The following is a 72,089-nucleotide window of genomic DNA, read 5'->3' as shown; positions in this document are numbered from 1 at the left end:
TTCACCTTTTTCCATCCTGGTTGTAGTATGATACATACAATGATAATGGAGTTTTTGACTAATTATAGCAACAACTCTCTGTAAATTAGTCTACAATAGACCCTGACATGAGGTGAGGAAAACTCCAGTGATGGAGAGACTTGGGAACCATGGATCCAAGGTCACTTGTTCCTGTCAAGCTATGCTACACTTCCCACATGCCATGTCTCAAATTACTCATATACTGTATCCCAAGTTGTTCTCTTCTGCAAGAAATCTATCAAATTTGCATTTGGATGAATCAAAACTAACTATTCCCACCATCTTCCTTAGGAGCCTGTTTCATAGATTAATCACTTGCTCACTGAAATATTGGCCAGGATTTTAACGGCCCCAGGGAGCTGGCTGGGATGTGGGAGGGGGAGGGGGAGGGGGAGGGGGGATGGAATGGCTCCCTGATATGGTTCCGCTGCCGGGGCATTTTCCCGGTGGCGGGACTGGTTGTGGAGAGGCTGCCCACTACAAGGAGACGGGCAGCTGAATATCATAATCAAAAGCTATTAGGGGCTATTTTACAATGCTGTTGGCACTGTCAGCTAAATGGAGACAGCCTCCCAATGGCAGCCTGGGGTCCGGGCTCAACGGCCCAAAGAGAGGGCTGTGAACAGGGATGGCAGCCCCTGCAGTTCCGAGGATCTCCCCGGAGAGGTTTCCCCTCTCCGACACTTGGCCCCGTGACTTTTAAATATTCTTTATAAAACTTACCTGGCCTGGCTCCCAAAATCTCCTGCCTGCCTCAGCAGCAACCATATCGCTGAGGCTTCAGAGCTGTCGGCCATCTGGTTGGGCCGGCAGCATGGAAAGCCTGTCCACCATCCTTAATTGGGCGGTGGGCCTGCAGGTGGCCAATTAAGAGGTGCCTGTGGTAAAATTGCGGAGGCAGTCCCTGCAAGTGCAGGTGCGGAACCAATGGTGGGGTCCTAGTACCCCTTGCAAAATTCAGGCCATTGTTTCCACAGATTAGCTTTGAATTTACACCCCCACCCCAACCTTCAAGAATAGGTCTTGTCCTCTGATTCTACTGTTCTGGACAAGGTGAAATAGCTACAAATGGTCCACAGAAAGCAGGACAAATCCAATACAGCCAATTACTGCCCCTTCAGCCTATATTCAATCACCAACAAAGTAATGGAAGGTGTTGTTGACAGTGCTATCAAATGGCATTTACTCACCAATAACCCGCTCACCGATGCTCAGTATGGGTTCTACCAACAACACTCCGCTCAGCCCTCATTACAGCTTTGGTCCAAACATGAATTCAAGAGGTGAGATAGGACTGGCTGCCCTTAACATCAAGGCAGCATTTGACTGAGTATGGCATCAAGGAGCTCAAGTAAATTGAAGTCAATGGGAATAGGGGGAAACTCTCCAATGGCTGGAGTCACAAAGGAAGATGGTTGTGGTTGTTGAAGGCCAATCATCTCAGCCCAAGGGCATCACTGCAGGAGTTCCTCAGGTTGCTTTAAAACTTCCTCCATCACAAGGTCAGAAGTGGGAATGTTGGCTGGACGGCACACTATAGGAAGGATGTGATTGCACTGGAGAGGGTGCAAAGGAGATTCACCAGGATGTTGCCTGGGCTGGAGCATTTCAGCTATGAAGAGAGACTGAAAAGGCTAGGGTTGTCTTCCTTAGAGCAGAGAAGGCTGAGAGGGGACCTGATTGAGGTATACAAAATTATGAGGGGCATTGATAGGTTAAATAGGAAGAAACATTTTCCCTAAGCAGAAGTGTCAATAACCAGGGGGCATAGATTTAAGGAGTTCCGAAGAAGGGTCACTGACCCGAAACGTTAACTCTGCTTCTCTTTCCACAGATGCTGCCAGACCTGCTGAGTGAATCCGGCATTTCTTGTTTTTGTGGCATAGATTTAAGGTAAGGGGCAGGAGGTTTAGAGGGATTTGAGGAAAAAATAATTCACCTAGAGGGTGGTTGGAATCTGGAACGCACTGCCTGAGGGGATGGTAGAGGTCGGAACCCTCACAACATTTAAGAAGTATTTAGATGAGCACTTGAAACGCCATCGCATACAAGGCTACGGGCCAAGTGCTGGAAAATGGGATTTGAATAGATAGGTGCTTGATGGCCAGCATGGACACGATGGGCAGAAGGACCTGTTTCTGTGCTGTATAACTCAATGACTCTATGAGCAATAGATATGACTCCTTAAATATTCACTCCCTCCACTACCGGCGCACAGTGGCAGAGTGTGTACCATCTACATTATGCACTGCAGTAACTTTCCAAGGCTTCCTTGACAGCACCTTCCAAACCCTTGATATCTACCACCTAGAAGGACAAGGACAAGCAAATGGGAACACCACCACCTGCAAGTTTCCCTCCAAGTCACACACCATCCTGATTTGGAAATATATCGCTGTTACTTCATCGTTGCTGGGTCTAAATATTGAAACTCCCCACCTAACAGTGCTGTCAGAGAATACCTTCAGTACAGACATGATGGGCTGAATGTCCTCCCCCCATGCTGTAGATTTCTATGATTCTATGACCTTTACCGCATGGACTGCAATGGTTCAAGAAGGCAGCTCACCACCACCTTCTCAAACCAATTAGGGACGGACAATAAATGCTGGCCAGCGAAGCTTACACTTATGAACCAATATAAAAAAATTATCTAGTCCCTTTAGAATCCAAAAAATAGCAACAGAACCTAGAAACTATAACTCTACAAGTTCATCTCTGTGATAAGGCAACTGAATTTAGCACTGAAAATGGTGAGGGCTGCCTAATAGATGCTGACCTCTCAGGTTTCGAACTTAAGCAACAGCAATATCTACTCTTTCCCAGGGCCTCCAAACTATGGAACTATTTTCACCCTCAGTCTGCCCATCCTATTACAAATTACAGGCTCTACAAACCCAACTTGGTACCATCTAACCACCGCTATTTAATTTATCTCAGCTTTCCTTCAATGTTAGTCAAATCTGGATCACTCAGTGATGTAATATACATAAAGGAGGTATTTTATACATTTCAGCCAGACAGTATGACATAATTATCTAGTGGTGAAAACTCCTAATGATCTCTTCAAAGCAATGAATGGCTGCTGTCAGTGAATGGAAAGCATTTACTCGAAAACTAGTATTTATGGTGTGGATAAAGTTACCACTCATATATTCCTTTGTAACACTCCATTCAGCCAGCTTGGGAAAATGATTTTCAGGAGTCTCTAGACAAGGATGAGCAACATTCAGCTTGGAGAACTGTGAATGGCATATAATCTACCTGAACGCAGACAATTTAATATCTTTCACTGGGCTTATCACATACCCTAAACATTGCACAAATTTAACTCAATTATCCCTAAGGGATATTGGCACTTAAGTGGCGAATGTGACATAACCCCTTGAATTTTCTGTACTTCCCCTGTAATGCAACCCTACCAGTGACTGATTTTACAGAAACTAAATGAGCTTTGTCATTTATATCACTCAGCTGGCTTCTTTGTTCACTGACTCTCGATCAAAACATTTTATTTGGATTGATTGATTAACCAAAATAGTTCAAACTCCAGGCAGGTATAATTATTTCATTATGACATTATTCTCAGTGCTGTTACTATTAATTATTATATTATAACATTGGAACTAATACACAATTAATTATCCATGTTATTCACTTATTGGAATGGAAGGGAAGGGGAGATGTTCCTTGAACCTTTCAAGTAAACAGTCTCTGGTTGCGTCCTCACACCTCTCATCATACGAAGATGGCAGACCTTCAGACTATTTTGTGTAGCACAAGATGCCTCCAAGTCTGTGGATATGAATATGTTCCCTATCCAATGCTGCATGGGAAAAATATCTCTGGGAGATTTGGTGAAAAAAATAATGCACGGGCTTTGCATGATGTAAAATTTGTAAATTCATTTTGGTAAGGTGTGTTTGCTTCTGGGAAGAGATACAAAACCCAGCTGTAAAATTATCCATGTGTGCCATACAGTCATCTCCCAGTTGAACTTGCTGTGCCATCTTCCTTTCTCTTTCCCTCATTTATATGATGGCTGCCATATTCAATGTGCCTCTGATTATATTGTGATTTGTTCACAAAACATAACTTAAACCAGCCCACACAAGTTTCTGCTGGACAGGCTGGGTTAAAATCAGGGCTCTGGTCTCTGTTCCAGACCAATGTTATGTATCAATGGTATTGCATGAATCTTACTTCATTCTGCCCTCCCTTGTTTATCAACATGCTGCTTTGCAGCTCACTCATCAGTTAATAAACTCAGCAAAAACAAGACCCGTAAAAGGTGTAAAACTTATCCCATCATGATGTTCAGAAGGCCCTGCCTTGAGCAGAGGTTTTAAGGCTAATATTTATCTGTGCAATCTTCAGACACTATTTAAACAAAGCAGTCAATCAGGGTTTGCTTCACATATTGGAAGAAAAGAAATGCTAGTTTCCTGCTGTGGGAAAACAAAAACATGCCAACTTCCTATAGCTTGGAGCAAGGAAAAAATTATTATTCGTCTCCTTAATACCTAACAAACTATTAAACATTTCCATAAATGAACATTATTATTTACCAGACCAGTCCTTGGAACCAAGCCCTGAAGGCTGCTTCCCCTTGATGAGTTTGGATGGACCAGCAAAGCAAAATGAACCATCTCCCTTAGAAATTGGTGCAGGAACTGCTGAACTAGCAAAGTATCTCATGTTTATTCTTGGCTCAGTTGTTTGGCAATGCTATGTAAAGCCTCATTTACTTGGAAGTACAGTACATTTGTCTCAGATTGTTAACAACAACATGCATTTATATAAGCACCTCTAACATGGTAAAGCTTCCCAAGGTTCTCCACAGGCACTTTATCAGACACAATGGACACCAAGCCACTTAATGAAATATTAGAACGTTAGCAAAAGCTCAATCATATGTTTTAAGGAGCGACTTAAAGGAGGTAGAGTGGTGTAGAGGTTTAGGGAGGGAAATCTGAATTTATTTTGGATAAACTCTATTAATACACACAACCGTTTGAAAATTATATTCTCTGTAGTAATGATTAAAGGTGTGATATCGGATAAACTCTGTTAATTTGGCATTCTCATCTTTTTGATGCTACAAAGGGGCTTTGCTCACGATTAGCATTGGATATTGTGAGCAGGTATAGCATCAACAATCCTGGACAACATTATCCGCTGTGTGAGTATTAAGACAACCTGAATAACAAAAGGGATGTAAGGCTGCAGTTATTGTCTCTGTAATAACATGTCATTTTAATTGACTGTTGTTTATAGGCAAAGACACTCAATAGAATGTCAGCTGTAATATTGCAAGTGAGCAACAGGAAATGAACGACCTGACCTTTGGTAATTAGTCAGATGTTATTTCTACTGGCAGATACTGAAAAAGTCAAAATAGTGTGGACAGCAATTTCATAAAGGTGTGAATCATGTTTTATTGAATCATTGGAATAACAGTATGAAAGGAGCAATCTGCTCTCCAAAAGGGTTGTCTACCTAATCCCATTCCCATGCCTTTTCCCCATAACTTCTTCAGTAGCTCTTATTCAAATATTTAACAATTTCCTTTTTGAAAGCTATTGTTAATTCTGCTTCCACCCATTATATTTGGTAGGTTTAGATTATTAGTTTGCTATGAAGGTGCTTCTATATTTTTTGTTAAGTATTTTTTGAGGACTCATATTTAAATTGTGGAGATGGATTCATTGGAGAACTGAAGTAATTCCATAGATGTCAGACTTTGTTTTTTAAAAGAGGTCGCCGGAAGGACACTTGAGGTCTTGTTTGAAAACAATGTTTACTGGAAATCACCTGCTTTAGGCTCAATAAACAACAGAAACCTTGGTGACCTAGGTTTGGTTACAGAGACGTGACATGTCAAGATTTATGAGAGTCAGGAGGTTCTGAGTTGCTGTTTGGTTTCACTTCTGAGATATTGTTTGGGTTCAGTTGATGTGTGGATGGTATTTGAAAAGCAGTTGAAGATCAACCTGCCAAGCTTATCTTTCCTGCACCTCTCTAAGAGATCCTGAGAGGTCCAGTGTGTCAGCTCCTCTTTCCTCCTGTCTTTGAAAAACCCTGAGAAACCAGAGTGTGATAGCAGATGCCACAGATGCCGCATTTCTCCTGGAAAGCCTACCAGACAATTTCTCTACATCTCCAGAATGAACTGCTTCTGAAAAGATCCCAGTGACCCGTCTCCATATACCCAGATGCCAGAGCAAAAGGGACAATTGGCATCCTTCCATATCTTCTCTTTTTTTCTTCAAGAATTAGCAAGTATTTGGCCAAAGTATTCTTTTTTGTCTTTTTTTGTAACAGACCTCTGCAGAGAGAATTTCTTTATTTTTTTCAGTTCGTGAGTGGGGGATTTTAAAAGTGAACTTTCATATTTCAATCTGTATTTTATTGCTTTGCTTCATTACTGGATAAGTCTTGTTTTATAATAAACTGATAATTTTGTTGTTTATTAAAGAAACCTGGTTGGTGTATTTTATTCTGGGATAAAGAGTAGAGTACATGATTGACTGAATCGGTAACTGGGTAAACATTTTTAAAATATATGTTGTGACTTGTGGAGAAGTGGGTCTAGAAAAGTGCACTCCTCCCACCTCAGTCGTAACAAGTTAAAGAATTCTGAAAATGAAAGAACCAATTATAAGTTAAAAATTAAATGTGCAAACATTTGATATCGGAATGGCTGGGAAAAATTCAATAACATTTTCCACATCAACACATTTATGTGACCTGGGGCCCTCCATGCATATGCCCATGCCACCTGTGTCTTGCACTTAAAAATTGAGAGGCAATTATAATGGAGTTGCATGATTCAGAAACAGTTTTATTTTATGTATAAATAAACCTGGCTACTAATTTTAGCCTGATCATAATGGTCTGATTGTGTGGTGTTTGCTAACTTTTTAAGTAGCTTGGAGAACCCGCTGAATATCACACCAAGCCTCCAATGCAATATTATGTAGTTAAAGGGTAATTGCTAATCCTGTTAAATTCTATGGAATATATGCCATAGGTAATTAATAGAAAGGCAACAATTTCATTAAAACTTTTTGGTAACCTTAAATTTTGGGATGAAAAGAATTCTATATTATCTCCATCACAATTTTGTCACAAGTAACTAGCATGATGTATTGTAATGAAATATATGCAATTAATTTGCTGCTTGCCAACAGCAAGATAACATACTGTGTCATATTAGCATAGGACTGCTTGGCACAATGGCCCATAATTTCCTGTCGCAGAGCAATAAACAGATTCCACCATTAGTTAAACTTGCCCCTGCCCATTTAATTGCAGCAATACTTTATGGCATACGTTGCTGAAAGTGATAAAAGAGTCAGAAAGGAAAAGCAAAAAAAAAATTTTGCATTTTTAAAATATCCAATAACAGTTAATACCTGAAGGAATGAGACTCCACACTTTAATAGTTAATTTTCAGTGTCAGAGAGGTTCATTGACAGTTAATGACACATTGTTAAAAGAATCTGACAGCTAATCCAGGTGTAATTAAATATGTATGGATCAAACATTTTATAATGATGAGGCACCATTTTAACCGTTATTTCAAATGCACATTAATTGCACACATTTATCATCGAAGAGGTAATACAGAGTTATTCCTGTGTTTACTTCCCTGGCCCTTAGTGCTTTCATTGGTGACGTTCTACTTGCATGGTACTGCTTAATGCTGTGATAAATTTACAGCATTAAATGCAATTTAGCAGTAATACTGGGTAAAGTACACTGACCTGTTCAAATTGCAATTTTCTATTACACACCACTCGCAAAAACCCCACAGTAGACAGTGCAATTCATAACTTCCCATAGCGCTGGTTTACATTTCGAACTGCATGGTTTTTTGGACTGTGAAAGTTACATGAATATTAATACATTTTATTAGTGGTAATAAATGTTCTTATTTCAGTCAGTAATAGGAACTTGCTGCTCAATTCAGATCCTTCCAAAACTGCCAATTTTATAATCCATTTTTCGTGATATCAGTGGAGATAGAAATATAGACCGATCGCAATGATTAAATTATATCACTTTCACAGTATTAACTGAGGCTATTCTGGGGATTGACAGAATTTGGGAATAGTCCCACCATCATAATTATACTTATAATTTGGCAATAATTTGCATTTATATAGGGGGTTTAATGTAAAAACTATCCAAAGATATTTCGTGGAAGTGTGAGGAAGGCAGTTGTCAAGCCAAAGGAAATGTTAAGAAGCATTACTAGAAGCTTGATCAGTGGGTTGGTTTAAGGAGTGTCCTAAAAGAGGAGAGGGAACTGGGGATGAATGGATTTAAAATGGGAATTTGAGAGAGTGGGAGCTAGGTTGCTGATGACAATGGTGAAGTAAAAAGAGAATGGGATACAAAAAAGGGCAGAGTCAGAGAAATGCAGAGTTTGGAAGAGGACAGTGATATTGCTGGAGGAGATTACAGAGATATAGAGGGGCAAGGCCATAGAGGGATTTAAATCCAAGGCTGAGAATTTTCAATTTGAGATGTTGGGGGAGTCAGGAGCTAATGTAAGACATTGAGGATGGGAGGAATGTGCTTTTTGGATCATTTGAACACCCCAAAATTGCTTCAGTGCCAATGAATTACTTTTTCCAAGTATAATTAGGCAGGAAATCTTGGCAATCAATTTGCACACAATGAGGTCCAGCAAAAAGCAATAAATGAAATGAATGACCAGCTAATCTGTTTTTAGTGGTGTTGGTTAAAGGAAGAACATCGGTTAGGATGCCAGGGGAATAATTCATTTTCTTCTTCATATAGTGCATTGGAAACACACAGATGACTCCTCAGTTTAATATTTTATTCAAAGGACCGAACCTCCAACAATGCAGCACTCTGTGAGTGGTGCACTGAAATGCCACTTTAGAATATGGGCTCAGAGACTGGAGCGGAATTGAAGCCATAACCTCATAATTCAGCGATAAGAATGCTACTAACTGAACCAAACTACCAATGTCCCTGTTACAGAACAACCCCCTTGTCATTAATGGGTGGGTTCTGTTGATAAGACAGAATCCAACCATTGCTACTTTGTCATTGGATGGAAGATGAATGACTTGTAGTTTAACTGCATTTAGATGAGGCACAAAGGGCTCTGTGTTCCTCTCCTATATGGGAAAGCCAAGCGACCCCAGAATTAATGCTTAGTTCCTGTTGCCTTTTACCCATACGTTATGGCCATTGATTCTGGCCTCAGCCTATGTCTATTGAGTTTTTCTTGCATCTTCTTTTTAAGTAATTGATTTTGCTCCTTGAACCAGCTTGTTTCCTGTCAAAATTATAATTCATAATTTATAGACAGTAGCAACCTGCTCTGATAGGTAGCCAGGCTGTATGGATGAAACCTGCGGGAGCCAATTTGATGAATGAGCACTACCAGCGGACAGCCTCACCTAAGAGCTGCACACATTGAGAAATCATGGAATCATGCAGTACAGAAGGAGGTCATTCAGCCCATCGCACCTATACTGGCTCCACTCCCCTACTCCTTTCCCTTAGCCCAGCAATCTTTTCCTCTTCAAGTATTTATCCAATTCCCCCTTGAAAGTTACCATTGAATCTACTTCCAGCACTCTTTCAGGTAGCACATTCCAATGCGTAACAACACACTGCATAAAACAATTTTCCTTATCGCCCACACTCCCATCCTGAGACCAGGATATTTAGCTGAGAAGATGTCATGGCTAAGTGCCCATGCATACAGACTTTCCAGTGGGGCCGTTCAGTAATGATCTTGAGCTGGAGCCCTGGCTGATTTCCCCTTTCCTAGTCAAGGGGCAGTGAGGCCAGTTGCAGTGTCTCAACTACATTTGGTCAATTTAGGATTCCTGCCTTCTTGAACCACTGCAGTGTGTGCATGGTGAGGGTGCTTCCACAGTGTTGTTAGATAGGGAGTCAGGATTTTGACCCAGAAACAGTGAAGTTAAGGTAAAATCTGTTCAAGTTGGGATGGTGAGTGACTTGTAGGTGATAGTGTTCCCATTCACCTTGCCTTACTTGATGGTGGAAGTTGTGGGTTTGGGAGATACTGCCGAAGAAGCCTTGGTGAGCTGCTGCAGTGCATCCTGTAGATAGAGCACAGGGCAGCCACGGTATGCTGATGGGGTGGAGTGGATGTTTAAACCACTGGATGGGATCCTCATTGTGTTTTAGTGTATTGGCAAGCAACTGTTTTTCAGAGTTGACAGACTTTTTTGAGAGGGTGGGGTTGTTGAGGAGGAAGTGGACCTTCTTCTATGTTTTACTTTAGGGCTTCAGAAAAGATTTTACATTCTTACTAATGTCCTTTCTTTCAATAAATATTTATCACATTATCAATATTTGGCTTCTACCTTCTTGCATTCTGACATACTGCCATTCTGTTGATACCTATGTACATTTAGATCTACATAACATCATTTGTATCAGGAGCATTTAACATCTGTACAGTTTAGATCGGCAGCTACTTTCTAATGCTGGTGCAAACAAATGTAGACGATCCTGACAATACGGATGTTGCCTACCGAACTAAAATTTCATACAGCAAACTTTGTTAATGGTTATTCTGAGCCAAACGAGTGAGCTTCTGAAAAGTAAGCTCCAGGCATCTCCTCTTAAATATTAGCAAAGCATAAGCCAACATAATTTTATTTAAGATTATCTGGATTAGAAATGATTGCAGCCTGATTTGATGTTACAAAGACCTTATTCATTAACAAGCTGTAGTATGAGGCATGACAAGAAAGAAAAAGAATTTAGTTTCATTACCCAGGATCATTGTGCACTAGAAATGCTGAGCGTAAGCAAATTCTGACCTTATAAAATTTATCTTAAACTATTTTTGATATTTTTGTTTGGCCCCAGTTCAAGACAGGGTGGATATACAGTGTCGAGCTTGCCTTACATTGCCTCATTAAAATTGTTTAACCTTCTAAGTCTAATAAGGGTAATTCTAACTGCACTACCAATCTAATACAAGAATCCTAACTGCATTTTCTGACATTTCCATTTCCCACATCAATCATCTTTGTGATTATCTGAGTGAGGTTGTATGCTAGTGCCAGATAATGATGAATTAAGGGTGGTTTTATTCTGTGAGCCTGCACCCACTAAGGGAGTGAGTATTCCATTACTCTACCCTGGCCACTCAGTGGGAGTGCAATCATAAACTGTTCAACCCCAGCCTATGATTTCTCATCTGTGAAAATTAGTGGACAGAAAACCAAGGGCTGGTGCTCTACTAGTTTGTGATACACGCTTCTGGTGACCATTGGGATTCCAGACTGCAACCTCTAGGCTGCCCAAACACATTGAATGCAAGATCCATTCAGTAGCTAAAGAAAAAACATGTTCATCCCATAAGTCTGAGCTGAATTTCAACCCAGATCCCAGAGGTGAAAGGACAGGATCCTCATCAATAGTTCTTCCTTGGCAGGCATCTAGATCGGCGCAGGCTTGGAGGGCCGAATGGCCTGTTCGTGTGCTGTACTGTTCTTTGTTTTTGTTAAACATTTTAAATTGGAATGGAAGGAATTTCTTTCATCCCAAGTTACATTTGATCTAATCTGGATTCCGCTTTGGTCGGGCAATTTGCATATTTGCTTTTGAGAAGTATTTAGTTTATGAAATATATCTAGTTCGAAATGGGATTGAAGGGTATAAGTACAAGCATGGCCGGGATGGGAGGCAGTCAGGAGCTGAAAATGGCCCCGCCAGCTGGTGTGCTTACTCCCCGGCTCCATCCCACCTTCAGGCCATATTTTGTGGAGACGGGATTTTGGGGGGCGGACAGCAGGGCGACCCGCATGCACATGGCTGGTAGCCGACATGGCTCAAAGAGCTACTTAAGGCCTAGAGGCCCTCCTTGCCTGCCTCGATGCAGGAGTATCCATGGACCACCCTGAAAAGGGGATTCCCGCCCCCCCCCCCCATCACTACAGGGGTGGCCTGGCTGCAAAATCCATTTTTCAGTTTAGATTTAAAAAAGTTGGAGATGAGGGAGCCTACATCTTGAAGCACCCTCTTCCTTATTCACTCTCCATTACAGCCTGCTGCTCCTTTCAAGCTGGAAGGCCTCTGATTGGCCCTCCAGCTTCGAGAGCCTGCCTGCCATCCTTATTCGGATGGTGAACCTGTCTGCAGGCCAATTAAGTCCCCATGAAAATCACAACAAGTGACTGTTTATCCCCCACCCCCTTCCCGGGGGAGGGTCTGGGACCCGTAAACAGTCCTGACCTCTGCTTCCCACCCCCGGAGAGAAAATCCTGCCTCATAATTCCAGCTCTATCTGGGATTTTCGGAATATCATAAATGGAATTTAATTAGTCACAATTGAATAATTTTATGCTCATATCCTGCAGCATTTGGTGTTAGCCTTTGGGCTCAGAGTGATTTTTCAAAGAAAATTTTATCTGGCTTTTATATCTTAAGAGGTTAAATAAATTGGAATAAAAACAGAAAATGCTGGTAATATTTAGGCAGCATCCGTGGAGACAGAAACAGAGTTAATGTCGATGGCCTTTCATCAGAACTGGAAAAAGGTAGAGATGTAAGAGGTTTTAAGCAAGTGAAGAGGCAGAGAAAGGGCGGAAGGTGAGAAAGAACAAAAGGGAAGGTCTGTCATAGGCTAGAAGGCAGGAGAGATTAAATGGCAAAAAGGATACTGGTCCAAGACAAAAGGAATTGGTAATGGAACAAGCAATGAAAAAAAAAGTTTTTTTCATTTTCTTTGAGCCCAATTGCTAGTTTTAAAAACATTGGAGATGGGAAAAGAGGTGGTTTGACTGGGGGGTGGGTGGGGGGGTGCGGGGGAGGGGGGGGGATGGTTGCAGGTGGGATGTCATGGGATGAAACCACCAAGAATACATCCAACTGCAACATTGGACAGATTCAATGCCAGTGTAGGTAGCCTATTAGATTGGATCAGAGTCTGTTGGCTCACTGTTTTTTTTCGAGTCCATACTTTTGAAAGAACAATGTCACAGAATGCCATCCTGTTCTATTGGAAAATTGAAAATCTTGGATATGAATGCTGAATAATGGTAGCACCCTGTTGCAAATCTTATACGGCTCAAAGATGAAAACCAGAATTTGACATGACCTGCAATTGAGACGCATGTGACTGGCATTTGGATATGTAGCCCTGCTGAAGGCACAAAACTTATTTGTTAAACTTTGAAACGATATTTGATGGGCTGCTGATTTTTTTTCCTATTGATGCTGACCCTCAGTTGTGATCTGTAGGCAACTATTGTGAGCAAGTTATTAGCTCACAGTAACCTGCCACAAAAATTAAAATGTGACCTGGCTAATAAAATTTGCTTCTTAATCTCTGTAAGATCCTTTGCTTCTAATGTCACTACACTAGATATTTATAAAACTAATGCATTTACTGTATTTTACCCCATAGTTACATGTAATAAAAAATACAGAAATACATTATTAATCTCACACAAAGCTCTCACCTTTACGTTATCTGAATACTAAGAGGGGAGCATCTTCAATTAGAATGACATTTGGAGCTTCTGAAAGCCTCTCTGATAGGGTAAACAGGTCAGCTCTTTATGTTGACCTTTCATCTGTCAAACGTCAGCAGTGTCGAGCTAACAGGTAGCTTCAACACACCAAATCTGGGGAGAAAATAACGCTAACAAACATCTCCTAGGCAACCAGCTCTCCGTCTCTCGTTCTCTTTCACACTCTCACTCTCACAGTCTGTTTCTCTCATTGACTCTCTCCTTACAGACCTCAGCAAGTCACCAGCTCCTTCCCATCAAAGCACACACTCCGCTACTGGTAAGTACCCAGACCAATTATATCTAAAATGAACTGCAACTATTTGCTATTGCACCAAATGTTACTCTGACAGTTTTCATATACATTATTTATATTTTGCAATTCCGAAGGCAAGGGGAAAAGGCAACGCGTGATAATTCAGTGGGTTTCTAAGTGTTATTTGGCGGATCTTTAGAAAAGCATTGTCAGATTGGGAGGATTGTGCTGAAGCTTTGCTCGTTTTTAATAACAGAATTTATACATTCATGTGAGTGCACCAAACGAAGTGGATTATTTTGGCGTTTACCAGTGTTAATTAAATCACAAGTGTCCGTTTCTGCTTTAAATTGTAGCAACATTGAATACAAAACGGTCCCATGTTTAAAGCTATGCAGATCATTCAGGCAAACCAGAAAGAGAAAATATCAGTAGAGATGAGACCCTAACTGCTTTCTCGGTAGCCTCCGCCCATGCGGCTGTTGGGAGACAAAAGAGGCTGGTATCAAGGGTAAATATCCCCTTATCAACAGGCACAGCTTCTCTGTGTAAACCGTGGGGTTGCAGAATACGCTAGTGTGTGGGGAGGAGGCTGATCTCATCTATTTTTTAAGGAAAACTATTTTTTTTTTCATCGGTTTCTTGACTCCACTCACTCTGCCCTAGTTACATTCGCTCTGCACCCGGGATGTGTAGCATTCAGAGGGCCTGCTGGAATAAGGTGAATTAAGATCTCCATGTCAAAACTAGTATTTGTAAAACAAAATAATAATTTCGAAGTACGCTATGGAAAAGCCCCCGCCCCATTCTGTGCTACACTCCAATGAAAGGATTGTTCCCTCTTGTTTCCACATTTAACTGTCACAATGCAGACAGAGGTGGCTCGACAGACTGTAATGGTTTTCTCGAAATAAGAAAAAATCTTTTAATGGTAATTCCTTAAACCAGGAAGAGACAAGAGTGTGGGGAAACAGAACGCTATAAATATGACATAAATCTCTACCAACAACGGGGAGAAATTATGCAGAAAGCAGGTTGTTTTTAACTCAATGGTGATGAAACACTTCAGCCTTGCATTGGTTATTAAACAGCGTATTTCTTGGAAGGAATTATTTATAATTTTAACAAGAACTTTAAACATTTAAACTAAAACTTTAACCATTGCTGTTGTGTAGCAGATACTGATCTCTGTAGAGGGAGCTGCATCATGGTAGACCACATTTTATACCGCAAGCTGCACTTTACACGTAACTTTCCCGAGCGTGTTTATGGATTATCCGAGTGATTAATGTTTAGGGAGTATTCGCTTTCTACCGACATCGAGATTAAAGGCTGCCAGCAGGGTGCCTAAATTTTGCAAAGTGGCTTTCCACCAAGTCTGAGTGATCGAACTATATGACCACTTTCACAGCCGTGTGTTCATACAGCGTTTCATTCATTGCTACTGCATGTACGGGCAAGCTCCTGCACGATTATCCAGCATAGTGCTTCAGGACGAGAGTAAATTGGTGTCTGTTAGCGCTGATTGGGCCCTTTTTCTAGGGGAACATGGTCTCGATATGGAACAGATTATGATCGAGTGGATCTCCCCGGTTTAGAACAATATTGTAATTAGTTTGCATGTAGAAAATTACAGGTTAAATGCTTGAGTTCGGCAAAATTTAAAGCAGTCCAGCTCTTGAAAGGGGCACCATGCAATTTTCTTGCCGAGAATAACCATCCTAGCATAATAACAGTATCTGTTAAACTCAGTACAATAACAGTATCTGTATGTTTTGCTGCAGTTTTCTCCCCTCATCTGTAGGTGATGATATATGTTGGCCCTGGGTGCTACTAGTGATTTTCTAAATATGTTTGCCCATATTTCATTACCTAAGCATAGATAGTGAGTGTTGGCAGGTCAAACAGGCATCATCACACTGAGATTGGACTGTCCTCTTTACATGTCCAGCAGGGGTCACTAGATAGTGATTGGCTGATTTTTCACTCACTAGTCACTCACTCAAAGCCAATTCTTCTGCACTGAACGTCAGGCCCCGATGAGATTAAGTCAGCATGGAAGGGGAACAAATTTTCACCCGTAACCTCTCCAACATAAAGACCACCTACTTGCACCTCTGTAATATCACCTATCTCTGCCCCAGCCTCAGTTCATCTGATGCTGAAAGCCTGCTTTTGTTCCCTCCAGAGATAACTATTCTAATGCTCTCTTAGTCAGCCTTCCACGTTTTGCTCACCCTTCGCCCCTCTGATTGCTGACTTATATTGGCTCCAGGTTCACCAATGCCTCGATTATAAAATTCTCACCCTTCTGTTCAAATCCCTCCATTGGCCTTGGCCCTCCCGAGCTCTGTCACCTCCTGCAGCCTCACAACCCTCCAAGGACTCTGCATTCCTCCAACTCTGGCCTCTTATGTGTCCCCAATCCCTTCAGCCCACCATTGGTGGCTGTGCTTTCAGCTGGCTAGCTTCTAAACTCTGGAATTCCCTCCCTAAATTTGTTCAGCTCTCCACCTCTCTCTCCCCCTTTCACACCCACCATAAAATCTATCTGTTTAACCAAGCTTCTAGTTGCCAGTCGTACTATCTCCACTTTGACGCAGAATGAATTTTTCTCTGCTCACAGTCCTGTGAAGTGACTTGGGATGTTCTCCTATGTTAAAGGTGCTCTATGAATACAAATTGTTGCTGTCACTGCTGCTGTTGTTGCATGACTCATTATCACATAGGACAATGCATTACCAAGCAACCAAAACAGCCTAATGTCAGGTTATGTTTCGAAGATATTCATTTTCCAATATACATCTTTCAGTTAGAAACTTAAAAGAAAATCACGCCTGTGTATTATTTATAAATCTGTTAACGTAATGTTTCCACTGAGCTATACATCTTGAAAAGCAAAAAGATGACCCAGTTATATTGACGAACAGTTGATGGAGCACCAAATAGTCACGCTTAGTGCTTCAATGGTTTCAACAGAGCTAACACAATGATATAGGGATTCGGGCTGTCTTATTAATGCTGACTGTCTTGTCCTGGTTGAATTGTAAGTTATATCAATAACGTCAGCAATGATGGAATACTAGTTAGTCTAGCACGTCTTACCCTCCCAGTTGGACTTGTAAGCATGGCACACATGGCCTGTAATGTGTAGAATATAACATTCTAGAATGAAATGCAAGGCTAGAATCTTATATTCTAATACTTTAGAGTAAAATATAGGGAGACTAGAATATAACACTGCAACATGCCAGGACATAACAGAAAACCATTCAATCATTCTGCAACATAACAGGAGGCTAGAAGACAACATTATGGTATTCCAGAATATAACAACTTGCATTTATATAGCACCTTTAACACAGTAAAGTCCCAAGGTGCTTCACTAGAGCGTTATCAGACAAAATTTGACATGGAGTCACATAAAGAGATATTAGGACAGGTGACCAAAAGCTTGTTGAAAGAGGTAGTTTTAAGGAGTGACTTAACATGAGGAGAGAGAGGTGGAGAGGCAAAGAGGTTAGGGCATAGGCAGTTGAAGGTGTGACCACCAATTGTGAAGAGTTGTTAATCAGGGATGTACAATTGACCAGAATTGGAGGAGCACAGAAAATCTAGGAGGGTTGGAGATATAGGGAAGGGTGAGGCCCCAGAAAGATTTGAACACAAGGATGAGGATTTTAAAACTGAGGCGTTGTTGGATTGGGAGCCAATGTAGGTCAGTGAGCAAAGGGATTAGAGTGAATTATAAGTTATATCAGCTGAGTGGTATCGACAATGAATTCCAACATTCTAGAATATAACAGAAAGGAGATGTGAAGGAGACATGCAAAAATGATATTCTAATTCACTATTGCTGAGACACATGCAAAGAAAAAGATTATTGCATTCTTAAAAGGATTCAGGAGAGATACCTGGCAGGATTATAACTGCAGATCGAAAATTTATGATAATGAGTTTAAGAGCATGCAATGAGAAATCTGTGGAAGGTTATCATTGTGGTGATTGAAAATTAACTAGATACAGGATAACAATGGAAGTGGGTATCATATAATACCCTGTCGAGAAGGTCAGCCATTCTCTCCAGCATACTTGGGGAACTTGTTTCTCATTAGTGTCTCTAGCCTGCATAAATTGGTGAGACAATATTCACCCCTTTGTTGCTTGGGGCTATAGCTTCATAGCCATAAACTGCTATTGTCAGATCAAACAGAAACTAATTAGAAGAATGTATAAAGCAATGGAATTTTAAGAATCTCATGGTGTGGGGATTTGTCATGGTTATACTGTGATTGACTTCAGGCATTACATGGTAAATGCTTTGCATTCAAAATTTCCACCCAATTGCTTTCTTCTCAAGGTTCCCCTCAAAGTCCAAATCCGATGTCACTTGTGCAATGAACAAATAACACAACTGTTTTCAAGCTCAGTATAACAACGTCAATATAGTATATTTTCTTTTAGGATCTTATTTCAAAGTGCAGTATATCTTGCCTCCAGTTCCACCAAGTCAATCCCAGCATTCCTGGTTTTGATCACTGAGGCTTCCTTGACTGATTCAGATTATTTTATATCCGTACCTGGGATTGTCATTGCAAAACGATGGAATTTTACTGCAGTCATAATAGTAACTGTGCTTCCCTGCGGTGATTTTATTGTGGGGATAAAGAATTATTACCTTTCTATGCAAAACATATAAATTGATACACAATGTAAGATGGATTTTTTTCACATTGTGCCTGTCATTCTGTGGTGGCCATCTTCAGGCTAAATGACCTAAGTGAAAATAAAAACCCTCTTACATTTTGTTTCTCTGTGGTTAACATATTTTCTTCAAAACATTTTTAAAATATATTTTCATTACATGCTTTGAAATTTAAAATGGGGAGAGGTGTTGGGTTGTGAATCAGAATACAATTGGGGTTTGAAAAATACACCAAAATCCTCTTTCCTTCCAGCCGTATGATGTGAATATGTGCAATCTCAATCCAGTTCCCAGTGGAGGTAGGCTTGATGACTTGCAATTCTCAGAAATTGGCATTAAACTGATGTAGCAGAAGTGACCCTCTGAGCTTGTGTAGAGTAATGGAGCTTCTTTGCAACTTTTAGATACCTGACATGGGACTGCTTGATGCTGATACTGGATGGAAATACAAAGAGAGATAGAGATAGAGAGATAGAGCTTACATTTATATATCGGCCGGAATTTTATGGTGGGCGGATGGGAACCGACCTCCGACATAAAAATCGGTGGCGAACCCGCTTCTGCCTCACCTGGGGATCTGTTCCATTATTTACCGGTCGCCAAGCTTTAATTGTGCCGAGGTAGGACTTCCACCCACTTGAGGTAGCAGTGGCCAATGCTGGGACTGCAGCCCAGCTGAAGATAGAAGAAGACGTGGAGCCGGGAGGAAAGTAAGTTTTGGTTTCCTCACCGGGGTTAATCAGTCGGACCCCGGCGAGGCAAGGGTGGTCGGTTGGGGGGAAGGGGGGGGGCATGTTGGGTGCCGAGGGGTGGTTGGGATAGCGGGGGCGGCCCTCCATCGGGCACCCTGTGCCTGATAAGCAGGCACACCCCCCACCCCGGGATGATCAGCAGCCGCCTGGTTTTGCCAGACAGCTTTTCCTGGCTCCAGGACGCCAGCTTACCACACGTAAAATCCACATGGAGGCGGGCGAAGGCCCTTAAGTGGCCATTAAATGACCATTTAGGGCTTTGATTGGCCTGGGGTGGGCAGGCCATTTCACCACCCCCCCCACCCCGCCCTACTTAAAGGGCGGCAGAGGTGGGAGCGGGTTGGGAAAACCTCCCGGAGCCTCCCGCTGCATTTTACACCACCCGCACACCCCCGCCACCATCCTGCTCATTGGGGTGGCGTAAAATTCTGGCCATCATTTTCACAACCTCAGGACATCCCAATGTGCTTTACAGCCAATGAAGTGTTTTTTTTTGAAGTGTAGTTACTGTGGTAATGGAGGCAAATAGTACATTGTTCATCTTAAAAAGTACAAAAAATAAACAATTTAAATCACCTGGTACAGTGTGTTGGAGGCCCATTGCACTGTGTCATGGAATGCTGCGGTGCAGACTCATACGCACAGTCCTCCACACTGTCAGTTACTTATCTCAACCATGTCATCATGAAGGTGCAGTCAGCAGAAGCCTGGTACTTCCTCATCGAAAACAGAGACAAAGTGCAGGGAGAGTTACTCCACAGTGTTCTGATGCACTTCTGCTGGCCAGTTTCAGAGTGCCATTGTGGAAGGCTCCGGAGCAATTGGTTCAGTCAGCCTCTTGGTCATGGATTAAGCCTGGCAAACAGAAAGAGAAGAAGAAAAAGCAAGTCATTCACACTGAAGGAAAAAGACAATGGAGAAAGACAAATCCCAATAGGAACTAACAGATCTCTAGTGGCATTGCACATGGATTATCAGAAACAAATATTGGCATCGGTGAAGGCAGCTTCGAGAATGGAGTTAACATGCAGAAATAATTAAGTGCCTATGCTAAAATCATGCATTCTGACCGGGGTAAACTTTCTTCCAGGGCTGTCTGAACTCCCGCACCCTCTTTGATGGAAGATCTCTAGAAATCCCAAAGAACTAGTGTGAATGACTCTTTATGGGGTGTTTCTGCCAATCTTCCACTAAAGTTCCAGTGGGAAAGCTGCTGCAGCAATTCAAACTCTCCCCATTTTCATATAATATTTTATTTGATATTATTTGTAGTTAAATAGTAAAGCTTGGAGAGCGAGGAGTAGAGTTGGTTGGAGCATAGGTGTTTCCCTGCAGTCCAGGATAAACATACAAACATATGAATTAGGAGCAGGAGTAGGCCACTTGACCCCTTGAGCCTGCTCTGCCATTCAATAAGTTCATGGCTGAACTGATTACTCCACATTTCCACTTACCCCCGATAACCTTCCACCCCCTTGCTTATCAAGAATCTATCTACATCTGCCTTAAGAGCTGGGAGACGCAATATGGAGGCATGAGAGCACCGCCATTGGTAGGAGATTAATTAATGCAGGACAAGCAGTTTCATTATTAGTGTGGACATAGGAATTTATAATGGCAAAGTTCACACACAAGTGTGACCAAAACATGAGAACAGAAGGTAAATTTCCATAGACAGGAAGATTGTTAATATTATATGTTATGATACATATCTCAAGTAACATAAAAGCACTTCAGCTCCAGTGTTGCTCTTTGAAAACATTTTGCGAACTCCTTTTCAATACATGAATGTGTCATTGATCTAGATAACAGTTGAAGGTAATGCCAGTGGTTTATGATAATACACATTGATTTATAATGTTTAGTTTGATTCCGTGCATGTTCAAGATTTTCACACCTGTGATTCTAGTCCCTAAATCAGCAGTTGCCCTGATAAAGCTTGAATTTCTGCTACATGTGCTAAATCAAGAGAAATAGTATATAAGCAGTTGGAATATATATAACAATCTTCAATTATATAACACCTTTAACAGAAAAAATATCCTTAGGTTCTTTGCAAATAGGCAGATGAAAATGGACCGTAAGCCCAAAAGGATGAGGTTAGGATAGCTGTTCAACAGCACAGTCAAACAGTTGAGAGAGTTGAAGAAGCCAACATGATTAGTGAGGGAGTTCCAAAGAGTAGAATTAAGAGCTGAAGGCTCTGCTACCAATGGTGGGGTGAATGAATGTGAAAGAAGTCTAGAGTCAAGGAAATATAATTTTCAGGAAGAGCTACAGGACTGGAGGATGTTGCAGAGATAGTGTGGGACAAGACAATGGGAGGAATTTCCAGACAAGGAGAATGACTTTCAACTGAATGTATTAAGGTGTGGGAAGGCAGTGTAGGTCAGTGAGGATGGAGGTTGATGGGTGAATGGACATACTGCAGAAACATAGCATAAAGAAACCACAAAGCATAGAATTTCTGAATAGCGATTAACTTTTCTTTTATGCTTCCATTGTGAGAGCAGCAGGGAAGCTTTCTTCCCTGTGCTATATGTAGCAAAATTGTAAATGTGTTCTTTAGAAAGAAACTTACAATTTCAATAGACACAGCATGAGGTGGAGATCTTCCCTGCTGATTGGTTATTAAGCAGAATGTGTCATAATAGATCCATTGCTTATCCAATGATAAAAAAAAAGGCTCATTTTATTGTTGCTAAGCTGATGGTGTTTGAACTGGTGTGGCTGTTCTAGCTGGTGTCAACTGAGCGTTACAGCAATTCAATAAACACTTACAGCAATAACTGTTTCTCTTCCAGTTTCTTCCCTCCTTCCTGAAGCTGCTGATACACGCTGGGTTACATTTCCAGCACTTCACCCAAGGTCCACAGACATGTGCAATCCAGTTGGATCATGATCAGAAGCTGAAACTCTGTCTGATTTTCATTCCTAGCTATTTGAAGTTAGTTGTATCTTTAACTGACAGCAACTAATTCAAACAAGCCTGGGATTGAACTGAGACCTTCTTGTTTTTTTTGGCATTGTATTGTATCTGGCTGGACAGTCACATATGGAACCATTGGAGGAGTTATACCTTCAGGGTGTTAATACATGTTATGTGAAACCTGATTCTTTGGGCTAGAAATTGCTTGATTCAGGAATGCAACAATAGTGGTCAATTAATCTTCAGCAGTATCAATTCTTACCAACCACATGTTGAAATCCATTAATTGCCAACAGGCAATCTATTAAAGAAATATTTCATCTTAATAACTATTTTGATAGAATTTTTAATTCATCAAGATCAAGAAGACAGGGCTGGCAAATTAAATTTTATTTCTTTCTGACGGCTACTCCCTGCCAACAATCAAACACATTCCAACTGCAGCAGAATTTCCATTTTCTGCACCTGCCCCTTTTTATGAGTGAAATTTCCCACAAAGGCAAATTCCTACATTGCTGTTCCTGGTGAGGATTGGTGCTGACATGGAGCGCTGGTTGGGGAATTGCGGTGCTGCAGACCTTGATTTTCATAAGAACATAAGAAATAGGAGCAGGAGTGGATCATTCGGCCCCTTGAGCCTGCTCTGCCATTGAATATGGTCATGGCTGATCTTCTGCCTCAACTTCATTTTCCCACTAGCCCCCCAATATCCATTGATTCCGAGTGACCAAAAATCTGCCTATCCTGGCCTTAAATGTATTCAATGATGGAGCATCCACAACCCTCTGAGGGAAGAAATTTCTCCTGATCTCAGTCCTAAATGATCAACCCTTTATCCCGTGTCTGTGACCCTGTGTTCTAGATTCCCCAGCCAGGGAAAACAACCTCTCAGTTCCTACCCTTCAGAATCTTGTATGTTTCAATGAGGTCAGCTCTCATTCTTCTAAACTCGAGAGAGTGTAGACCCAATTTACTCAGCCTCTCATCAAAGGGAAACCCTCTCATCCCAGGAACCAGTCTAGTGAACCTTCACTGTACTGCCTCCAAGTCCTTAGATGTGGAGATGAATACTGCGCGCAGTACTTCAAGTGTGCTCTCACCAAAGCCCTGTACAATTGTAGCAAGACTTCCTTATTCTTGTACTCTAATCCCCTTGCAATAAAGGCTAACATGTCATTTGCCTTTCTAATTGCTTGCTGTACCTGCATGCTAACTTTCTGTATTTGTTTTACAAGTACACCCTAGGCCCTCTGAACATCAACATTTACAAGTTTCATGCCTTTTAAAAATATTCAGTTTTTCTATTCTTCCTACCAAAGTGAATAACCTCTCACTTCCCCACATTATACTCAATCTGCCACCTTGTTGCCCAGTCACTTAATCTGTCTATATCTCTTTGCAGCCTCTTTGCATCCCCCTCACAGCTTACATTCCCACCTAACTTTGCAGCATCAGCAAACTTAGATACATTATTCTTGGTCTCTTTGTCTAAGTCATTAATATAGATTGTAATTAGCTGAGGCCCTAGCACTGATCCTTGTGGCACTCCACTAGTCACAGCCTGCCAACTCAAATGTGCCCCGTTTATTCCTACTCTCTGCTTCCTGTCCGTTAACCAATCCTCCATCCATGCTAATATATTACCCCCAACTCCATGAGCTCTTGTGTATTAACCTTTTATGTGGCACCTTATCGAATGCCTTTTGGAAATCCAAGTATACTACATCTACTGGTTCCCCTTTATCAACCTTACTAGTCACATCCTAAAGAAGCTCTAATAATTTTGTCAAACCTGATTTCCCTTTCATAAAACCATGTTGACTTTGTCTGATCATACTATGATTTTCTTTAATAATAGATTCCAGCATTTTCCCGATGACTAATGCCAGGCTAACTGGCTGTACTTCCCTGTTTCCTCTCTCCAACTCATGAATAGCGCTAATACATTTGCTAACTTCCAATCCACAGGGTCCGTTCTAAAATATAGGGAATTTTGGAAAAACATAGCTAGCGCATCCACTATCTCTGCAGCTGCCTCCTTTAGAACCCTCGGATGTCGGCCATCAGGTCCTGGGGATTTGTCAGATTATAGTCCCTTACATTTTTCAAATACTTTTTCTCTTCTGATATCAATTACCTTAAGTTCCTCACTCTTATTAGCTCCTTGGTTATGTAAATTAAAATTTAAATTAACAGGTGGAAAATCGGGACAGTAGGCCGAAGATTTCCTGACCCAACAAACTGGGAGCACCAAAGGAAACTGCTCCATGGACTCAAAATTAGTGCTGAATTTTAAGTTTGCATTTGGATGAGATTGGCATTGCCCAAATACAGAGGAGGCACAATTCCATTTAACTTCAGTACAACGGAAACCTAGAGTGCCAGAGTGAAATGACATTTTTACTTATTGCTTTGACCCTGTTAAACACATACCCACACATGCGCAAGTGCGGCCTCAACACAACACATAGCTTGGAAGATCTGAATGTTGACGAGCTCTCTTTGGATTCCACGATTATGAGCTCTGTAGGAAAGATGTCCAGTGCATGCTATGTGTAATGAATTGTAAATGTATTCTTCATAAAGATGTTCAGTACATTCTGTGCACAGCTGATTGGGTATTAAGCTGAATATCTCAGAATCAACCAACTCCTACTCCAATGTTACTAAAATGATTGCTTTTTCGATGCTGAGCTGATATTGTGCCTAATGACAAGACATAGATCACGATGATCTGTAGGAGTATAAGTGCTACTGTCTTTGTGTTCTATTATTCAATCACCTTGCTCCATTTTTAGTCACCTTGTTCCATTCTTCAACTCCACGAGAATGTGAGCAGAGGTAGTAATGTGTCTACTCTGCATCCCTGCTAACTTCAGTAGCAAGAACTCTTTCACAAGTTCCATCAACTTTTGGGCTTATTTTTAAAGGGCCTATTGTTTTACAGCAGCGTATTTTACTGCCAGTTAATATTACAATGAAGACAATGTACTAACCCTCTGTGTTTCCCTCTGTTCTCAGATTACTTGTGATTGGATTAATAAGTGTGGGATAAACAAGCATGACCCTAAATTAATCAGCAAACAATCAGAACTGAGGCAAGGAGTGAAAGTAAATGTTACAAGTCCTATAAGGGAGAAAGTTAAATGTAAACACTGGAACCAATATTTGAACCTTCAAAAAAACACAATTAAAAATGATTAATCAGAGGGGAAAAGAGGAGCTTTACAGTGAGCAAAGCTGCAGATAGAAACACAAATGTATAAAATTATTTCAGTAGCAAAACATTAAGAAGGAAGTCAAAGATGAAATGAGAATCTTAAAGGATACATCACTGAGAATAATCATAAAATAGTTAATAAACCTAATGATTACTTCCTCCAAACAGTCATCAAGACAAATGCGAGCAAAATGCCATTGCTAATCAGTATTAATCCAAATAAGTAAGATGGAAGTAACAGACTAAAAGGACTAAAAACCATATTGACTCACAGGGATGGATGGTGACGATCCCTGAGTATTAGGAGAGACAAGAGATGAGATTTTTGAAATGCTATAAAGGCCTTTTATGAGGGAGTCACTGAATGTTGGCGATGTTTGCTAGATTTAGAAGGCGAAGATTCTTCTTGACCCAACCTGCTTATATTTTTGAGGAAGTGACATGCCAAGTGAATAGTAGAAAGCCCACCAATGTAATGGACATGAACTTCAAAAATCTGTATGATAAAGGCCACATGAAAGACTGAAAATTATTCTGAATGCACAGATAAGGAATTGGCTGAAAAATAGGAAAAGCAATAGATGGTTGTTAGGAGAACAATGAAAAGGAAGGGGGGAGGGAGGAATGAGGTGGGGGCACAGGGAGAAACACAAGCTGGTCAAATTTGCAGATCATTCCAAACTGGGTTGAATCTGAGGAGGTAACCAAGAACCTATGAAGTTAATTAGGCTAAAAAGCATGACTAAAAATCTTGACAACAGGAAGTAAGGTTTAAGGCTATGTACTTGGCCCTGAGATGAGCTTCCGACCACATATCTGCACCATCACTAAAACCACCTACTTCCACCTCTATAACATCGCCTGACTCTGCACCTCCCTCAGCTCATCTGCTGCTGAAACCTTCATCCATGCCAAATCTCTAGACTTGAATATTCCAAAGCCCTCCTGGTTGACCTCCCATTCTCCACCTCCATAAACTTAAGGTCATCCAAAATTCTGCTGTTTGTATCTTAACTCGCATCAAGTCCCATTCACTCATCACCTTGTGTTCACGGATCTACATTGGCTCTTGGTTGAGCAATGCCTCAATTTTAAAATTCTCATTTATGTTTTCAAATCTGTCCATGGCCTCACCCCTCCCTATCTCTGTAACTTCCTCTCGCCCTACATCCCTCCGAGATATCTGCACTCCTCCAATTTTGGCCTCCAACACATTCCTGAATTCAGTTGCTCCATCCCTTCAGCTACTGAGGCCCTCAGCTCTGGAATTCCCTTACTAAACCTTTCTGCCTCTATCTTTCCTTCCAACTTTAAGACACTTCTTAAAACCTACCTCGTTGAGCAAGCCTTTGGTAATCTGCCCTAATATGGCTTGGTGTCAAAGTTTGTTTGATAATGCACCTGCGAAGCACAATGGGACGTTTCACTATATTAAGGGCGCTATATAAATACAAATTGTTGTGGATGAATTCGACAAGATAAACCATTTGTGGAAATCAGCAATTTTAATGAATAAGTACAACTAATCACACACAGTATCAAGGCAATACGTACAAAAGCTGGATCATATCCCAATCCTTTGACGAGTCAGTGACCATGCTTTGAAGCTGTCTGAGCCTTTGTTCTACCCTTCCACTTGCACAGTTCTTTATATTGCCCTAACTCCATGTGACATCCACATGGCCGTGACATGATCAGCGGCCAATTTTGCTCATATATTGACCTGCTTCCATTTTCTTTCTGCCTGATCTTTTCAGCAGTTTCGAACCCCTCTGTCCTGTTGTTTCTTATGAACTACAGCAGGAGCCAAGGCCCACTCCCCAACCAGTATTCTCATTGAAATAGTCAACTGAAATTTTCCTCAGACAAGTATTTTCTTCCATTAAGGGGAACAAAAATACTTTCCTTTAAGACAGATGACTGCCTCCAAGAAGGATTTAGTAGTCCTATATTTTCTCAAAGTGCAAACTGTAAGTCGTTAATCAGAAAGTGTTTTTGTATAACGTCTTGTCTCTGATCAGATGCCCATTGGGATGTTATAGCATTGCTGCTCATCTCACTGTCAAAACATTCTGAGAAATTGTCAACCAATTTCAGAAATGTTATCAAGTAAATAATATATGTAGAAATAATCTTGTTTGCACGTGCATTTATGTATGTTGATATATATCTATATCTTTATATATTTATATACTATACAAATAAATGCATAGCCATGGGATGATATAGAAGTACCTGAAATCACTTAGTTTTTATGCTTACACACCCATCAGTTGAAAAGCTAAATACAATCACATCAAGAACATAACTGGCCATGTATTTTTTTTTGTATGTAAGTTTGAAAACATTAAATGTCGATGTCCACGTTGACCACTCACTATATGGGCTCTGGTGATACAGAGTAATTAGAAACTATTATTCCCGGGATTTCTCATAGTGAACAATGGCTAACAAGATGCTCCGTGCTTTGGGCACCATCTCCATAGGGGCACATTAAGCTGTCTTTCATCTTCCACTTATGTATCGGGTGGCTGCAGAGCCCATATGAAGTTCTGATGCGATTTGCGGTGACCCATATTTTACATGGCGCGATGAAGCAGGTTGTTGATCTGCAGGGTCCATGATCCGGTCCTGGTCTTTGACCTCTCTGGCACATGCTGTGCCACTTGTCTTTTGGTGGGAGTTCTGAGAGTTGAGAGATAAAGCTGCCAACCAGAATGGGTGTCTGGATGTAAGGCAGCATCTGAGGAGCTTCTGGAGATCTTCATTAATAGGCAGATCTGGGTTTGCTGGAGCATGATTGTATTCTCTGATTATTCTCTTCTAAGAGGTGTCAGCAAGCTATGTTTGAGGACAATGAGCCAGACTGTTGGTGTTGGTTTCAGCACTCCTCTGGTGATACAGTTGCAAGTCCACAAGATTTCTCCATACCTCATGACCATGCTGGTGTGCAATATTCAGCCATTAGGAAAACAAGGCTCGAGGTGGATGTCCACAGGGTATAAGCATCCGCTCTCGAGCTGGAGCCAGCTGATTTGTGGATTACTTTGATCCTTCACTTTATCTTAGCTGTGGTTTTGGTCAGATGTCAATGATATGTGAGACTGCAATCCAGAAGCTTTCCAACGAAATTTGGGATACCCTTGGACCTTGGTTCAATCCCAGAGAAAGGAGCAATCAGGCACTTGTCCGCGTGCCAGTTCCTTAAATGAAATGCTCAGGATATTCTGAGGATTCAGATAAAGCTGCCACAGCTTCTAATAGTATCATGTACTAGTCTGTAAGAATAAAGGTGCAATTTTGACCCTCCTATACAGTCCACACGATTGATCACTTTTTATTAATTATGTTATAACACATGCGGGCAAGGTTGCAGAGTTAGTACATTGCCCTTTTTTCCTGGGATCTTCTTTGAATCCAGTGCAAACTGATGGGGTAAAGGTACCAGCATTTTCTTTGACTGTGTACAGAGGTCCCATGACTTTGGCAACCCGAACTCGGTTGCTTGTGAGCATGAGCTGATCATACTGAGCACAAATTGGCACCAAATAAGTGGAGGAATGGAACTGAGTGAATTTCTCTTCCAGAGAGCTGGTGCAGTCATGATGGGCTGAATGGCCTCCTTCTGCACTGTAACAATTCTGTGAACAATGGTGAAAGCTGATGTGATATGCTGAACCTTCACAGTCTGGACATGGAGAAGAAGGAACTTTAAAAGAAAGACTTACATTTATATAGCACCTTTTCAGGATGTCCCAAAGTACTTTACAACCAATGAAGTACTTTTGAAGTGTAGGCACTGTCATAATGTAGGAAACGGGACAATCAATTTTCACACAGCAAGCTCCCACAAACAGCAATGTGAAAATGACCAGATAATCTGCTTTTGTGATGTTGATTCAGGGATAATTATTGATCAGTTCACTGGGGATAACTTTGTTTCAAAATAATGCCACGGGGTCTTTTATGTCTGCCTAATGTTCTACTCCAGAAAGCCAGGCAGCGAAGGATAGAACTGGAGCCAATCTTCACGTACTTTATGCTTTTATTTACAGAGGTATACATGCATTTCCAAACCCAACCACCTCAGTTTCAGTCTGCTCCTATATATAAGAGTGGTCCCCAGTTAATGCCAACCATCTGAATACAATTAAATACTTAATAACCATAAATATTTTAACACCCAAGAGATCAGAGAGGGCCTTAGTTTAATGTCTTATCTGAAAGACAGCACTTCCGACAGTGTAGCACTCCACTCCCGCAATACCGCCGGCCTTGATTTTTGTACTTAAGGCCCTGGAGTGGGACTTCAACAAAATGCGTCATTATTTTATAATAATGTTCAGTGCTTGAGAATTCTGATAGCGCCGCCTTGAAGAAAGACAACAATGTTTGCTGTCAAATAAAACTGACTGTATTGGTAAATTGATTGGGTTCTTCTGTGAATAAAAATCATGTTGACACGCTATTGTGGCAAAGTTGGTTTCCAATTGTGGTTTACTGATATTTAAATAACAATGGACTTGCTGGAAAAGCAAAGGGAGTGAAGGAGATAATGTCTGCTCCAGAGGTCGTATTTCAACATGGTGGGATTTCAGGAAAAATTTAACCGCAGGCTTTACTGACTCTAAAATAGAAATAGAAAGTGCTGGAAATACTCAGCAGGGCAGGCAGCATCTGGGGAGAGAGAAACAGTTTCAGATTTTCAGCATCTGCAGTATTTTGCTTTTTTACAGACCCCGCCTGCAACCTCTTTGATGAATTAACAATAGCCCTTTATATTGTAAAACTGGGAACAGGCTCTTCAAATGTTACATTGGAGCTGTGCTAAAACACAGGAAGTCTCTTTATCAGAAGTAGTTCCTGATGATCTTTCTGTTATTTCCTTTTTCAGGCTACTTTAGTCATCCTAAATCAGACATGGTGAAGCCTGGATGCCACCTCTCTGAGAAGTCAGAGAAAGAACACAGTGCAGACGATGGCTTTGATAATATCCCCCTGATAACCACACTGGATGTTAATCAGCTTCAGCAGCCTATCCCTGAAAAGGTACACAGCAATACATAGCAACTGTGCATGGTTTTAATGAAGGGAGATCACAGCGTGATGACTGGGGCTTCAGTCCACACCATGAAACTCCAAGGCAGCTGCCACTGTGGCTATTCAGCACCATTGAAGTGGATAATTAGTAGAAAATGTTCATGTGTACATGAGTGCAACAGTATGAGTTAAAAAAGAATGAAATTAGGACTTAGTTTTAAGTAACCGTGATTGTATCGACTTATGGACTCGATGGACCGAATGGCCTCCTTCTGTGCCTTTATAACTCTATACTGCTATCACAACGCAGCATGATTTTATTGGCATAAAAACAAAGGAAGAAATTAGGAGCTGGCTTCGGTGCCATTCAGGTTAGATGTGGGTTCAATCATCACACAGTGATTTCCCTATCTTGGCCTTGCTATTATGTTGGGTTGTCTTGAGAATTTCTTTCACAAGGAGCAAAGTGGAATTTGGAAGATGAGTGTCCTCAGACATTCCTGTGCATGTTCTGGTGGCTGCTCAGGGGCAGAGCTCTAGAAACAGGCCACTTGTTCTGTCTCTTGTTTAGAGTCCAGAATGTGGCATGGATCCAAAAGGGAAGGGGAGAAAATGGCACTTAAAATGGCAGAGGCAGCTCCCAGCATGTACATAAAGATAAAACACGGGAAGCACAGTGGTTAGCACCACAGCCTCACAGCTCCAGGGACCCGGGTTCGATTCTGGGTACTGCCTGTGCGGAGTTTGCAAGTTCTCCCTGTGACTGCGTGGGTTTTCGCCGGGTGCTCCGGTTTCCTCCCACAGCCAAAAAAAACTTGCAGGTTGATCGGTAAATTGGCCATTGTAAATTGCCCCTAGTGTAGGTAGGTGATAGAGAATATGAGATTACTGCAGGGTTAGTCTAAATGGGTGGTTGTTGGTCGGCACAGACTCGGTGGGCCGAAGGGCCTGTTTCAGTGCTGCATCTCTAAATAGAATAAAAATAAATTAAATTAAAAGCCGATAGCGACCATTAAATGAGAAATCAGTTACACGGTGGGAAATTAACATATGAATGCTTAATGTGAATTCCTGTGCTTTTTCAGTGGAGAGGCAAATTCAGTGTCTGTGCTGAAATTGCAGAGGTTATAACGTCAGATGAATGCATTAAGCCTGCATACAGTGATATTCCACATTATAATTTCCGGGTCTACATGAATGGATACATGAGAACTGAACAGTATGAGTTTAACCAAAATGAAATTAGTACTTTGTATAAAGTAACGTGCTTGTTTCAGCTTATATTGATATCATGCTATTTGATGACTGAAGACATTATGGTGATTTATGTTAATCAGTTGTGGGATTAAAAGCATCATAGTAATGAATCAGACAGATATGTGCCTCCCAATAGATAATGCACATTAACAAACAAATAATGCCAGATTATCGATCAACCTCTATGTTCGCTGCACCACAAATACAGTTGGTCTCCAAAAAAAACAGCTTCAATCATTTCAGCTGTAGTATTTACATCACAGCAGTAACATATACTGTGTGATATTCTTTCGGTTCAAAGGACAGTTTAAGTCCCTAAATCAGAGCTTAGAGTGGGCTCAGTCATCTTATCCCCAATTTTTATTTACACCAGTTAAAAATTTAAATTCTATATATGTAGATCAGGTGCTGCAAAAACATTTTTCCTTGAATCTTCCTCGCTCCTCAACTGAAGGCACTGACTGATTCTACAGAACAATTCTGTGCTAAACTAATCGGCCTTCATGTGTGGGAATAATTGGCGAGTAACAGCAGGCTATTTAACCTTGGGGGGCAGCGCCATCAAAACTAAACCCGATTCCCATCCAAAATATGCACTAATTAATGGCAATTGCTGAGATAAAATTACCAACCAAAGATTAAACCTAGAAGCTTCCTGATCTATATGATTTAATACTCCATCAGGTAATGAAGTTCAGCACTAAGCTGTCAGGAGCTGTGAAAATTCAGAAACTGAAATATAAATTATGTATGGTGGCAACATTTGTTTCTAAAGAATTCTCCGCTTAAAATAGACCTTCCAATGCTGCAGTTCCAGTCACATGATGTCATCGACAGTATCTTCAGCAGTTATTAAGCCCAGTGGTGAGAAGGAGCTGAATAAAACAGACGCAGCAGTTGAACTGTTTCTGGTTAAAGACAGTACCTGTGTTGATGGTAATTCAGCTTCCCTGCACTGTTAACCTCACTAATTAAAGTCACTTCACTTGTACAGAACCTGGTTATAAAAAGACAACCACATATGTTGAGCAGAATCGGTTTGAACAGAGGAATCATCCAATTTATTTTTATTGCACACTTATCATTTAGTCAGGGTGCCTTGATTTACTCCTATCCAGCTTCCTAATGATATCAACGCTCACTATTTCAACAGAATTTTGAAAGAAATCAACGTAAACAAAAACTGGACAAAAAGCTGTAAAAGTGAAATGTAATTCCGGAGCTGATTCTAGTGGGTAGAAATGTGGGTATGTGTTGCGCTCAGTTTTTTGAGCATAAAATGGGTGTAAAGCATACCAATTTAGCAGTAAGACAGCCTGTGCCTAATCCGTGCAGGCGGTGGCCCCACTGCTAAATTGATAGGGTCCATTTTCTGGGCATCCACCAGGCTATAAATTTAAATACATTAGTGAGGGGCCCATTGTAGAACTTCATTATGAAATTAATTATCCAGGAGTGTGGCAGAAATGCTCTGCTGACAATTAAGCCATTACGATCACAGCCCCCACACCATGATCCATTCACACAATTCACCCGGGACATGCTTGAGGCTGCTAATGGGATGGGTAGGCCTAAATGGTTTCGTCTCATTTGGTGAGCTGCCTGTGAAAGTGCAACTAATGCTGGCAACCTGCCTCAAAGGTGCAGCTGAAACCCGAGGATCAATTTCTATGGATCCTCAGGCCTCTTGGTTTTGGGTGCAGGCAGCTCCTGCTTTGCCAAGTCTGTGCCCAAAAAAGGCCCAGACAAATTTTGAACCTCTAGCTGCTTAAATGAACAATTCGAAATGCTGAAATCTAACAGTTTCTAGGACCCGAATTGTACGGCCCCCAAATGAGCAGGCTGGTGGCGGGGGTGTAAAATTGAGTGGGAGGCGGGGGGTGGTGGGGGGGGGGGGGGTCCATTCTGGAACCCCTCTCGCCCCCTGCTGTCATTTTATGCGGGGCAGCGGCGATAAACGGCCCTCGCACCCCAGGCCAATCAAGGCCCTTGTGGCCAATTAACTGGCACTGGAGGGGCTCCTCCCACCACCCTCAGCAGCCAGATGGCAGAAGCCTCAAGAACCCAGCCTGCTAAAACCAGGCGGCCTTCTTGGGAGCTGGGGGGGACACCCTCCTGATCGGCCACACAGTGCCCCTTGGAGAGCTGCCCTGAAGCCCCAACCGCCCCCAAAGGACAACACTCCACCTACCCTCCCTAACCGACCCCCATTGCCTCACCGGGGCCTGGCCGATTGTCCCCAACGAGGCCCTAAAACCTTACCTTCATTCTGGGGCCGTCCTTCACCTTGCTTGTGATGGCTGGATGCAAACCCAGCTGTGGCTACTATTCCCGGTGGCATTGCTGGGACAAGAGCTGCCAGCCCGCTGATTGCCCAGCAGCTTCATTAGGTGGGACTTCCTGCCTGAAGGAGGTGGAAGTCCTGCCCAAGACCAATTAAGGGTCTGGGGACTGAAAAATACCAGCCTGGCTCCCCAGGCCTGGAGGAGGCGGGCTCGCCACTGCCTTTTCAGCTGGTGGGCGGGGCCTCCCATGCAATGGAAAAGTTCCTAAGTTCCGAATACTTTGACTGTCATGAAGAATATATTAAAGTGAACTCGGAACATTCCCCATTTGGTTCAACTGTAAGGTACTTAGAGACAAACCCAGACTATCTATGATCTATTGGCACTAAGCTAGTTTCGGGTTAGGCACTCACACCAAAGTAAGAGTGTGTGGTGAGCTGGGGGTGGTGGAAAAATCAGTCATCTGTTTTCTTTGAGTGCGAGAATTTACAATTAATGAATTCAGCAGCACAATCTCCATTGCACAAACCATAATTCATCTTAGCACATTAATGGCATCTTATACTCAATGTATGCTTTTAGCACTTGATCTTTATGCAGTTCCAACCTTAGTATAATCTGCTATTTACATTGAATTTTGTATCAGGTGATGCAGGATCATTCCAGTTGTGTTCCGGATTAGCTTGATCCTGTTGCCGTAATCTGTTACTGTTTCTTTATACCAGTGTGTTTGAGCAAGTTGACGGCACCATGGTGACATGCCTGTAAAGTCACTGATCCTGTGCTCCCAGTGGAGAGTAGTGCTAGAAGGCAGCTTAGGTTGGAGAAACAATGCTCCAGTATTGTAGTCTTACCTCCAACTCTCATCCCCTTAGAGTCCAATTCCTTGCTGGGAGTGTGGGATTGATTCTCCACTGTAAAGCAGAAAGTAGGTTGTGTGGGGAAATTTAGATTGCTGCAGTGTCGAGCAGAACTCGGGTGTAAGAGTAGAATCTGCACAGCGTAGTCTCTCAACCTCAAGTAGGAGAATTTAGACTTTAATCTGAAGGGTGTCGCATATATGAGGGATGGTGCATGGTGTTGCTGGGTGGACGCTGAACTATGGAGACAAGTGACTAGTGTAGTTGACATATGTCTTATTCATGCTGTATTTACTCAGATTTAATTTCCTGTTTTGTTACTTTTCAGCAAGTTGCAGTGTTCTGTTGACTTGTTAAAATAATCTTATGGGTGGATTTTGCAGGCCTTGGGCCCATTCCCTACTGGGCTGTATTGACGTCGTTCGCTGTACTTTTCTTGCTAGTGCTTTTTTTACCCAGTTCATGCCTTAGCATCATTAAAGACCCAGATTTGATGTCAAAATATTTCAATGATCAAATCTGGGGAATTTTCCCAGATTTGCTCTATTTCTTTCCTTCAGCACCCACTTAGAATGGCCAATTAAGTTCTCAAAGGGGGACAGACTTTTCTGTTTGCAGTGTTTACAGTACCTGTTCAAACTGTATTGGTTTTATCAGACATTTTTCCATATTTCTCAAAAGTCTTTTGATCAACATTCTTTAAATTAAGTTTATTGTTCCGTGACAGTATTTTGTGCTTGAGGTGCTGGGAGAGATTTACCTGCCAATAACTTCCGGGTCAGCAACGAGTCAGTTGAGTTTTGCCCTCTGCAACAAGTACACCTGCAGTCAAAATTGCAGCATGGGGACAACACTGCCAATGGTTAGCGCTGCTCTCATTTGTTATACCAGGGTTTCATTTCCAGCCAGCACTAAAGTATTAGTTAATGATCTGCTCTCGTATGCATATTCAATGTAGAAAAATAAGGAGGTCACCTATTAGTTGGAAAATAAGAATCTAAATGGGGTAAAAGACCAAAGGGATCTGGGAGTGCAAATACACAAATCACTAAAAGTAGCAACACAGGTTAATAAAAAAAGCCAACCAAGCACTAGAGTTTATTTCTAGTGGGAGAGAATTGAAAAATTATGTTAATCTTGTATTGAAACTTGCTTAGACCACACTTGGGGTTCTGTGTCCCGTTCTGGTTGTCATATTATAAAAAGCATATAGAGGCACTGATGAGGGTCCAAAAAAGATTGACAAGAATGATACCAGGGCTGAGGGGTATCAGGAAAGGATGAACAGGAGGTGAAAGTAGAACATGAATTGAAGGTATAGTAGCATGGTGGTTACATTACTGCACTAGGTATCTGAAGGCCTGGACTAATGATCTGGTGACAAACAAAGAACAAAGAACAAAGAAAATTACAGCACAGGAACAGGCCCTTCGGCCCTCCAAGCCTACGCCGATCCAGATCCTCTATCTAAACCTGTCGCCTATTTTCTAAGGGTCTGTATCTCTTTGCTTCCTGCCCATTCATGTATCTGTCTAGATACATCTTAAAAGACGTTATCGTGCCCGCGTCTACCACCTCCGCTGGCAATGCGTTCCATGCACCCACCACCCTCTGCATAAAGAACTTTCCACGCATATCCCCCCTAAACCTTTCCCCTTTCACTTTGAACTCATGTCCCCTTGTAATTGAAACCCCCACTCTGGGAAAAAGCTTCTTGCTATCCACCCTGTCTATACCTCTCATGATTTTGTACACCTCAATCAGGTCCCCCCTCAACCTCCGTCTTTCTAATGAAAATAATCCTAATCTACTCAACCTCTCTTCATAGCTAGTGCCCTCCATACCAGGCAACATCCTGGTGAACCTCCTCTGCACCCTCTCCAAAGCATCCACATCCTTTTGGTAATGTGGCGACCAGAACTGCACGCAGTATTCCAAATGTGGCCGAACCAAAGTCCTATACAACTGTAACATGACCTGCCAACTTTTGTACTCAATACCCCGTCCGATGAAGGAAAGCATGCCGTATGCCTTCTTGACCACTCTATTGACCTGCGTTGCCACCTTCAGGGAACAATGGACCTGAACACCCAAATCTCTCTGCACATCAATTTTCCCCAGGACTTTTCCATTTACTGTATAGTTCATTCTTGAATTGGATCTTCCAAAATGCATCACCTCGCATTTGCCCTGATTGAACTCCATCTGCCATTTCTCTGCCCAACTCTCCAGTCTATCTATATTCTGCTGTATTCTCTGACAGTCCCCTTCACTATCTGCTACTCCACCAATCTTAGTGTCGTCTGCAAACTTGCTAATCAGACCACCTATACTTTCCTCCAAATCATTTATGTATATCACAAACAACAGTGGTCCCAGCACGGATCCCTGTGGAACACCACTGGTCACACGTCTCCATTTTGAGAAACTCCCTTCCACTGCTACTCTCTGTCTCCTGTTGCCCAGCCAGTTCTTTATCCATCTAGCTAGTACACCCTGGACCCCATGCGCCTTCACTTTCTCCATCAGCCTACCATGGGGAACCTTATCAAATGCCTTACTGAAGTCCATGTATATGACATCTACAGCCCTTCCCTCATCAATCAACTTTGTCACTTCCTCAAAGAATTCTATTAAGTTGGTAAGACATGACCTTCCCTGCACAAAACCATGTTGCCTATCACTGATAAGCCCATTTTCTTCCAGATGGGAATAGATCCTATCCCTCAGTATCTTCTCCAGCAGCTTCCCTACCACTGACGTCAGGCTCACCGGTCTATAATTACCTGGATTATCCCTGCTACCCTTCTTAAACAAGGGGACAACATTAGCAATTCTCCAGTCCTCTGGGACCTCACCCGTGTTTAAGGATGTTGCAAAGATATCTGTTAAGGCCCCAACTATTTCCTCTCTCACTTCCCACAGTAACCTGGGATAGATCCCATCCGGACCTGGGGACTTGTCCACCTTAATGCCTTTTAGAATACCCAACACTTCCTCCCTCCTTATGCCGACTTGACCTAGAATAATCAAACATCTGTCCCTAACCTCAACATCCGTCATGTCCCTCTCCTCGGTGAATACCGATGCAAAGTACTCGTTTAGAATCTCACCCATTTTCTCTGACTCCACGCATAACTTTCCTCCTTTGTCCTTGAGTGGGCCAATCCTTTCTCTAGTTACCCTCTTGCTCCTTATATATGAATAAAAGGCTGGTGACATGACAGCTGGGGAATTTAAATTCAATTAACTAATTAAACCTAGGATTAAAAAGCCAGCATCAGTAATGGTGATCTTGAAACTACCAGATTATCATAAAACTGTCTGGTTTACTAATACCCCTTAGGGAAGGAAATTTGATATCCTTAGTTGGTCTGGCCTATATGTGACTCCAGACCCACAGCAATGTGGTTGACTCTTAACTGCCCTCTGAGATGGACTAGCAAGTCACTCAGTTGGGTTCAAGAAGGGGACTCGTCATCACCTTCTCAAGGGCAATTAAGGATAAGCAATAAATTTTGGCAATGCCCACATCCCATTACTGAATATAAAATAAAAAAGCTGAGGGGGTGGCCTAATAGAGATCTTTAACATTATGAAAGATTTTGATAGAGTAGACACAGAGAATGTTTCCACTTGTGGGGAGTATAAGATAGCCAGCAAGAAATTAGATAGGGTATTCAGAAGAAACCTCTTTACCCAGAGAATGGTGAGAAGGTGTAGTTGAAGTGAACAGTATAGATGCCTTTAAGGGGTAGCTAGATAAGCATATGAAGGAGAAGGGAATAGAGGGTTATGCTGAAGGGGTTAGTTGAGGAAGAACGGGAGGAAGCTTGAGCGGAGACTAAAGCTGGCATGGACTGGTTGAGCCGATTGGCCTGTCCCTGTGCTATATATCCTGTGTATCAAACAAGGGACTGATGCATCGATCAACATGGCCAGCACTTTCCCATTGAATAGCTTGACATGTGTGTCCAATGTTACTGCCCTCCTGTCCTCTCCTCCGCTAAATGCTGAAATATCTAGCAAGTCAAATTAACAGATGAACATGGCCTTCCAATAATGCTGGGACATGGCAGTGTTTGATTTTCTGTTGTATCACAGAATCATCGAGTAGTACAGCAAAAAAGAGGCCATTTGGCTCATCAATTCTGTGCCTACTCTTTTTGAAGAACAATCTGGTTAGTTGGAATAGCTGGAACAGAGGGAACGTTATTTAATAGGGACAGGAAGACCTGGTGGAAAATACTGAGGGGGAGGGAGAAAATCAAAATATAACTTTGGTGAAGTACTTATTTCACTTTGTTATATGACCGGCAAAATCTTTTAACACTGTCCAGAGCGGAACTCTCAACCTTCACTCAACTCCCCACAGGTCGTGGTGAAGACCAGGACAGAATATCAGCTGCAGCAGAAGAAAAAGAAAAAGCTGCACATCCCTGGAATCAAGAAGCTCAACATTAACCTTTACGATGAAGTCTCAGAAAAAGTCAAGGTAACCCAGTTAAATTGTCCAGCTCCTCGTAAGTAGAGCTTGCTCACACTTTCAATAATGTTCATTTCTCATTATCAAACATCTAAGTGGAATAACAGTCACTGCATATTGAATATATATTGCCAGTTCCTCACTCTCAATATGATTTGATTCTTGTAGCTGACTGGATTGATTCTCATTACAATGGCATTCCTTGCCTGCCTGTTAATGCTGGTCATGTACAAGGCATTCTGGTATGATCAGTTAAGCTGCCCAGAGGGTTTTGTATTTAAGGTAAGCTGACAGTCAATGTTCCTCTTATTATTTCCAGATTTTACACAGCAGATAATGGACAATGAAACGAAATATCATTTGGAAATGCTGCATGGGGAAGATGTACTGATTTGTTGGTGCAGTAAAGATCTTCAGATCCTTAGCTCTCTCAGTTCAAAATAACTAAGCCTCACAGGCAACCTTTTTAAAGGGCGATGTGATGGGCATCAATTGCCTGATGTAAAGTGAATTCTGTTAGTTGCCAGCTATGCAATTGGGGACATATTTACCCCTCATGAGAAGTGGGAGATGGCCTGTTCACTGTGGGTGGAGATAACTCACCTCCTGTTTATTATTGATCCAGAAAGCAACATTAACATATTACTTGGATAAAGAGAGCACAGGGAACCGAAAAGAAAAAGATCTCTTTGACCTGTACATGTTGAATAGTGTTCTACCAAACAGCACAACACGCTGTACAATATCACTGTTTATTGACGCACTTTAGAATACCATCAGTGTACTGTCACATGTTATGTGATGCCATAGTGTATCGATATTCTGAACAGCACACTGTACATTGTGTACTGACATACTGTACAATTCGTTAGTGTACGGTACCAGCCCACAGTGTATGGACACTCTACAATACTGCAGTGTATCTATACACTGCACAACACACTGTATGATACCATTGTGGCCTAAAACACCAACGCACTGTTCAAGACATTGTACAATGTACTGATGCACTCTACAAAACTACTGTACTGACATACAGCACGATAAAATGACACATTACGACACACTATCATGTTATTCAACACACTGTACAATGTATACAGTACAACACACTGTGCAAAGCCATAGTACACTGAAACACTGTATAACACATTGTGCCATTTACCGATAGCCTGAAAAACTCATTGTGCAACACTAGTGTACCAGCACAATGTACAATAGACGGCACAAGTGTCCTAACAGACTAGTTGACAATCCAATTCTTTCCAACTGTAAGTCTTTCAAAATATGTATGGTTTCCATTGTGATTAACTGAAACCAAATTTGGCTTTCATTTACACTGACTTTTATTAGTATTTATGATTTTCTTTATGAGTACATAGGGTAAATTGGATGCTTCAGGATTAACCTCTTCCCTTTGAATAACTACTCTTTCTTGTTTGTGGCCATCTCAGTTGCTATGGATTAAGACCGTCAACTCCTTTGTTATGTTAGTAATTGGGTGGATTGCAGATGATAACCTCAGTTTTCTCAAACCCTGCATTAAGCATTTTCACCCACTGAATGAGCTTATTACTCAACTCAACTCTCTCAGGTCCTGTGTGATAAGCTCAATGACCAGTTCATTTCTCTAGAAGTCAGTAACTCCTTCAGTGTCCGGCTGATGTTGTGATCATAAGGAGCACATCATGCGGGTCAATGCCCAGTGTTCTGGCTGCAGTCATGATGCCTTCATTCTGCAGCAGTTCACTTTGCCAGCTGCATTTGTGCAAACAGGGCAAACCCAAGGGTGGCTACTGGGTGGCAACGACTATCCACTGACAACATGACTTGATGACTCCGTTGTGCAACCCATGCACATGTATACTGCAGGCATACAATGAAAGCCTTGTCACCATACAAAATGTGACAGAGCAGACCTTTGGCATGCTGAAACAATGCTTCTGCTGTCTGACCTGCTCTGGAGAAGCCCTGCAGTACTCAAGAGAGCAGGTGTCAAGTTATGTCGTGGTTGGCTGCATCATGCACAACCTTGCCCTTGCCACCAGCTATACAGCCAGCAGCCAAGGAGCCGAGGAGCAAGAACATGAGGAGGAAGAGGAGGAGGAAGAGGAAGGGAGCAGGCAACCTAGACGGCCCCTTCCTCTCTGTGCTGTCCGTGAAGAACTCAACCACGTGTGATACCAGTAACCGCAGCCTCAATTCCCTATTCACCACCAGTTCCAGCCCTTCCCTTCCCTTTTACACTGAGCATCACAGTAGCCACTTGGCCAAAATGCAAAGATAAAACCAACCACAAAATAACCGTTCCAAAACAATTTACAAATGAAATCATGCCATATTGTATACAAAAGTCAACTAATCACCCTTGTCCATTCCCTTATTGCCTGCCTTCCATGTGCCTTTGCCTGTCCTTGTGCCCTGACACAGTGCTATCCCAGAGGTGACAGCATGGCTGCTGGAAGGTTGCTGACTTTCAGTGAAGGAGACTGCATATGGCCTTGGAGGATGCCCTTGAGCAGCTCCAGGCCTAGAAGACCTGGCTGTGGACTGCACCATCCCAGCTGACAGGAACAGCAAGGCCATTGGTCGAGTGGGGGTGTTAGGAGTATGAATGCTGTCTTCCTGAGAGGGGACAACAGGTTCGTGTTCCAAGGAGTCACTACCGCTCCCCCTGGTTGGCACGTCAGCAATCCATTGGGGGACATATTGTTGGACTGCTGTGATACCCTGCAAGTGCCTTTTCACACTGTAGTCCTGAGCCACGACAGCAGTAAGTTGACCTTGCATAACAGCAGTCTGAGCTTCCACTGCAGCACCCAGACATCGGACGGCTTCTGCTTGTGCTGTAAATTTAGCTACAGCATTAGTCATTAGAAGCTGATTCATGGGTTGGGTTCACAAGTGTGCAAATGGAGTTGGCCACCACTTCCAAGATGGAAAGGATGGGCTCCAAGTTCCACCCAAATTCCTGGGCCAAGTTGGTGCTGGACTCTTCCATGCTTATTGATATTGAATGTAGGTTTTCTGGCTTTCTAATGCATCAAATATTTTGGTTTGCGTACCCATCAAAATGCTCATCTGATTCCTCTGCAGCAAATCCTGAGTGTGACTTCGCCTTCTGGCAAGGTGGCAACTGTATTATCCTTGCCCCTGCCCTCATGGCAGTCCACTTGTGCCACTGTCACACCACATGCAGTTCTGTCTCTCTGCTATCCACTACATTACGCACAGTGTCAGTATCTGAGCTGGTGGCTGCGAGTGTGAGATCAAGTGATGGTGTGCCTTCATCCTCACTGTCTTGTTATTGCTCCACCGCCTGGCCGGGCTGCACATCTTGGGTATCTGAAAGGAGAAAAGCACAGGGGTAAGGTTGTGGTGCAGGGAGGCAGGGCAAAGTAAGAGGTGCATGCTTTCACCATCTGCAGCTTGTCAATCAGAACAGAGTGTGGGTTGAGGGGAGGTTGGATGTGAGAAGGAGAATTAGTTATGAGGATTCCGGCGTCTTTGATGGTTTCAGTCCCAGGGCTGGCCACCGCCTTAACAATGGCCGTTCCAATAATGGGCAGCACCTCTCCTCCTAGGGGGTTAGGATGTGCAGGCAGGCCTATCCCCTTCTGGTTTGCTCCTGCTACCCCCAGTTGTGCACCAATGTGTCCTGCAAGAGAGAGGCAAGTGTATCATTGAAAGTTGTGCAATCTGTTCAGCTGATGTGGTTGTCATGGTTAAATAGCTGGCAGTGTACACAAGCTGTGAGGTATTAGGGTTGCTAAGTGTGTCTGGGTGTGGTGTAGCATATGAATATTAGGTATGAGTCCTGATTGTTAGAGATTGTTGGTAGGTCAGTGACAGAATGTGGTGAACTGAGCAGTGTCTGAATCTAATGGCACAGTTAGTAGGATATGGCATTTGAAGATGCATTCACTGAACCTGGCCACTCGTGTGAGGTCATTGAACTTCTTGCAACACTACATCCAGGTCCTTGGGATGTGACTCCTGGCAATGACCTCCACGGCTCTCTGCTCCCTCTGCCTTCCGAGTGCATGTTTGGAGGGTCTCCTGGCTCCCTGTGGATACAGAACATCGCCCCTCTATTCCACCTCCTCCACCACGGCCTCCAGTGAATGTCAGAAAGCCTTGGTGCCTGCTCTCTCTCATGTTGTAGCATTCTTCAATAATTTCCAGGTCAGATTCTCTTCCTGCATGACCACCAGCATCTTCTCCACAGCCGCAAGGAACCTCCCCTTTAAGAGGTGCAGACTAGCTTTAAGCAGCGCCAGCAACTCACGATATTGGCCCCTGCTGATACATCCAGCCAATCAACAGTATGGTTGGCACTGGCTGGATGCTGAAATCATTGAAGTGAGCAGGCAGCTCTGAGATAGCAAGCTGCCTTCATCGCAGTAATTGGGCGCAGGTTAATTGCGCATTGCGATTCCTGTGCCTGTTTTCAGGTGCTGTCAAATTTACCCCCCAGTAATTCTCAAGATATGAGCTGTCTCAGAATGAATCTACCAGTCCATCTGTGTTGTTCGATTCCTTGCGATGCAACTATATCTGACAGTGTCGATTTATTGTGCTCATTAGTTAAATTACACCAATTATTTTAAAAAGGCCGACAAAACTAATACCATTCATCATATTAATTGGTAAATTATGAGTATGCCTTTGCTGTACAAAGCTATAATGATGATTTATAATTGTAATGCTTGTTAAACCATAGCATTCAAACATCTTCTGTCAGAATGTGAGGCTCACATTGCTGATACTAATTATAGAAACACCTCCTTATCTAAAACCCCTTGGAATGACGACTGCTTCCCTAGAGTAATGGTTTCACTCTTCAGGTATACAGCTTTCTGCTGTGTCTTTTTACTGTTGCTGCTGGTATAATACAAATGGCATCTCACCAGGGATGAAAGTGAGGAGCAGAATTACACGGGCAGTTCACACCATGATGGAACTGAACAAGATAGAGCTACGCAACTATCAGGAAAGACCCAACAGGTTGGGTCTCTTTTCCTTGGAAAAGAGAAGACTGAGGGGTGACCTGATAGAGGTCTTTAATATTTTGAAGGGGTTCAATAGGTTAGACATACAGAAAATATTTCCACTTGTGGCAAAGTCCAGAACTAGGGGCCATAAAAATTAGATAGTTGCTAATAAATCTGATAAGAGCTTCAGGAGAAACCTCTTTACACAGAAAGTGGTGAGAATGTGGAACTCATTATCAAATGGAATGGTTGAGCTGAATAGCATAGATGCATTTAAGGGGAACTATATAAGCACATGAGAAAGAAAGGAATAAGAGGATATGTTGATAAGGCAAAATGACGTAGAGTGGTAAGAGGCTCATATGGAGCATAAACACTGGCATGGACTAGGGGCTGAATGGCCTGTTTCTGTGCTGTAAATTCAATGTAATTCTAAACAACTCATGCTGTAACTCATGGAATTCTTACTTGCTTCTGACTGATCAGTTTCTACTAATTGAGAAGAGCTGATGGGTTAGTCAGCAAAAATTGTAAAGGGAGCCTGGGGCACCAACAATACTATTTTATAAAGAAAAATCCTTTAAAAAAGTACTGTCTGATTGCCTGTCCAACATCAAACCCTGGATGCAGCTGCACAACGGGAAGGCTAAAACCATTGTTTTTGGTTGGTGTCACAATCTTTGCTCTCTTGCCTCGAACATCATTTTCTTTTCCTGGCCGCTTGCTCTGGCTGAACCAGACTGCGCATGACCCAGGCACTCTGTTCGACCCTGAGTTGAGCTTCAAACCCCAAAGTTCCTTTCCATTACCAATAATGCTTAAGAACGGACAAATTCGGGGAGCAATTTCCTGTGCCCCAAGGGCACCACATCGCCCCCTACGGACCCCCCGCTCCCAAGATTTACCTTCAAGGCTACTACCAGCGAGGCAAGTAGCCTGAACTTTATTCCTTCAAATGGGTAAGTGGCCTATGGAGCCATGACAGGTGTGGGCAGCTTGCCCAGATCTTGGGCCAGCCTCGGGTCTCCTGTTTGGATTGTCCATTACCAGCTCAGCGCCAAAAACAGCCTCCCCCTCTAGTATCATATCCCCTGCTAAAATGGGTATAGCAGGGTAGTGGATATGTTACTGAACTGGTCATCAGAGGTCCGGACTACTCCAGAATATGAAAGTTCGTATCCCAACATGGCAGCTTGAGAATTCAGGGTAAAAATCTGGAAATATAAAGCTGATCCAAGTAACAGTGATTATGAAAACCATATTTGTTGTCATCAAATACCCAATTTGTTCACTAATGATCTTTAGGAAGGGTGACAGCATTGGTGGGTGTGTGAGGGTGAGGTGGGGCATCTGGATATTAGCTTCTCTCCTTCTGTCCACCTCCGCCACTACAGCCTCCAGCACTGCTTTGTAACCGGTGCCTTGTAAATGGAGACATTGATGGCAATGCATACACCACAGCCAAATTGGCAGAGAAGGTACAAGCCAATAACTGTTGCCCTGATTAAAACATAGATTGTTCATGTCCTTGAAGTTACTTCTCATTATTATTGTCACTTTAAGCTGGTTATCTCTTGCATAAAGGTTAAATTGAGACTAGATACTGTGAATAAGAGATGCAACAAACAGCAACTAAAACTGATCTCCAAAACTACATTTTAAAAATTGGCTTTTAGAGCTTAATTTGCTGTGTATCTGCATGCAGCTGAATAATAAATCATCCCTGTCTTTCTGCTGTAGCTGCAACATGGCAGAGACAGGCTTTTACATCACGCTGGGTAAATTATGGTTATTTCATTGTGGTTGGCACATTTCTGCTGGGAATGGTAAGGATGCATTGTGCTGTTCAGTCAGAACATTGACAGGGCTAATATTGGAGCCAACAAAAAAAAAACTGTGTGTGTGTTTGTATGTGTGTGAGTGTGTATATGTATGTGTGTGTATATGTGTGTGTGTGTATATGTATGTGTGTGTGTGTGTATGTGTGTGTAGCATATCACTGGCTGCCAGGTGTAGAGAAATTATGGCACTAGTGATGTTGCTTTTCTGGTACTGATGCACGTATATGTGACAGAACTACAGGGTAAATATAGTGGTACATGTATATAAGGGAATCGAGGGATGTGGGGATAAGGTGGGAAGTGGAGTTGAGGTAGAAGATCAGCCATGATCTTATTGAATGGCGGAGCAGGCTCGAGGGGCCGAATGGCCTCCTCCTATTCCTGTTCCTCATGTTCTTACAGGGAGTCACAAGTGATGGAGACACAGTTGAGGGAACTGGACACAGAGATTAGCTCATCCAATTCATGGTGCTCCTGATTTTCCAGCAATGCAGTCCTTTTTCTTGTAAGTTTTAGGGTGGTTTTACAGCTTTTCAAAAACAAGGCAGCTGTGATAAACATTTATAAATCACTGGTTAGGCCACACCTAGAGTATTGTGTCCAATTCTGGGCACCACATTTTAGGCAGAATATCAAGAGCTTGGAGAGGGTGCAGAGGAGATGTATCGGAATGGGACAAGGGATGAGGGGCTGGGTAGCTCAGATGGCCAGTGTGTGGTTCAAAACAACATCAACAGGGCGGGTCCAATTTCCTGTCTGAGGAAGGCAATGGGAAACCACCTCATATACCCACTTCCCTAGTCATGTTCATCAGTCCTGTGTGGAGAGAAAGTGCAGAGGAGCTGCCCTTGGGCAGACCACTGACATGGCACAGCACAAGGGATGAGGGATTCAGTTATGTGGAGCAACTGGAGAAGCTGGGATTGTTCTCCTTCGAGCAGAAATAGTCAAGTGGCAATTTAACAGAGGTGTTAAAAATTATGAAGGGTTTTGATAGAGTAAGTAGGGAAAAACTGTTTCCACTGGCACTGGGGAGGCCATACATTTAAGATAATTGGGAAAAAAATCCAGAGGGAACATGAGGAGAATTTTTTTTACACAATGAATGTTATGATCTGGAATGCACTGTCTGAAAGGGTGGTGGGAGCAGAATCATTAATAACCTTCCAAAGGGAGTTGGAAATATACTTGAAGAGGAGACACTTGCAAGGCTATGGGGAAAGAACAGGTGGAGTGGGACTAATTGGATAGCACTTTCACTGACACAGTGGGCTGAATGACCTCTTTCTGTGCTGTATGATCTATGGTTTGACTCTGCAGCTGGTAGATGGTAGTTTGGATTTCTGCTCCTGCCTGTCTGGAACTGTGACAGTTCGGCTTCGGAGGGAGCCGGGTACATGACTGGGTAGAACATTGTTCGAACAGTTAGGAGCTTCAATGTTTAGGAGTATGGGGAGGGAGAATCCCTTCTTCTCTAAATATTTAAGTTAAGGTGCGATGAGATGGGTTCATGAAGTGTCCAGCATGTTGCATACCAGGTTTGTCGCTCCACTGAATTTGAATTCATTGATGTGTCAAATCAAAGCAGAGCGAGATCATCCATCCCAGAGAGTCTCACTCAGTTAGCTCCAAAATCAGGTCAGGCCTGGATTCCAAAATTAAGCTGCCAAAAATTAGCAATAGTGCAAAGCTGAAATCAGTTTGTACTGATGCTGACCTTGAAGGGCACATGTGCCCTAGATTTCAGTGTGCATTGCTTGTACAGCATGTCATTAAACTCATATGCACATTTTCCTAAAATCAATTTATGATTTCATCATTTGCTTTCTTTATGCCTGGGGTCTGAGAACAGAGACACATCATTTTCATAGCATCATGCAGAAGTAATGCAATGATCGTTCATAATACAGTGACATATCGTGATCCAACTATTCATCGACGTCTGGGCTCGATCTAATATTTTAGTTTCATTTAATAATTTATTATGGCCTTGAATTTCCTCAATATCCATTGCACTGTAATTGTGCTGGCAGACAGTGAGGATGATACTGATCGACTTCAACAGGACATAGATTGGCTAGCAGAATGGGCAGACAAGTGGCAGATGGAATTTAATACAGAAAAGTGTGAGGTAATGCATTTTGGCAGAACGGATAGGAAGAAACAATATAGACATAATGGCACAGTTTTAAAGAGTGTGCAAGGACAGAGAGACCTGGGGTTCATGTGCATAGATCTTTGAAGGTGCCAGGGCATATTGAGAGAATAGTTAGCAAAGTATATGGAATCTTGGGGCTTCATAGATAGAGATATTGAGTACAAAAGCAGGGAAGCTATGCTAAGCCTTTATAAAGCTCTGGTTCGACCACAACTAGAGTATTGTGTCCAGTTCTGGTCACCACACTTTAGGAAGGACGTGAGGGTCCTTGAGAGGGTGCAGTGGAGATTTACCAGAATAGTTCCAGGGATTTTAGCTACAAGGTTAGGTTGGAGAAGCTTGGGTTGTTTTCCTTGGAGCAAAGGAGATTGAGAGGAGAATTTATGGAGGTGTACAAGATTATGACAGGCTTAAATAAGGTAGACAAAGAAAAACTATTCCCATTAGTTGATGTACAAGGACTAGAGGACACATATTGAAGGTTTTGGGGAAGAGATGCAGGGGGGATATCAGGAAGAATTTTTTAATGCAGTGAATGATAATGAGCTGGAACTTGCTGCCTTCTAGGGTGGTGCAAGCCGAGACAGTCAACGACTTCAAAAGGAAATTGGATAGGAATTTGAGGGAAATAAACTTGCAGGACTATACGGAAAGATCGGGGGAATGGGAATGACTGGATTGCTCTACAGAGAGCCAACATGAGCTCAATGGGCTGAATGACCTCTTACTGTGCCGTAACTAACTCTATGACCGTATGGGCCGAATTTTACCAGCCCCTCGACGCCATGGGTTATGGCGTGGGGGTTGGTAAAATTCTACGGGGAGAGGCCCGCCTCGACCCCTGGCGTCGAGAAGGGCCCACTGCATATTACTGGTGGTGGGGGGGGACCTCGTTATGGCCCCCAGCAGGACCTTCATCTAAATATTTAAATTAACAAAATTTAGGTGCAAATGAATGTACCTGCTGGCAGCGCCGTCCCATGCTGATTTTACGGCTGCCAAACGCAACTCACGTGCCTTCGGAACGCCGCGAGAAACTGGTGGGGGGGGGGCGGGGGAGAGGAATAAAACTTTCAGGGCGGCAGGGTTGGGGGAGTGGAGAAAACACTTTTTATTGGCTTGAAACCCTTTAAAAATGGCGCTGGAACCTGGGCAGTGGCACCGGATGTCATTGCTGGGGTTATGGCGACCGCCCCTCTCCGTCATCAGGGGCAGCCGCTCCGCCCCCTCTATTTAAATGAGCCCCTGTGCGGGGGTTCGGCGGTGGCACTTCCCTGTCGGAAGGCCACAGCTTTCCCAGTGTGGTGCTGATAAAATTCAGCCCTTTTATTCGATGAACTCCAGTTACAATCCGTGCAATTTAGATACAGGCTTTCTTCTAAAGACAGATGCAGATTGCTTTGATTTAGCTATTCCTGATGTAGACCATTCCTATCATGAATGCAAATCAATTCATTAACAATTAAGACCTGTGTGGTTTGCTTTTTCGACCATTGGGTTCAGGCTTCAGGTTTACCTGCGTACACTTTGGCTGAAATTCATTTCACGAACTGAACAGGATTGAGCCAAAACTGAGCTTTTGTTCGCTTCAGGTTCCTGTCAAGCCCGATTTTCTTTTTTCCGATTGTGACATTTCAATACAATAGTTCAGATTTGCCCTGAGTTAAACTGGATTCTATTGAGAAATCACATATCGTTAAACACACTGTTACGACCAGGTGAGAAAGGTGTCTTCGGGGTCTTTTACTGCCTTCACCTGGTCTTATTGTAACAGGATTTGCTTTTAAACACACTGTGTTCTGAGCTCCCCCTTTGGTGAATCCTTATTCACCACTTTCCAATTATAAGGCAAAGAAATGAGTATAAACAGGCTTTCTTAGGTTTAAAGAAGAAAAGTGAAATTTTTAAAACTTAAACTCTAATGCGGTTAACGCCTATAGATACACGATACACCCCATGCTAGCATGCATACGCGATACACACATGCAAATAGGGACAGAAAAGAGCAGAAGAAAAATAAAATGGAGAGGTTTGAGGCAATATCAGAAGAGTTTCTTGTTTACTGTTCTTTGAGCTCACTGTAGTTCTTTTGTAAGTAGCCTTTCTTTTCGTTGGGGCCCAGTATTCTTCTTAAACCTTGTTTACTGTAGGAGACTTTTCTCTCTTGGGGTTCATGTGTCTTCAATGGCTTCCGAAGCTGGTGAGAGCAAGATGAGAGCAGACAGGAGAGAGGTCTTTTCTGTCCAGGAGCTAACAGCCTTCTGAGTTTCAAACACTCTGTGCCAAGTTCAAAATTCAAACAACTCCAACAGTCAGACTAAACTGGTGTGACCACATCAGTTTGTGTATTCGGCCATCTTAGTAGTTAACTTGGAATGCTTCATCGTCTGGTAATCAAAAGTCCATTGTGGATTAAATTGGAGCAGGGAATAGCCCCTTTGTCCTTTGAAATACTATCTGTTGATATGTTAATGTCTCTCTCCAGCCAAAGTCTCCAATTGTTTTTTAAAGCAAGTTCTTTCTTCACCAACAAACAGTTTAAAATCAATGTTCATGTGGCAAAATTAATTTTCCTCATTCTTGGCAGGTGTGTGGGGGGGGTGGGGGGGGGTTAGCTTGACAACATCATACATCAGACTGTATTTTAGAAGCATGTGCTAAGTTTAAATTATACGTAGTTAACTTCCCCAGCATCAACGATAACATGAATATAATTTTGTTTAAAAATTGGTGCACTTGGAGCCACAGTAAAATCTGTGGAAAACCAAAAGTTTTGATTGTCTCAAATGCATAATTTGATTGCACAAGCAGCTAAAGCTAGAAGAACAAATTATAAAGGAGTAAAAATAGTAATTGTATTGCTGTGTCTAGAAAAAGAGTCACACTTAAACCGTTATTATACAATGTGAGAGATCCTGACTGCAGTGATATCACCAGTGTGATATGTCATGGTGTGAGGCCATTTGAAAATTCATGATTCACCATAGCAACAACAGTGCAACAGGATGTATTGTTAGGCTTTGCAAGGCTCTCCACCACTCCTGTGCAATGTAGCTCTCTCCGGAATGTAAATTTAAAAATAAGTTACAGAGGGGAGAAAAAAGCTGTTGAAGTCAATGAAAGAACTGAGATTTCTCACACAGTTGCAGTGCAACATGTACAGCAATAGGTACCAGTTAGATGCAGTGAGATTTCTCAGATTGTCATTGTATAGAGAGCATTGCCCACAGGTACCAGAATCTGAAATATTTGTTATGTCGATATCATAGATAAAATGGCCCATTTTTTAGAGTTATGCCACCTAGGTCATACTAAGATTGGTTACGTACTTGTCAATGTATTAGTTAACACTTCGCCTGAAAGATATTGAAAAGTGGGGAACTCTTTCACGTCTTCAGTGAAATAACAGCCAGTTAAATGTTCTTGAAACCCCCTTTTGGTACGTGATATATAAACGTAATTCTCAAGGATTTCAATGCGGAATCTAAGAATGGTTAAGGGGTGAGGATCCCTCTGGCGAGTTGTACAATTGTCATGCTTTGTTTTGTTCTTTTCTGCAGCATAAGCACTGTACTCCTGCAGCTCTGGAGATGTATTACTCAGAGCAGGAAGCAGGTCCCCGTGGAAGCCTCTACACGGTTATTAGCCACTTAAGTCAGGCTAAGAGAACCATTCCCGATCTGTCATCGCCATGGCTACCGGTGCTTCCTGCCTTGAAAGGACCAGCAAAATCAAAAGAAGAACCTAACAGCTCCCATCAATAGAAGATTAAAGGAAGAAAATAAATTCATCTCTTATTGTTTATTGAAGTTCCGAAGTACTCAAGCATTACATAATTCTCTTCACAAGGAAAAAATCTTTCTCTTAGGGATGTGTGTGTGTGCGTGTGTGTGTGCGTGTGTGTGAGTGTCCATGTGTGTCTCCATGTAAACCACAATCAGTTCACTTAACATAGTGAAATTTGGTTGGTTTGGCTGAACCAGTGTTGGGGTGAAAATGGAGGCAAATTGAATCAGCCCTAAAGAAATCCAAATGGCTCCCAGTAGGGAAAATAGCAGAAGCAGGAATTTTACTGTAAAAACATTTTCATAGATATTAGGCTTCAAGTACCAGTTTTGAAACAAGTCTTTCAAGGAATGAATCATAGAATCATCTAGCACAAAGTGGGACCATCTGGCCCATTGTCCCTGTGCCGGCTTTTTGAAATGTGCACAAATATTTTCAGGCTGCGTTGTGATTATTTACAGTATTTTACCGAACCCAAATTCACAAATAGTATCTTTTCTTTCCCCACTTCCCCACCTCACCCCCAGCCTCAGTATTAAGCATCAAAACTCAACAGCAAAGGGTTAATTGCCTCATCAGACCCACAATGCTAAAGGATATGGTGGCATCTGAAATGAATGTCATTGGTGATGAGCTCAGGATGCATGACTGAGGAAGGATGAATAGGTGATTCCAAGTCTAAGCCTCAGATTTGTGGTTTTAATTGCACTTGGTTTAGTCAAATCCACGCACTCACCTCACATCTCTGCTCTATCAGCTAAAAATAATAACAACATCTAGGACCCCTTAACTTGTGGGTCACAGTCCGACTATGGGATGGCCAAAATAACTTGCATGGATAGTAAACGGATGGAACCTGCAGACTGCAGACATTTGGGGCACAAATATGAAGATACCAATCCTCTTCACCCCTCCTTTTATTGAAATGATTGTTATTTGCTTCTTTCCCATTGAATGGGCTAATGTATGCTTGGTAATCGTTATGTAGTTTTGTGACTATGCCACCACATCTTTTGAATATTATTATGGCCTTAAGGCAAAATCTCAGAGGGTTACCCACTGTGGTGTCACCATGTTAAACAGCCTAAGTACACATAAGCAACGATTTATTTTTAACGATTGTACAGCTTCCCAGTAATAATGAAATGCAACCTTGTTAATGTCTGTTAAGAATATATGCTACCTGCAAACAGTTTAGTTCTTGTATGAGCTTTATTAGCTTCGAATTCTGTTTCATTTGCCCGCAACTGAATACTGGCTTTGGCATCATTTCCGCAACATTGCCAGATGCACCTTTTTAGGTAATTTTTCTTTTCTAATTTTGTTGCCCTTTCAGTCACCTGTTGTTACATATGAAGATGGAAGGATAGAAGACGCTAGGGTGAAGCCACCTCTATGAACGTGGTCACTGCTGCTCCTTTATCATCGAGCCCATATTATGTGAGCAGAGGTTGGAGGGGTCTATCGGCATTTATTCCCACTCTAAGGTGAAACATTTTGTTCACTCCTCTTTTTTGAAAAAAACAAAGAAGCCACACGGTGCCACCTTCATTTCACAATCATGCATTCTTCTGCGAAAGTCCTCATACCTAAGGAGGTGTTATCACCACACTGGGCAGTGTCTAGACATATACGTCCCAGAAACGGCCTATCTGAAGCCGCAGCTCAAAGGTTGTGGCAGTGCCTGTTGTAATGCTTCAGTGGATGTTAGATGTGTAGTAGTGCAAGCTTTTGCTTTCAGAGCAAGTTAGAATATTTATAATGGCAGACAGTGATGACAAAAGGTGCAACATTACATACGGCCCTGTTTACAGAGCTGGTGAAGTGACTCACAATATATTTTTCCAGGCGACACTTCCCTTTAAAGATGAGTCGCTGAAAGTTGAGTCAGAGACATTGAAAAAGGTAGACCGTGATTCATATTAATGTGCACAGTCCAGTAGATAATAGAATGAATAATTGCAATCACATTAGATTCATAAAGGCTAAATATAAGAGAGTCATTTAAGTGTAACTAAATTTGTACAAGTTATGTAGGAAATCTCTGGGGATTTCTGGCAGTCGTTTCAGCCCTGCCACTGTTTACAGCTTTCAGATTCCCCAATAATTAGGTTCTTATAAAGTTTGGGTGAAAGTCACCGTGTCATTTGGAGCAGCTCCAAGTATTGATACTTTAAATTCAACTCAAGATCTCACTAGAGTGCACAGCATTGGGAATTCCTGGCACTCCAAGTCTGTCGGCAATTTATATGCCAGCTATCCATGGATGCTCTAAGATTAACAAGCAGACTTTCTGACCCAAGAAGAAATCTGAGAGGCAAAAGTAAAGTTGAGCTAGGGCCAAGGATCCACCATGTGTATTGGATCAACAAAAAGGGTCAGAGTATATTCAATAAAATCTGCTTCAATCTCTCCAACAGTTGCTTTGCTGCCAGGTTAAATGAGTAAATTTCACCTGGACAGTTCTGACACAAAGTGCTGTACAAACTTGCAAATGGGAACTTGCATCAGAAGTAACCGACATTGCTTCATCATGGTATAAATGTCAATTTGACCTGCTGTGGAACTAATCCATTCATTTATGTACGTGGCATTCAATTGCAAGTAGGAGTACTGGAGCTGACAGATTTTTAATTAAGTTTCTGCAGGTCGCCTTTGTTTGTCTAAAAATCTAATGAGACGCTGCTTCTAATAAGTATAATAAATGTTGTAATACTGTTGTGACACTTCTGTCAGCATTCGTCTTAGTACGGCTAATGTTCACTGTATGACATTCTGTTAATTTAGCAACACTTTGTATGTATTTATAGATCTTGTGACTTTCACATTGCTGCCAGCACTTTGAGGTGTTTTAAGTGCCAAAATGGAGATAGTGATTACTTGCTTTGAAACTGATAAAATAAATGGACAATTTTCTCTTCAGATAGGGGTCTCTCGGTTTCTTAATATGCATTAGTAGTTCATCCAGACACTTTATGTTCAGTACACAACTTTAAGCACCAACTAGAACCATTGGCCTAAACACTGGAGTGGAAGGACAGACAATGGCAGATTTCCATCTCTAACTCATAGATGCATTGAAGGGAAAGCTACACAAAAACATGAGGGAGAAAGGAATAGAAGGTTATGCTGCTAGGATTTGGTGAAGAGCAGTGGGAGGAGGCTCACGTGGAGCATAAACACTAGTAAAATCAGATTGGGCTGAATGGCCTGTTCCTGTCCTATTAATTCTGTGTAATGCATCAACCTTCATCAATAGATTTAATAGCTTCAACTGTAATGACACTAAGTCTAATTCTCTGTTCTTCATATATTTGCAAGATTTTTTAATCATTTACAGTGCAGTATGTTGAAAGCACTGCTCTGATTTCTTCAAAGTACTTTGGCGAGATTATATTGTGAATTCTTTTCTAGTTTGAGACTGCAGTATTACTTGTTCCTTTGGTTTGTGAACTATTGGAAGATTCACAGGACTCCAAGTAATAGCCAAAGAATGCTTGGGTTTCATTATCAAAGTGACTCCTGACAACGCAGAGCATGCTCAGAGTGGTTGCAGACGTCATCAGTGCGTGCGAACATTTGCCAGCTTGCCAGTATGACTGCGCGCATGCACGCATGATGTCACCACGCAATGATGTTCCCACCCTTCAATAGCCGCCTCCATTCCCCCAAACAGTACCCCACTCCCTCCCATCATTTGTGCTTCAATCGCCACTTCCCCCCCAGCTGCTGGCACCCCACCTTGTCGCTTCCCCCTTCAGACGCTCACTCCCGGCCTCGCCACTCCCCCTCCTACCCTTAGCTGATCATTCCCCGCCATGCTGCCCAAAGCAGCGGCAGGAAACGAACCGCCAAAACACAAGACGGAGAACGACGGGTGATGGGGCAACGCGGGAGCGACTGGCCAAGAGGAGGGAAGCAGCGCGCCTGGAGTGAGCGACCAAGGGGGTGGAAACAGCGAGGCCGGGAGCAAGTGGCTGAGGGAAGACAGTGGCGAGGTGGGGAGCGAGTGGCATAGAGAAATGTGATGGCAGGACGGAGCAGGATACTGTTGGGGGTGGGATCGTAACCATTGAGCGGATTTGGGTTTAATTTGTTTTTTGCAATAAATTGAGCAGCACCATCTTTACTACTGGCAGCTGTTTGAGATGTTGCAGACAGTGACGTTTCAGTGGATGAGGCTGCATTTGCACATGTGCTAGTACTGTGCCACCGCGCGGCTGCGTTGTCAGCAAATGCAGCCAGTGTAATATAGCACACCTTTACATTCACCTTAGAGAGCAGACAGGGTCTCTGTTTAATCATCTCATCCAAAAGACAGCAACTCTAATGGTGCAACACACCTTCAGTACTACACTGTAGTGTCAGCCTTGATTTTTTATGCTCAAATCCTGGAGCAGGACTTGAACCCAAGATCTTATAACTCAAAATCCAGAGTCCTACCAACTGAGCCATCATCCACCAGGTAAAAAGCATGAATAATTCGAGTGTATTACAGTAGTGGAGGTGTTTTCAAGTTCATGTATATGAGAACACACCCAAAGCCAAATTAATTAGTAATCCATTCTTTAGAACTTCAGATTAAAATAATATACACTGTCTTTAATTCGACCTGGAAATAAACTTCAAATTCAAGTTATAGTACCAACATCACAATCCTGCAATATAAAGAATTGTAATTGTACATTTACTGCTTACAATTTTCTGTCCATTGAAATCAATGGATGGAAAATCAAGGACAGTGTGCCTGCTATTATTCAATCTGTGCTGGCTACATGCTAGACCCCAAGCAATGGTACAGGGCCTCACAATATTAACCCAACAGAATACACTGTTAGCTGGTGTGTTAGCCAGTCCCAGCACGTGAAATGTCCTAAATAATCACAAATTTAAAACAGAGAATTATGATAAGTAACAGGTAGAAAGGCATTCTGGAGTCCAGGTGATGGTTACAATGGTTTATATATTTAATAAATTAGTAACAGACACAAAGGAGTGGTTCCTGGTCCCATCTGTAACATCACCCAACTCTGCTCCTGCCTCAGCTGAACTGTTGCTAAAACCCTCATCCACGCCTTTGTTACCTCTCGACTTGGCTATTCCAATGCATTCCTGGCTGGCCTCCCACATTCCACTCTCCATAAACTTGAGGTCATCTAAAGCTCTACTGCCTTGTCCTTACTCACACCAAGTCCCGTTCGCTCATCACCCCTGTGTTTGCTGACCTACATTGGCTCCCGATCAAGCAATGCTTCGATTGCAAAATTCTCATTCTTGTTTCCAAATCCCTCCATAGCCTGGCCCCTCCATGTCTCTGTTATCTCCTGCAGCTCCACAAGCCTCTGAGATATCTGCGCTCCTCCAATTCTGCCCTCTTGAGCATCCCCGATTTTAATCGCTCCACCATTGGCAGTCGTGCCTTCAGCTCCCAAGGCCCTAAAGCTCTGGAATTCCCTCCCTAAACCTCTCCGCCTCTATATCTCTCTTTTCTCCTTTAAGCTGCTCCTTTTGGCCCCCTCTTTGACAACCCTTTTCATCATTTGACCTAATATCTCCTTATGTGGCTCGGTGTTAAATTGTGCTTTATCATGCTCCTGTGAAGCACCTCAGGTTGTTTTATTATGTTAAAGCTGCTACATAAACACAAGTTGTTGTTGTTTCAAGGCTATAATCTAATCCCAATGCTCTATGTATTCTGTAGTGCCTATTCTTTAATTTTGAACTCTTTTGTTAATGGATCACCATCTTTGTTAAAAGTATACCACCAAATAACTTTTGTTTGCCAAACACTCATTGCAATGATGCAGTTCATATCAAAAGTCATGATTGTGTTATTTGCATCTGGTGGTTTAACAGTAAAAATAGGACGAAACTGATCTGATTCTACTCCTAGTCCAAAAAGGACAATGCAAATTTGAAAAAGGGCCCCCTCTAATTGTAGTGGGCCTTTTAATAAAGGGAGATTTTAATGTTCTATTATCTAAATGTCCACTTGTTCTGGCATGGTCCCCTCTTTTTCCATTTCCTTATACCTCCTGTCCCCCTCAAGAATTTGTTCTGATAATCTTTGGTCTGCATTAGCCAATATCAACACAAAGCAAAGGAAAAGGAACCAGTAAGCATTGCAGCCTCTCTCTTCGATATGATGGCGTGAACATGTTGCAAGCGAATCCCTATTCTTATGTCATTAAACTGTGCACATGCTTAATGTAGTTGTCTCAAATTTCTCTTTCTCATCAGAAATGTTCAAAACCGGTTAATGGCACTGCTAAAGTAGCAGTGTGTGGAATCTCAGAGAAATGCATTCAGTGTTTATATGTCAATGTTCTCTTCAGTGTAGCCTCAAGGCCATCATTGTTTTTGAGACAAGTGTCAACTTGGCTCTATTGGTAGCACTCTTGCCTGTGAATTGGAAACTTGTGAGTTCAAATGCACCTATAGGGTGTTCTTCACTAATCTAGGAGGGAGTACTGAGGCAGTGTTGTGCTGTTAGATGAGCTGTCCTTTGGAATTGCTGAGCTGAGGCCCAGCCTGCCTATAAAAGGTCACAAGATAGAATTTTCGTGGGTTTTCTTGATTGCCTGTCTGTTTCACTGAGGCTCCCAGTGATGTTATGGTGGGAGTTCGGGAAACCCCAGTGGAAATTCTACCCCCACCTGTTATTCTGCTGTCTTGATCAACACTCAATTTGCCATTGTCAGCTCTGGCTCAGTGCGTGGCATTCTTGCCTCTTAAGTCCCATTTCAGAAACTTGAGCACAAAATCTTCAGTGCAATTTTGAGCAAGTGCTTCAAATGTGATGTTAAACCAAGGCTCTGTCTGCTCTCAGGTGAATATAAAAGATCCCCATGGAATTGTTTCAAAGAGGAGGAAGGGAATTCTTTCTGGTGTCCTGGCAAATATTTATGTTTCAATCTGTGTCATTAAACAAAAACAGATCAGCTAGTCATTATCACATTGCTGTTTGTGGGAGCATGCAGTATATTAAATCCTCCAGTCACAGACCTGTAACTTTATACCTTGGCCGTAACGGTAATTTTTAGGAATCTACACTAGCAGTGAGATGCCACTTTCAGTGCCTATCAGAAAAATCACAGGCACCTAGAGGGACTGTGGTAAATTAGCTGCCACATTTCCAACAATACAGCAATGCCTACATTTAAAAAAAATGCTTCATTGGCTGTAAAGCATTTTGTGTCATCTGAGGATTTGAAAGGCGCTATATAAATGCAAGTCTTTCTTGCTTTTATAACATAACCAAAATAAATTAACTGGTCATGCAACTCATTTACTATTTGTGGGAGTTTGTATTGCATAAATTGACTATTACATTTGCTTAAACAATCAACTTTCATAATTCATCGGCTGTGAGACAATTTGGGATGCAAAAGAGGCAATATGAATGCAAATTTTTCTTTCTTTTCACTCAGCTGTTCAATAATGTTTGTAGCCTAATTTTTTGGGGTCCAGGCCAATGGCGAGATCCTTTGCCACTGTCAATGGAAAATAGCAACATTCCGCCAATGATTTTTTTTGTCTAATAAAATCAATGGGAGGAAAATTGCTGGCTGGGTGTTCGTGATTTCTCTGATTGGCACTGTCAGTGGGCAAGGTGCCAATGCATACTCAGAAAATGTACCCTTATGCCCAAAGTGCAAGGTTATAGCTCTATGATTAGAGGATTTAATATACTGCATGTGGTACACTGCAGTAATGTGTATGCTCACATTCCTTTCTGCTGGTGAAGGAGTGCTTTGGCAGTTTTTTTCCTTGCAATCTATACTAATAACGTGAAAATTGACTGAAAATAAAAGGATTCAGCAATCAATATTGGAAAACAGAATTTGCTTATTTGAATTATGAAAGATGATCATTTACCACAATTTATGGACATCTCCCAACATAATCCCTAATGCATTAAACCAGATGCAACAATATTAGCACAACAATACATGAACAAAGTCTCTAATGAATTCAATTCCAGAAGATGCTCCAATAAAACTGATCCTCAAAGGATAAAGTTAACTGTAGTACATTTAGCGGGTAAGAGGGAAAACCTTTGAATGATGGGAAGCTCATATAAAACATATGTATTATCACAGAATCACAGAATTGTTTCAGTGCAGAAGGAGGCCATTCGGCCCATTGTGTTCGCACTGGCTCTCCAAAAGAGCAATTCCCTCAGTTCCATTCCCCCGCCTTCTCCCCATAACTCTGCACATTCTTCCTTTCCATATAACTGTCTAATTCCCCTTTGAATGCTTCAATTGAATCTGCCTCCACCATGTTCTCAGGCAGTGCATTCCAGACCTTAACCACTCGCTGCGTGCAAAAGTTTTTCCTCATGTCACTTTTGTTTCTTTTACCAAATACTTTAAATCTGTGCCCCCTCATTCTTGATCCTTTCATGAGTGAGAACAGTTTCTCTCTATCTACTCTGTCCAGACCCCTCATGATTTTGAATACCTCTATCAAATCACCTCTCAACCTTCTCTTCTCCAAGGAAAACAGTCCTAACTTCTCCAATCTATCTTCATAACTGAAATTCCTCATCCCTGGAACCATTCTCGTGAATCTTTTCTGTACTCTCTCCAACGCCCTCACGTCTTTCCTAAAGTGTGACGCCCAGAACTGGACGCAATACTCCAACTGAGGCCAAACTGATGCCTTATACAAGTTCAACATAACTTCATTGCTCTTGTACTCTATGCCCCTATTAATAAAGCCCATGATACTGTATGCTTTATTAACCTCTCTCTCAACCTGTCCTGCCACCTTCAATGACTTATGCACATATACACCTAGGCTGCTCTGCTCCCGCTTTGGAATTGTACCCTTTATTTTATATTGTCTCTCCATGTTCTTCCTACCAAAATGAATCACTTCACATTTCTCTGCATTGAACTTCATCTGCCATCTGCCTGCCCATTCCACCAACTTGTCTATGTCCTTTTGAAGTTCTACACTACTCTCAAAGTTCACAATGCTTCCAAGTTTCATACCATCTGCAAACTTTGAAATTGTGCCCTGTACACCAAGGTCTAGGTCATTAATATATATCAGGAAAAGCAAGGTAGATTGGAGAAGTTAGAACTGTTTTCCTTGGAATAGAGAAGGTTGGGAGGTAATTTGATAGAGGTATTCAACACTGATCCCCATGGAACTCCACTACAAACCTTCCTGTAGCCGAAAAACATCCATTAACCTCTACTATTTGTTTCCTGTCACTGAGCCATTTTCGTATCCATGTTGCTACCGTCCCTTTTATTCCATGAGCTACAAGTTTGGTCACAAGTCTATTGTGTGACACTGTATCAAATGCCGTTTGAAAGTCCAGTAACACCACATCAACAGCATTGCCCTCATCAACCCTCTTTGTTACCTCATCAAAAAACTCCAGCAAGTTAGTTGAACATGATTTTCCCTTAAGAAATCCATGCTGGCTTTCCTTAATTAACTCACATTTGTCCAGGTGACTATTGATTTTGTCGCAAATTATTTTTTCTAGAAGTTTTTCCACCACCGAAGTTAAACTGACTGGCCTGTAGTTGCTGGACTTATCTTTACACCCTTTTTTGAACAAGGATGTAACGTTTGCAATTCTCCAGTCCTCTGGCACCATCCCCGAGTCTAAGGAATTCTGAGAAATTATGGCCAGTGCTGCCTCTACGATTTCCACCCTCACTTCCCTCAGTATCCTTGGATGCATCTCATCTGGTCCTGGTGCTTTATCCACTTAAAGTACAGACAGCCTATCTAATACTTCCTCTTTATCAACGGTGGCGTAGTGGTTAGCACCATAGCCTCACAGCTCCAGAGACCCGGGTTCAGTTCTGGGTACTGCCTGTGTGGAGTTTGCAAGTTCTCCCTGTGACCATGTAGGTTTCCGCCGGGTGCTCTGGTTTCCTCCCACAGCCAAAGACTTGCAGGTTGATAGGTAAATTGGCCATTGCAAATTGCCCCTAGTGTAGGTAGGTGGTAGGGGAATGGTGGGGATGTGGTAGGGAATATGGGGTTAATGTAGGATTAGTATAAATGGGTGGTTGTTGGTGGGCCAAAGGGCCTGTTTCAGTTCTGTATCTCTAAATAAATAAATAAAACCCTCTAGTGTCTTTCAACATTGCCTGGGTTTCATCTTCTTCTTTGGTAAAGACAGATGCAAAGCCCTCTGCCTCCTTGTGTAAATCCCCTTTCTGGTCCATAATCACCCCACTCCTCCTTTTACCACCCATTTACTATTTATATGCCTATTGAAAACTTTGGAATTTTCCTTAATGCTAGCTGCCAGTCTCTTTTCGTGCTCTGTCTTTGCTTCTCTTATTTGCTTTTTCACTTCCCCTCTGGACCTTCTATATTCAGCCTGGTTCTCAATAGTATTTTCCACCTGGCATCTGTCATAAGCACACTTTTTCTTCTTTATCTTAATCTCTACCTCTTTTGTCGTCCAGGGAGCTCTGGATTTGTTTGCCTTACTTTTCCCCTTAAAGGGAACATACCTGACCATGCCCGAACTATCTCTTCTTTGAAGGTAGCCCATTGTTCATCTACCGGTTTTCCTGCCGGCTTTTGGCTCCAATTTATTTGCCCCAGCTCCATTCTTACCCCATTGAAGTTGGCCTTCCCCCAGTTAATTATTCTTACCTTGGATTGCTCTTTGTCCTTTTCCATAGTCAGCTTAAACCTAATGATGCAATCATCACTATCCTCTAAATGCTCTTCTACTGAGATCTGATCCACTTGGCCCACGTCATTCCCAAGAACCAGGTCTAGCAGTGCCTCCTTTCTCATTGGACTAGCAACATACTGTTGTAGAAAATTTTCCTGAACACACTCTAGGAACTCTTGCCCCTCACTGCCCTTTACACTAGTATTATCCCAGTCTATGTTTGGATAATTAAAGTCCCCCATTATAACTACCCTATAATTTTTGCACCTCTCTGTAATTTCTTTGCAAATTTGTTCCTCCACATCCTTCCCACTAGCTGGTGACCTATAGACAACACCGAGCAATGTAACTGCACCTTTTTTGTTCCTAAGCTCTAGCCAAATTGATTCTGGCCTCGACACCTCTGGGACATCCTTTTTCTCCAGCACTGCTCTCCTTAATCAATACTGCCACCCCTCCCCCTTTTTTCCCTTTCCTATCTTTCCTGAACACCTTGTATCCAGGAATATTTAACAATTTGACATTTATGTTGACATATTCTAGAGGATTACATTTTTGCTATTAACTGGGCTGTAGAATAATGTTGATCTAAGGCTCCCAGCAGATATTTGCTCCATTTGTTGATCTGGTGGTTTCAAACTCAACCCGTTTATGCTACCGTTCGTTTTTAGATTTGGGAAATCCGGGGAAGGGGGGAAATCATAAACTCTGAAGCCCCCATTTGTTTTGTTTTGGCAGATTTGCATCAAGCACTGTGTAGCTGCCAGAAAAAAAGGCAAATTCAAAAATATTATTCTGCATGAGGAAGGGCAATACAGACTCCACAGAATCAAAGTAAATACTATGATTTATTTAAAGAAAAATCTGTTTTGAACCTTTCTTTTCTTCAGCTTAAGCACACTTAAAGTAAATAACAGAGAAAATCTTGCTGAACAAGGAGAGAGGAAGTATCGAGGGGAGTTGTCAGCCATGACTTTAGATGCATAGGAATCTAGAGTGAAGCCTGTGCATTTGGTTAGCATTGAGTGAGTTGTCTGACTGAGTTTTTTGGAAGCTCTGGAATGATATTGCTTGATAGTCTGAAGTAAATTTAAGCCAATTCTGTGGCCAGTTATACTTGCTGAGCTTGGGACACTGTGCACACCAAAAATACAGCAGACTCTGCAAACTCGGAAATATTAATAGCATGGGGGAGAAATTGGTCTGTGTCAACGGCACGAAATGTGCTCATACCAGGTATCACATTGCTGTTTGTGGCAGCTTACTGTGCAAAATTTGGCTGCCGGGTTACCTACATTACAGCAACTATCCTACAAAAAGTACTTAATTGGTTCTAAAGTGCTTTTGGATGTCCTAACATCATGAAAGGTGCTATGTAAATGCTAGGCTTTCTTTCTTAACGAATCAGCAGTTCGTTTTGCACCACACTCAACTTTCTTTCCCACAATGGCTGTTGATTCTCTATGAACCTATTTTGTGTTAGTGATAAAGACCAGTTTCACCCCCAAAGTCTTTTTCGACAACTAAACCCAGCAATTCAATTTATCTCTTCAAATTTCAAAGAATGTCCTTCACGCATAACTCCTTGTAGGTGCTACCTACTCTGAAAAGCTATTTGACAAGCAGTGATACTGTGGAGGAGACACGTGTGGCTCCTTCTTACAATGGAAATTAGATTCTTTTTATGTCTTAATGAGTTTTTTTTCTCTCCAGAGGAACCTTCTTTCCTGTATAATCAGTGGCTAAACCTGTCTTGAATCTGCAAATCTAACTTCAAAAGACTTCCTGTGCTGCAGACTCATTGGAAAAACATGCAATTTTTTAATTGAGTTTTTTTGCTTTTATAGTTATATCTTTTTTGTGATATTTCTGAATTCAGTAACATCAAACAGAAATTGTTCATCAACCTGTGTTGACATCTTGAGTATTTTTGAGGAGTGATAAAACGAATGTTAGGTTTTGTTCATTGCATTCAAATGCCTGTGTAGTTCAAAACTAGAATCTGGAGCTTCAAGCACTGATAGTTCTGGTTTCTTCTATGTTTGACCCAGGAGCTTCCTGTCATCATTATCTGCCGACAAGCTGTTTCTGATTTCACTAAAGAGCCGATAGGAAACAAATGGCACATCTTGCAGAATTTGGCTATCTTGTGGGATCCCAGCTGATCTCAGCTGATGCCAGTCAGCTTCGACAGTAGGATATTTAGAATCAGTCCCAGGTCTAACACTTCATCCTGTGCGGCCTCCACTACTCAGGCTGATTTCAAACATTGTTTTCTTCTGTCCCGTCCCCACTTCAAATGGCTCCTAAACCCTTTTCAAAGTAGATCTGATTTTTGCATTTACAACAGGATTTACGTTCTGCACGCTGAGAGCAAAAAAAAAAATCAGCTGTATACAACCACCTGACCCAAATCGGCCAATGTGCCCTCTGCCTGAAGCACCACCCACTACCACCTTTGTACCCTGCTTATGAGGGCACAGTCATTGTGGGCTTAGAGCTGGCAAAATTGTTGGGCATAAACTTTGCATTTGTCAGCCTGTTAAATCAGTTACACCAACGTAACGTTCATTTTATTCATTCATAAGAAGTGGGCGTCACTGGCAAGGCGAAGCATTCATTGCCACTCCCTAATTCCCCTTAAGAAGATGGCGGTGAGCCACCTTCCTGAATAGAATTGAGTAACTTGCTGGGCCATTTCAGAAGGCAGTCAAGAGTCAACCACATTGCTGTGGGTCTGGAGTCACATGTCGGCCAGACCATGTGAGGATGGCAGATTTCCTCCCCTAAAGGATATAAATGAACCAGATGAATTTTTATGGCAATCCAGTGGCTTTATGGTCATAATTAGTGATACTAGCTGCATATTCCAGATTTTATTCAGTTAATTGAATTCAAACTCCCCAGCTGCTGTGGTGGGATTTGAACTTATATCTCCATGTCATTAGTTCAGGCCTCTGGACTACTAGTCCAGTAACATAACCACTCTCCTAGCATACTCCCAATTGTATTTTAAAATTTCAGTTCACATTTCAGCTTTATAAAATTTCGGGAACGGTCTGCTTACGCTGACTATAGCTATGTTAAGCTGTGGGGTGGTTTAATAAGCAGGATGGCTATGTTGTAAAGAAAAGCTGTAGTGGCTAAAAGTATTTCCCTGGAGAAACAGGACAGGAGACATGGGGCTGTATTTTAAGAGTCCACCGCCACAGTAGGCAGCGGATGTAAATAATGTGCCCTGCCAGCACGGGCACTGTGGTATGGAGCCGGCGCGATTACAAACGCAGCGGCTTATTTGCATGGCCGTGGCGCCCGCCCACCGTGATGACATGAGGGGCCAGACGAGCCGTCATTTTTAAAGGGCCCACAGCCCTTAATGGAGATTTAAAAATTAAAGGGCCAGGTCAGTTGATTTACCAAAAATCAGAAATAAATTACCTTTAAATACATTTCCCCCCTCCCCACCCCCCCAAGGGCATCTCAAAACATTCCTGCCCTTCCCCCCAAGAATTCATTTATTAAGAGGTTGACCGTCCCCCCTCTCCCAAAGTTTGGCATCTTTGTCCTTCACCCCTTCCCATCACACCTCCCCCACCACCAATCCTCAGCGATGTCACCCCGCTCCCCCCTCCCGCACAGAGAAACAATCCTCCTCCCACCTCCCCACAGGTGTTGCACCACGTTTCCCCGAATGGGGATTCGAAGGCACGGCATTTTCGGCTGCCCAAATGAAGATCGGCGTGGCGATTAAGGAGGCGACGGGACCCTCCTCAAATCAGGTATGTAAATTAGTTTACATATTCAAATGGGGAACCCGTTGCTGAGCGGCAGGGCGGCCGCCACTGCCGAGATCGGCATGGGGCCTGTCACCGTCGGGGCCAGTGATGGGCCTCCACCACACTGATCTTCATTGCCTCCCCACCACCGTTCCCAACGGCGGAGGGGCTTTAAAATCCAGCCCATGATATGTGTTTTCAAAATAACCAAGGGTGCAGATGAGGCGGAAGTAAATAAACTACTTATCTTAGACAATGAGCAGAGGATTGTAGGACACAAATACAACTCTTACAGTCTCAAGTAAAAGGGTAAGAATTAGAGAAACTGTTTCCCACCAAGTAATGAATGCATGGAACACATTCCCAGAAAAAATGGAGTGGATTCAGGGTTAACTGGCATCTTTAAAAGGAACCAGATCACAGTTGAGCAGCACCTGGATTTTAATATCCTTATCATTGTTTACAAATCCTCCCCACCCTTCTTCCTCCCAAACTCTGAAATCTCCTCCTACCCTACCACCCGCCAAGAGCTCCACGTTCCTATAATTCTGGCTTCTTGCACATCCCTGATTCTACTCGTTCTACCATTGGCTGCCATGCTTTCAACTGTTGAGGCCCTAAGCTCTGGAATTCCCTCCCTAAACCTTCTTGCCTCTCTACCTCTCTTTCCTCCTTTAAGACACTCCTTAAAGCCTACCTCTTTGACCAAGCTTTTGGTCATCTGACCTAAAATCTGCTTATGAGGCTTGGTGGCAATTTTCTTTGATAATGTGTGAAGCATCTTGGGATGTTTTACTACATTAAAAGTGCTTTAGAGATACAAGTTGTTGCTGTTGGTGTCCAAGAATCTATTGATCTCAGTTTTGAATGTGCTTAATGACAGAACATCCATAGCCCTCTGGGAGAGAGAATTCTAAATATTGACAATCCTCTGACTGAAGAGATATCTCCTCATCTCAGTTCCAAATGGCTGCTCCCCTATCCTGAGACTGTGACCCCAACTTCTAGACTCTCCAGCCAGGGGAAACTGCCCGTATCCATTTATAACACTAGTATTTAAGATTAATATCCCAAAAATGTTTCTGTGCTGGCTTCACTCAAGTATGAATGTTTTTGAGGTCAGGTCGAATTCTGAATTGGTGGAATTTGCAGCTCAGAGCTGCAGAGTTCTTCATTGCATTTGTGCACTCTGAGTAACTGTCTTCTTAAACCTGCAGCAGCTCAGAGATTTGCTTCATCCTGGGACTGGTTCAGATGCACGTTGCTTAAGTCTTCCAGTAGTCACTGTGACGAAAATGATCTATACTGGGCTACACCACCACATTTGGGTGCAGTGTAGGGCAGCAAGGCTAGTTATCATGAAGAACCTAACTCAATCTACCCCAACTGCTGCAATATAATAACATGGATTACAACACTAACTCCAGTAAAAGAATAATATTTTTTGCCAGATAACATAACATCACTTTAAAGTGGTTCACATACTTTAACCTATCAAGATTTGTATGTTCATTTAGCATTCAGAGCAAGACAAGTCTAATTTGCTAAGAATGCATTAATGTTTATGGAATTAATTTGCCATCTTTAATGCCCAACAATTTTAATTCTGAAGAATATTTTCCATGAACATCTGTTACTTCTAATTAAGTGAATGTTTAATAAAATATTAGAAAATTAATTAGTGTCCTTGAAACAGTCACAAATATCAAACTAACTTACTAAATTTAAAATCTATGCTGCAGGCTATGTCAAGGGTTTTAGCTTACTTAAAAATATAAACAGTTATTAAATGCTTACACTTATATCTCATAGATTTTACAGCACACACGGAGGCCATTCAGTACATTGGGCCTCTGCTTTCCACTTAAATCCATTCCCCTGCTCTTATTTTACATTTTTGTTTTTCAAATATTTATTCAGCTCCTTTTTTTTTATTTGTTTGTGGGTTGTTGGCATCGTTGGCTAGACCAGCATTTATTGCCCATCCCTAACTGCGCATGAACTGAATGGCTTGCTAGGCCATTCCAGAGGGCATTTTAAGAGTCAATCACATTGCTGTTCGGCTGGAGTCACATGTAGACCAGACCAGGTAAGGACAGCAGATTTCCTTCCCTAAAGGACATTAGTGAACCAGTTGGGTTTTTACAACAATTGACAATGGTTTCATGGTTACCATTAGACGAGCTTTTAATTCCAGATTTATTAATTGAATTCAAACTTCACCATCTGCTGTGGTGGGATTCGAACCCATTTCCCCAGAGCATTAGCCTGTGCTCTGGATTACTAGTCTAGTGGCCACCAGCTATGCCACCAGCTCCCCAAAAGGCCATCATTATGGATTCTGCTTCCACCATGGTTTCAGCTGGGTATTCTATGCCCTTTCCTGGCCTCATCTCCTCAGTCCAAATATTAATGACTTTGTGCTGGTCTGTTTATACAGAACGAACAGCACAAAAACAGACCATTCAGCCTAACTGGTCTATACCACTGATTACGCTCCACATGAGCCTCCCACCATTCTGCTCTGGTTTATGCTATCACCATATCCCTCCATTTCTTTCTCCCTCCTGTGCTTACCTAGTTCCTAATTAAATGTGCTATTTGCCTCAGCTACTCCATGTGGTAGTGAGTTCCACATTCTCACTAATCCTTGGGGAAGGAGGTTTCTCCTGAATTTCCTATTGGATATATCAGTGATGATCTTATAATTATGTCCCCTAGTGTTGGATTCCCCTACACATGAAACCATCTCTACGTATATCTGATCAAGCCTTTCATAATTTTAAAGACATGTATTAGGTCACCCCTCAGCATTCTATTGGCTAGAGAACAGAACCCTAGCCTGGACAATCTTTCTGGATAGTTATAATCTCTCAATTTATATCACACATTGCAGATTTTAGCTGTATTTCGATTCCTCCCCCATCACGGTTTTCCCTTGCACATAGTGGGCGAACTGCTTCTGAATTTCTATATATGTCTCTCAGAAGTCAGTACGAGAGGTCGACAAGCACATGTTTGGGCCAATTTTCAACTTCCACCTGAAACGAGCGCAAAGTTGGCTGAGTAGCTGCATCACCTGCCTGGTGGCAGCATCAAGAGGCCAGAACTATTTTTGGTCAGGCATCATATCACTGCCAGTGAGCTGCGTGCCCCAAGGTGGCAAGATGTGGGAGAATGGGAATTTACAATAGCTCCCATGTTGAGTTGGTTGGCAGGTTGGGCCAGTGGGTGGGGGGAGGAGTAGTCATTTCTTTGGGTGGGTGGGTGGTGTGGGGGTCCCAAACAAGCCAGAGTATTGGGCAGTCCCAGAAGGAGCCCCACGAAAATTAAAATTAAAACTTCTTTAATTTTAAGGCTGTTTTAAGGTCCCATTAGGTGAGCTAGTTAGTCAGCTCACTGCCTGGTACAACTGGACAAGGCACCAGTGGGGGATCAGCAGTGCACATTCCACTCATTTGTTCCTGACAATTGCAAACAGGGTCCTACAACTGCCAGAGGACTCCAATTTGCATATTTAAGCAGCCTCCCGCCTGTTTCAGGTGTGTGGGTTGCTTGCCTGCTTGCAGGCTCACCTGTAAATTACAGTAGACCTTTTAGAAGAGAAATGAGCAATCAACAGTTGAAAACTGCACTAAAATAAAAGCAAAATACTGCGGATGCTGGAAATCTGAAACAAAAACAAGAAATGCTGGAATCACTCAGCAGGTCTGGCAGCATCTGTGGAAAGAGAAGCAGAGTCAACGTTTCGGGTCAGTGACCCTTCTTCAGAACTGACAAATATTAGAAAAGTCACAGATTATAAGCAAGTGAGGTGGGGGTGGGGCAAGAGATAACAAAGGAGAAGGTGCAGATTGGACCAGGCCACATAGCTGACCAAAAGGTCACGGAGCAAAGGCAAACAATATGTTAATGGTGTGTTGAAAGACAAAGCATTAGTACAGATTAGGTGTAAATACACTGAATATTGAACAGCAGCAAGTGCAAACCTGAAAAAAAACCTGAAATAAACAGTGGGTAAGCAAACTGAACAAACTAAGATGAAATAAATGCAAAAAAAGATTGTAAAAAATGTAAAAAAGAATGTAAAAAAAAGGAAGAAAAAAATAACTAAAAATGAAAGTAAAATGGGGGGCTGTCATGCTCTGAAATTATTGAACTCAATGTTCAGTCCGGCAGGCTGTAGTGTGCCCAATCGGTAGATGAGATGCTGTTCCTGTCTAGATAGGAAGAAATAAGTTCAGTGGGGCAGGAGCAGGCTGACACAATGGGTCTGCCGGGACAGTCCCGTTTGTGGATTTTGGGAAGGAGGTAGGAGCGGGCTGTCCGGGGTTGTGGGACTATGAGGTTGGAAGCCGTAGAGGGAAGATCTCCAGAGGAGATGAGGTCAGTGACAGTCCTTTGGACGGTGGCTTGATGTTCGGTGGTGGGGTCCTGGTCCAGAGGGAGGTAGGAAGAGGTGTCTGTGAGTTGGCGTTGAGCTTCTGCAAGGTAGAGGTCGGTACGCCATACAACAACAGCACCACCCTTGTCTGCAGGTTTGATGACCATGTCGGGGTTAGACCTGAGAGAACGGAGTGCCTCAAGTTCAGAGGGGGACAGGTTAGAGTGAGTGAGGGGGGCAGAGAAATTGAGACGACCAATGTCTCGCCGACAGTTTTCAATGACAAGATCAAGAGCGGGTAAGAGGCCAGGGGGAGGGGTCCAGGTAGAGGGAGAATGCTGGAGGCGGGTGAATGGGTCTGCTGGTCGGGGGGAGGACTCCTGGTTGAAGATGTGAGCCCGGAGGCGGAGGCGACGGAAGAAGAGCTCAACGTCATGCCGAGCGCGAAATTCATTGAGGTAGGGGCGTAAGGGGATAAAACTGAGATCTTTGCTGAGTACAGAACGCTCAGCATCAGAGAGGGGGAGGTCAGAGGGTATAGTGAATACACGGCAAGGGGTCAGATCAGAAGGGTGGGGTCAGAGGGAAGTGAAGCGGAAGGAGGATCTGGAGGGGCATTAGTCCCCATCAGCTGCTGGAGCTTGCGTTGCTTAACACCTGAAAGGAAGAAAAAAAGTTTTTTGTTAATGCATCCGATGAAACGTAAGATGAGATGAAACTGCGGAGTAGAACAGCTTTGAGATAAGGTGAGACGGTGCTGCTGGAGAGAGAGGTCCAATGTGTGCATGTGGCGGCGCATAGCACTGAGTGTAGATCTCAGGATGCGGCGAGAGTAGCAGTCCGAGGAACGTTGTATTTCTCGGAGATACCTGTGATCCTGGGTGGTTTCAAAGCATGATGGGTGAAACTGCCCTGGGATTGCTGCAGTGTTCCAGTGAACATCAACGCAAGCTCGAGGAACAGCATCTCATCTACCGAATAGGCACACTACAGCCTGCCGGACTGAACATTGAGTTCAATAATTTCAGAGCATGACAGCCCCCCATTTTACTTTCATTTTCGCCACCTCCAGCATGATGCCACTACCAGTCGCATCTTCCCCTCCCTTCCCCTGTCAGCATTCCGAAGG

The 72,089-nt window shown here is 42.4% G+C and overlaps 1 protein-coding gene across 1 annotated transcript; it reads left to right on the top strand.

Moving 5' to 3' along the window:
- The first annotated feature begins 12,563 nt into the window (after positions 1-12,563).
- On the top strand, positions 12,564-52,126 carry caly (calcyon neuron-specific vesicular protein). Its single transcript, XM_068020326.1, has 6 exons — positions 12,564-12,590; positions 13,795-13,845; positions 30,322-30,476; positions 39,245-39,364; positions 39,524-39,637; positions 51,909-52,126. Exons 3-6 carry the CDS (start codon positions 30,348-30,350, stop codon positions 52,110-52,112), a joined length of 567 nt encoding a protein of 188 aa, XP_067876427.1. The 5' UTR covers positions 12,564-12,590; positions 13,795-13,845; positions 30,322-30,347; the 3' UTR covers positions 52,113-52,126.
- The last annotated feature ends 19,963 nt before the right edge of the window (positions 52,127-72,089 follow it).

This window comes from Heterodontus francisci, chromosome 42 (genome assembly GCF_036365525.1).
Source record: "Heterodontus francisci isolate sHetFra1 chromosome 42, sHetFra1.hap1, whole genome shotgun sequence".
NCBI classification, from domain to species: Eukaryota; Metazoa; Chordata; class Chondrichthyes; order Heterodontiformes; family Heterodontidae; genus Heterodontus; species Heterodontus francisci.
Note: the sequence above shows the minus strand (reverse complement) of the source record. Positions and strands in the feature narration are given on the sequence as shown.

What these genes read in the sequence shown, in the direction of transcription:
- caly (XM_068020326.1), top strand. Translation starts at nt 30,348, where the DNA reads ATGGTGAAGCCTGGATGCCACCTCTCTGAGAAGTCAGAGAAAGAACAC. An exon ending in AAGTCTCAGAAAAAGTCAAG is followed by an intron (nt 39,365 to 39,523) that starts GTAACCCAGTTA and finishes TGATTCTTGTAG; the next exon opens with CTGACTGGATTGATTCTCAT. An exon ending in CAGAGGGTTTTGTATTTAAG is followed by an intron (nt 39,638 to 51,908) that starts GTAAGCTGACAG and finishes TCTTTTCTGCAG; the next exon opens with CATAAGCACTGTACTCCTGC.